General features: G+C 41.2%; 1 protein-coding gene across 2 annotated transcripts; it reads right to left on the bottom strand.

The window, feature by feature from the left end:
* Window positions 1–10,678: 10,678 nt before the first annotated feature.
* Window positions 10,679–59,349, bottom strand: LOC106565856 (protein FAM107B). 2 transcript variants are annotated; one of them, XM_014133454.3, is made up of 5 exons: window positions 58,837–59,349; window positions 44,359–44,437; window positions 28,290–28,518; window positions 13,221–13,383; window positions 10,679–13,113 (listed from the first exon to the last, which is right to left on the bottom strand). In XM_014133454.3, exons 1-5 carry the CDS (start codon window positions 58,858–58,860, stop codon window positions 13,000–13,002), a joined length of 609 nt encoding a protein of 202 aa, XP_013988929.1. In that variant the 5' UTR covers window positions 58,861–59,349; the 3' UTR covers window positions 10,679–12,999. The 2 variants fall into 2 exon arrangements, with proteins under 2 accessions (XP_013988929.1, XP_013988930.1); XM_014133455.3 differs by lacking the exons at window positions 44,359–44,437; window positions 58,837–59,349 and adding an exon at window positions 42,633–43,858.
* Between the last annotated feature and the right edge of the window lie 12,740 nt (window positions 59,350–72,089).

Below are 72,089 nucleotides of genomic sequence, written 5' to 3' on the forward strand. Positions count from 1 at the left end.
ACTAGACAGCAACATCTGAAAACACATCATTTGAGAGTTGAGAGCAATTATAGCGGCAAATACTTACAGCGCGTTTCTGCCCTCTTGTGGCAGTAGCGTAGTAGATAGTCAGCGGCAGCCAAACGTGTTATATGTTTTTTCCAACCGATAGACCTTAACGTTTGCTCAGCGATCTAATACAGGTATGTAGGAGACCTTGGTTTGGACCCAGTCGGTCACATTGATCCATTGGTTTTTCTGGAGCAATAACAGAAAGAAAGTTTGCTAATACTTCATGGCACTGAGCATGAAAAGACTTCCTGCAGAATAATTGGATTACTCATTAGAAAATGAATGTACAACATCCTTTTGAGTGCTCTGGTTCATAGTACTGTTTTACATGTTTATCTCATGGGACTAACACCCTAACTCAATAAAACAGAGGGCTAACAATGGCGCCAGCAGTTTACATTCTAGAAAATCAAAGTACCTTTTGTGCTTCCTGTTTGTTTTTGTGGTGTTCCTATTTCTCAGACCTCCATCCTTACAACTCCTCTCCCATTCCCAGCCCAGCCCAACTCCGGACTTGGTCCCTTTCCCAGCTCTCTAAAGCGTTTCTTCTCCCACGGTATAGCTGACAAGCCTCCATACATTCCTGGCTGGCTTCTCCTAGAAACATCTCACCAGCAACAGGTAGGAACAGTGTCAGAACACAGTGTCAGGTGTCTTTACTGTAGTTCTCCCTGATATCCTTATCCCTGCCAATCCCCCCTGTCAACATGCTTTAGTATTTTTTGTATTTAGTATTTTATTGGGATCCTCAATTAGCCGCTGGCTACTCTTCCTGGGATCCAAACAGGAAACAAAACAAATAAAATACATAATGTACATAATCTCATTCACTGAGCTGGGAACAACAATGGACAGATGCAGGTAGGTTGGATTCACATGTGGTTTCTATCTCCTGGTAGGAAAAGTCATTTCCAGTGAGAATGAATTATGTATTGTTTAGGGTAGTAATTCTATCTTTTCAGAAATCTGTGAGGTTCCTTTCTGGGTTATGGTTCTTAGCATGGTTTCATCTTTTGCCTGATGATGGCAGCAGAGTTTAGATGTACATACATTTTTCTGATTCATTGATTTCTCAAAAAGGGAATTTGCCTTCTGCGGTACTGATGTTTCATTATATTTTGTAGATATTGTGTTTTCCTCTTTACAAGCTTACATAGCTCTTTCCATTGCTCTCTTCATGTGAAATAATATTGCCTTACACTTAATAGCATTCCCCCAATCTACATAACTAATTATCTTAGAAACCACATTTAAATGACAACAATTGGTTAAAATATTAATTTATTAAGATATTGACACAGACATATCAAGGTAGGCCTGCCTATTTATTTCTAAATCAGTAAGCTGGATATTTAAGTACAGGTAATACAGCCTAGGGTGAATTTAATTGTACATTATAAATTCCCATAAGTAAACAATTTTACTTGGGAGTTGGCTCATTCCAAAACATTACTCTTCAAAAAATGTTTAGCAAAATCTGCAAAAACGACATTTTCCATTGCACCACATAATATTATTATTGCACTTCAAGTTGCCTCTCGTAGATCACGTTTTACCACTTAACTTTCAAAGAGAAAAATATTTTTCTTTGGACAATGCATGGCTTATAAAGAATTGTACCTATGCAATTTAAGATCTATGATGCTACAATGACAACTTGCTAAATAAATTAAGTGAGCACCATTCTTACAAAGCACCAATATGAAAGTAGGCATTTATATAATCCTTTCTAAGGTTAACTAATAAAACAAGTGTTAGAAGTTATTTTGTTGAAATAATAAAAATACTGTGAAACAAATATTAGGATAACTCACAAACCATAAATCAAATGGTTTGACAAAGCAGATAGAATAACAATATTAGAATACATCCATATTTCACAAAGACCTTGGAGTTATATACTTCCAGTATTTAAATGTTTAATGATTCCTCCCACCCCAAGAGATAATGATGAATAAAGTGGAATATTTGGCCTTGCATTGTGTCATTCACTATAGATAAGACCCATGCTTCTCCTCTCTCTCTCAGCTCCAGCTCTCCTGGCCTGGCCTGATGATGCTACATTACACCCCAGGGCTACATCTCTGAGCCTTCCAGCATAGCCCCACTGCTATGGCTCTGAAAAAAAGACACAGAAAACAAAATTATGAACTGTGCACCTTCTTTTCGATCAAAAGTTTGAAAAACTTGTAACTTACCGATTTCACCAGTGCCACAGTATCGCCATTCAACAGCATCTTTGAACTGTCCTCCTGTGAATTGAAAAAGTAATGTAATCCTCACAAATTGTGTTACACATAGCAGGCTTTACTGTATTACAGAATATGAAGTACTCCATATTACTACTGTCTGTTGAGTTAGCCATAGTTGTTCAAGTTCAGGACTAGTAACAATTCTCATACTAGAAATCAAATGTGATATTTGAGGCTGGTGCAAGTGAAACAGATTGTAACAATGTCAGGGTCAATGTCCTGACCTGTCTTTGTTCCCATGTATGTCAGAGCATGGTAGTGGGAGCTGCACCACTGCCCTGGAGGATCAACTTACAGAGCAATGTTTGTCAGTCTAGCTTGACCTCATAGACTAGACGTAACATAGTAAACGAAAATCCGGGACACTCAAATTAGTATGATATGTTACGTTAGGTGTGGTTACATAAGACAGAAGGTTACTTAACGCAAAAACGAAAGGAGGGAGGGTAGTTGGTTGGTGTGGATGGGTGGACTATAATGCAAACTTCTAGTAACCCAAAGGTTGCGTGATCAAATCTCCTCACGGACAACTTTAGCATTTTAGCGAATTAGCAACTTTGCAACTACTTACTACTTTTTTGTTACTTTGCAACTACTTAGCATGTTAGCTAACCCTTCCCTTAACTTTAGAAATTGAACCTAACTCCTAACCCTAACCCTTACCCCTAGTCTAGCTAATGTTAGCCAACTAGCTAGCGTTAGCCACCTAGCTAACATTAGCCACAACAAATTGCAAATTTGGAACATATTGTAATCCGTAACATATCATGTGGATTGGGCTCTTGAGTGGCGCAGCAGTCTAAGGCACTGCACCCAGTGCTAGAGGCGTCACTACAGACCCTGGTTCGATTCCAGGCTGTATCACAACCGGCCGTGATTGGGAGTCCCATTGGGCGCCGCACAATTGGCCCAGCATTGTCTGGGTTAGGGTTTGGCTGGGGTAGGCCGTCATTGTAAATAAGAATTTGTTCTTAACTGACTTGCCAAGTTAAATAAAGGTTAAATAAATAAAAAGATGGATATCCACAAATTAATACATACTATACCAAATGTAACATATTACGCTCATTTGTGTGTCCCTGATTTTACCTGAGTCCAGGTTGCAGTGTTTATGGCCAATATAGTTTCAGAGATAAACATCTATTTTTCAGGAGAGACCAAGTTAGCTGAAACAGATTTGATTAGTTCTAACTTTAACTAAGCCATTCTAAAAGGAGGAACGCCATAGCATGCTGGTCTCAGGTGCAGTATTTTGTAATTTGAGTAATACTATGATATTGAGTGACCCATATGTACTGTCTATACTTCAATGTGTGTCTGCCAGCCTGAACTCACGAAGTCAGCCTCCACTAGCTCCTCAGCCTCACTGTCCTCCATACTGTAGCGTGCACTGAAACACCCTGCAGCACGCTTTTCTCTCACTGGTCTCAGGAAGTCAGCAGCTGTGGATTTCCTCAGCAGAGCTAACAAAAACAAAAACACAGAGGAATATTTGCAATAACACAAAGTTGCCATCCTGTAACTGTCGCGCAGGTGTGATGTTCGGATGTACCGATCTTCTGCAGGTGTTGTTACACGTGGTCTGCCACTGCAAGGACAATCAGCTGTCAGTCCTGTCTCCCTGTAGCGCTGTCTTAGGCATCTCACAGTACGGACATTGCAATTTATTGCCCTGGCCACATCTGCAGTCCTCATGCGTTCTTGCAGCATGCCTAAGGCACGTTCACGCAGATGAGCAGTGACCCTGGGCATCTTTCTTTTGGTGTTTTTCAGTCAGTAGAAAGACCTCTTTAGTGTCTTAACTGTGACCTTAATTGCCTACCGTCTGCAAGCTGTTAGTGCACCCGTTCCACAGGTGCATGTTTATTAATTGTTTATGGTTCATTGAACAAGCATGGAAAACAGTTTTTAAACCCTTTACAATTAAGATCTGTGAAGTTATTTGGATTTTTACAAGTTATCTTTGAAAGACAGGGTCCTGAAAAAGGGACGCTTCATTTTTTGCTGAGTTTATGTAGGAATAATGTCTTAAGTTACTTAAATGTGAAATGTATTATCCGATGACAACAAATAACAAGTCCACTATTAATAGTGATAGAACTAAGTAAAATAGTATTTGATTTTACTCCACAGCTTTTTTCAAAAGTCTCTCTCTCTCTCATGGTCTGAGATCCCTTTAGGTGCCTTTTGGCAAACTCCAAGCGGCCTTTTACTGAGGAGTGGCTTCCGTCTGGCCACTCTATCATAAAGGCCTGATTGGTGGAGTGCTGCAGAGATGGTTGTCCTTTGAAGGTTCTCCCATCTCCACAGAGTGAGCTTTGGGTTCTTGGTTACCTCCCTGACCAAGGCCCTTCTCCCCTGATTGCTCAGTTCCAAACTTCTTCCATCTAAAAATGATGGCGGCCACTGTGTTCTTGGGGACCTTCAATGCGGCAGAATTTTCTTTGGTACCCTTCCCCAGATCTGTGCCTCGACACAATCCTGTCTCGGAGCTCTATGGACAATTCCATCAACCTCATGGCTTGGTTTTGCTCTAACATGCACTGTCAACTGTGGGACCTTATATAGACATAAAAAAAATACGAATATGAACATAATGTAAATGGCAGTAGAATAAAATAAACATTTTAGCATAAGTATAATACAGGAAGGCACTATTTATAGTCCAATATTTACATGTGTATTGGGGAAGGGGGGATGGGGGGGGCAAGTATATAAATTGAGCAGTATAATAAGAGTCTGGTAGGATCAGTTGTGATGTGTGTGTAGCATGAATCTATGCTGAGTGTACAAAGCATTAAAAGCACCTCCTCTTTCTGACCAGGTGAATCCAGGTGAAAGCTATGATCACTTATTGATGTCACTTGTTAAATCCACTTCAATGTAGATGAAGGGGAGGAAACAAGTTAACAAAGGATTTTTAAGCCTTGAGACAATTGAGACATGGATTGTGAATGTGTGCTATTCAGAGGGTGAATGGGCAATGGGGGGGGGGGGGGGGGGGTTGCAACTCAATATTAGGAATGGATAAATGGAGGACAGTGCTTAGAAATAGAGGCCCTGTTCCTCATGTTGATTTTCCATACCTTACCACACATGCACTCAGTCATGCACACACCCACACAGACAAACACACATATACACTGAGTGTACAAAACATGAAAAACCTGTGAATGCGCCATGTGCAGCTTAGCATCAGGTCAAAATGACACAATTTGACAACTTGATTTTTTTCAATAAGGATTTTTTTTTTGAAAATCACACAATACTTCAGTAGACAAACTGAAGCGCAGACACAAATGTAACATGGTGTGTATTCATATCTTCATCAAGCACACAGGAGGGTGATAGTGGTTTGAGGACAGAGTCTTCTTGTGATGCAGAGCGTCACGTTATTCTACCCCAATAATTAAGTGGCCAAAAAAGTTAGTGAGGGCACAGAGGACTATGTCTAATGGTGTCTCCCAATGCTTAACCAAACCTTTCTGCAATTGTCTCTTCTGCCTGAGCAAGATATTCAAACTAGATATTCTCTCTGTTTTACTCATAGCAATCAATTATTCTTAGGTCAGGGTCTGCGTCTGAATCATTCTATTGTGCAGTTGACTATCCTACTCCCATGAAATCATGTCATTGGATACCTTGGAGAATTTGCAAGGTTGGTCAAAGTTGGGATATTAAACTGAAGGCACAAAACCCCCCCCAAAAAATGTCACCAACAGACACGTTTATGGGATTTCGGTGACAATATATTTTGTACTGCCACCATCTCCCAATCTTAATGAAGGTTTAGCGGAGTTGGAGAGGCTACACATTGCCACTCACTCTCCCAGGCTTTGGTTTGTTACCTGTTCAGGTGTTACCAGTTCAGAATTCCAGCCTTGACACTGCTGCAAAAGTCTCATTTTCTGGTTTGTAACATTATATAGGAAGTGGAATGAGTGCACTGTGTTCAGGTTGCTTGGCAAAAGAGACAGCTCCCTGGCTCTCCCTAAATGGACCCAATAGGGATTAAGACAGAAAAGCTAATTGAATATGTCGTGTCTTCGGCTATGCCGGATTAAGTGATATGACATGCTATTCTATAAAATCCTTTCTCTGTAATTAATATTACCTGATTGAGCTAATCATGTAAATGTAATTAACTAGAAAGTCGGGGCACCACGGAGGAACGTTTATAGAGCTGTTATCTTCCGAATACACTCTTAAAGACCTAGTAATCTTTTACATCAATAGCAGTCCACATTAATCGTCACCTTATTTTCAGTCTCATATGAAAGTTGTAAATTCTTGGTTATCTTCACGAACCCTGGCTAACAAGTTGAATCAGCAATACAAAATTGGGTTTAATTATTTATTTACCAAATACCTAAACTAATCACACAGAATTACATATACACAGAATACAAATTATGTCATACAGAAAACGTCCCTGGTGGACGTTACCTGTATGAGGCTTGTTACACAAAGAAAGGGGGTTGGGCTTGAATGAAAGAGCGGGAAGACTGAGGAACAAAGAAAGCAGCTATGCCATCATAAATACAGTATCATATGCATTCTAAATTACCGCCCATTTGGAAAAGGAAAATGCAATAAATATTTACTCTGAGCTGCGCTTCGGTAGGTTGGTCGTAGATGCTGGCCGTGTTGGCCAACAGAGATCTTCCTGTCCTCGGAAGAATGTCACTGGTGGTAAAATGGATACGTTGTAGTATCTTCGTTGTGTGTTAGACTGGATACGTCGTCCGTCCTTCCTAGCCCACGTTTACAGCGGCCGCTGCTAACTCAACGGCTAGGAAGTATCACTTCTGTAGTGAATAAGAGTTCAAAGTTCATACCATTCGCAACCAAAGCTCACGCTGAGGTTGGCTTAGTTCTGTACATGACATGTGAGTCCTTTTAACCTGTTAGGGCTAGGGGGCAGTATTGACACGGCTGGATAAAAAAACGTACCCGATTTAATCTGGTTACTACTCCTGCCCAGTAACTAGAATATGCATATAATTATTGGCTTTGGATAGAAAACACCCTAAAGTTTCTAAAACTGTTTGAATGGTGTCTGTGAGTATAACAGAACTCAAATGGCAGGCCAAAACCTGAGAAGATTCCATGCAGGAAGTGGCCTGTCTGACAAGTTGTGTTTCATCTTGGCTCTTTTTATTGAAGACTGAGGATCTTTGCTCTAACGTGACACTTCCTACGGCTCCCATAGGCTCTCAGAGCCCGGGAAAAAGCTGAACGATATCGAGGCAGCCTCTGGCTGAAACACATTATCGCTTTTGGCAAGTGGCCGATCAGAGTACTATGGGCTTAGGCGCGTGCCCGAGTTGACCGAATGCTTTATTTTCTTTCGTCTGTTTACCTAAACGCAGATTCCCGGTCGGAATATGGCATAAAAATTGATTTTAAACAGCGGTTGACATGCTTCGAAGTACGGTAATGGAATATTTAGAATTTTTTTGTCACGAATTGCGCCATGCTCGTCACCCTTATTTACCCTTTCGGATAGTGTCTTGAACGCACGAACAAAACGCCGCTGTTTGGATATAACTATGGATTATTTTGAACCAAACCAACATTTGTTATTGAAGTAGAAGTCCTGGGAGTGCATTCTGACGAAGACAGCAAAGGTAATAAAAATGTTGTTATAGTAAATCTGACTTTGGTGAGTGCTAAACTTGCTGGGTGTCTAAATAGCTAGCCCTGTGATGCCGGGCTATCTACTGAGAATATTGCAAAATGTGCTTTCACCGAAAAGCTATTTTAAAATCGGACATATCGAGTGCATAGAGGAGTTCTGCATCTATAATTCTTAAAATAATTGTTATGCTTTTTGTGAACGTTTATCGTGAGTAATTTAGTAAATTCACCGGCAGTGTTCGGTGGGAATGCTAGTCACATGCTAGTCACATGCTAATGTAAAAAGCTGTTTTTTGATATAAATATGAACTTGATTGAACAAAACATGCATGTATTGTATAACATAATGTCCTAGGGTTGTCATCTGATGAAGATCATCAAAGGTTAGTGCTGCATTTAGCTGTGGTTTGGGTTTATGTGACATTATATGCTAGCTTGAAAAATGGGTGTCTGATTATTTCTGGCTGGGTACTCTGCTGACATAATCTAATGTTTTGCTTTCGTTGTAAAGCCTTTTTGAAATCGGACAGTGTGGTTAGATTAACGAGAGTCTTGTCTTTAAAATGGTGTAAAATAGTCATATGTTTGAAAAATTGAAGTTTTTGCATTTTTGAGGTTTTTGAATAACGCGCCACGGGATTCCACTGGCTGTTACGTAGGTGGGACGATTTGGTGCCACCTACCCTAGAGAGGTTAACGCAGAGGCTGCAGACCTCACGTACCCGGAACAGACTGGTTACATTTCGTCACTGGCTTATATAGTGGCGAGGGGAGAAGAGTGTGTTTCATCGTTTATAACCCGTCTCTTCACAGGGCGGGCCACTGATTGGTCAGGGCTCTTTCCTTATGAAAACCCAATTCTCTCAATTGGAAGCTAAATTACATTTAATCTCCTAACAAACAGTTTCAATATCAAACATTTAAATTGCACAACAATTCCATGTGGATCTGATAACTAGAATGTGTAGACTTTCCCTGGTACAGTTTATGTCGTCCGGTCATCAGTCATAATGTCTCAGATGACAACCGAACTGTCATCCATACTCATTAAGTACCTGGTATATTTCCAACTGGTTCTATTACCGAAATATGCTTCCTTTCCCCCGACTTGTTTGATGTTCCCTGACTCTCTATATTTAACAAAGGCTATTCAAAAGTCCTTCAGTAGGGTCAGAGAGAGAGGGGAAGGGAGAAAGGTATTTATGGGGGGGTCATAAACCTTACCCACAGGCCAACGTCATGACAATAATATTGAGATTTGTTTTTATTAGTAATAATTTACTTTAAACAAAACACATTTTTCTATAATAGCACCATTGACAGTATCTTCAGACTATTCTATTACATCCAGCAGGGACAGTAACACCAGTAATGGTAACACCAGTGACAAATATGCAGAAAATATAGAATATCTAAGATGGCGGTCACAGTTGTTCAAACCGCACTTCTTAAATTGTAAATAAATGACTTAATCATGTGATTTGATAAATTATTTTAATCAAATTTCCTGTTCCATTTAGTATAAACTGTGTAATACCAGTGACACATCTTAATGCTTCGCATGGAATTACCAAATTAATTATCAAATTGCTAACATATGAAGAGAGAGTGCAAACTCACCATGTGCTTTTCATAACAGCCTGTCACGACTTCTGCCGAAGTCGATGCCTCTCCTTGTTCGGGCGGTGTTCGGAGGTCGACGTCGCCGGTCTTCTAGCCATCGCCGATCCATTTTTCATTTTCCATTTGTTTTGTCTTGTTTTCCCACACACCAGGTTTTCATTTCCCTCATTATGTGTTGTGTATTTAACCCTCTGTTCCCCCCATGTCTTTGTGTGGTATTGTTTATTGTAAGTGCTTGTGCACATTTGTTTGACTGGTGCGCGTCGGGTTATCGTGCCCATATTTTGTATTTCGTATGCCGTTGGTTTTACTATTAAACTGCTCCGGCTATTACCAAGTTCTGCTCTCCTGTGTCTGACTTCCCTGCCACCAGTTACGCACCCCTTACACAGCCCCATCTTCAATGAACCTTTGACCCAGGAATTAGTTGGAAAGGATGTTACATTTTTCTTAAATGGCTGTTTTTATAATAGGGTAACACCAGTTGCATGAAATTGAGAGACAGCTATTCCCTGTAAATGAATTACAATATTTAGTTGATCTTTTAGTTTTTCAAGTAATCCACTAAATAACTATGATACTTTCCTTTGTATTATGACATAAAACAATATATTTTAACTCAATAAAATGTCACTAAACCACGACTCATTACCCGAGGGACAAGCCATTTTCATGATACTGACCGTGTTCTATGACAGGGTTTCCCAAACTCTGTCCTGGGGCCCCACCTGGGTGTACGTTTTGTTTTTTGTCCTATCACTACACAGCTGATTCAAATAACCAATGAATTATCAAGCTTTGATTATTTTAATCAGCTGTGTAGTGCTGGGGCAAAAACCAAAACAGACGTACACCCAGGCGGGGCCCAGGACCGAGTTTGGGAAACCCTGTTCTACGATGTATACAATAATGTTTTGCAATGTAACTGTCTTACATATGTTTTATTAACAATAATACACTTAAATTAAAACAAAAACATATATTTTGTGTTATTATCTGACCTTTTTAAGTGATTTTCCAAGTGGTTAAGGCGGGCAACATAAAATCCACTATTTTTGTGGAATGATCCAGAAATTATCAGACCAAATGAAAGGTCACAGTGCAACTATCAATGCAGTGTTTGTCCTTTTATTTATTTTCTTAGAAAGGAATACAATTTTCTCCAGCTCTTTGTTACCTCTCTTCTCAAACATGTACCATAGTAATTTGAAGTACAAACCTTTGTTATTCATAACAATCATTCTGTCATTGTGAAAGCTATTGAAATATTCATACATTAATATAGTCATGCTTCTATGCAATGAAGAGACTGAAAAAGAAATGAGAAAGAATGTATTCATGTTTATAACATGTACAGCTTTATAATATTAAACATATTAAGTGGCTTCAGGAGTCAGTAAAGGCAGATATTTCATACAAGTAGAACAATATTTGGTGCAAAAAACACCAAAATACAAATGGCCATCTATATGCAATCAGGATAAAAACATATTAAAGACTTTAAAAAAATGACAAATGCATAATTGATCAGTAAAATAATGTTCAGATACATAATTTCAATGTTCTAAAGTGCCTTATTGAAATAAGATTCAAATGATTGTATTTTATTTTGTATCGCTACATAATACTATTTAAAAAGCGCTGTGATACAATTACAAATGTGAGAATATCTACCTGGTCTCAGACCTTAAGCACAAAACATAAATAACCCTTTTCAAAACATGTATATGTTACAAAAAAATTGTGAAATGGGGTTAGAGAAAAATCTACATCTATAATATAACGTATGCCATTTAGCAGATGCTTTTATACAATCTCACACGCGCATACATTTTACGTATGGGTGGTCCCAGGAATCAAACTACCCTGGCGTTACACGCGCCATGCTCTACCAACTGAGCTACAAAGGACCACCATATCAGTGTCAGTCTCTTGTGTCTGCAACATGCATTCACTCAACCACTCACACTCACCTACATACTGTACAAATACTCTATCTGATTCCTCAGATCATGTGGTTTGATAGTATGCCGTTGGTATAAGCGTTACACGCACCACCATTTCAGAAAGATAGCGTTCCTTGGTTTGAACTTTTTGATTAGGATGACATGCAGCTAGAGCTAGGAAGGCACTGTTAGGGATAGGTTCTTTCTCAGTGAGAGATTTCACATTGAGACATGTGACCTTGAATTGCAGATAAATGCCATTAGTAGGAGGAACATTTGATTGTTTACTGTTAACAATCTGTACTGATTGTGTGTGCAGGTACAGTGTGCTTCTTATACTGTAACCTAGAGAATTACTATTGGATATACATAGCCTAAGAAGAAAAGTAACCACTGCTTTGTGACACACTTGAGAAAAACAACCAACTTTGGCTTTGTCTCTTAACATCTTACGTGTCCTTGTTTCTAGAGTCATTGCAGTACGGAACACTACATCCACTAGTGAATAGCTTCTCCCCTCTTCTTCAGCCTGGTCTTATAGACTAGAAGTAACATAGTAAACGTAAATTTGACACTAGTATGATATATTATGTTTGGTATGGTTACATAAGACAGAAGGTTACTTAAGGTAAAAACAAAGGTATGGTGGTTGGTCGGGATGCATGAGTAGGCGTATAACACGAATGTCTAGCAACCCAAAGGTTGTGTATTCAAATCTCATCACGGGCAACATTTAGCATTTGAGCTAATTAACAACTTTGCAAGTATTTACTACTTTTTAGCTACTTTGCAACTACTTAGCATGTTAGCTAACCCTTCCCCTAACCCTTTAACCTAACTCCTAAGCTTATCCTTAACCCCTAACCCTAACCGTTAGCCTAGTTAACGCTAGCCACCTAGCTAACGTTAGCGACAACAAATTGGAATTCGTATCATATCATATGTTTAGCAAATTCTTAACATATTGTACAAATTGCAATCCGTAACATATCGTATGAATTGTCATTCGCAATATATCATACAAAATGGATGATGGACATCCACAAATTAATTCATACCATACGAAACGTAACATATCATACTATTTGGAGTGTCCCGGAATTATGTTTACCATGTTACGTCTACCCCCAAGTCCAGGTTGTCCTTTTTGACCCTAACACTCACTCTCATGTCAGTTACTCTGGATTGAGATATCACAGATACAGTTTGACCTATCCCTGTAACAGTAGCCCATTGCAGAGTCACCCTTCCATCTCTGTCTCTCTCTGTCTCTCCCGCTGTGTCTCTGCTCTGAGTGGGTTAGTGAAGGCATTGTGTCATGGCTTGCCGACCAGTCCTTGTAGGTAGAAGTTCCTTGCTGTTGTCTTGAGTTGTGCAGTCAGAGCAACACAACACAGCTGTCCTGTGTCCACTCACGCGCATAATACACACAAGTGTACAAACTCCAGCAGATTCCAACTCAACGGTATACTTGGACCGGTTTGTCCCTACACCTCTTTCTCTCCATTATTGTGAAAGGACGTCCGTCTCAAGTTCTCCTTGACCTTGACAAACTCTGGGGCTCTCACGGTCTCCTCTTTTTTTCCCTGCTCCTTCTCCAGCTGAATCAGAAACAAAAGGGAGTTTATTCAATCAATTTCGATTAGATGAAATTGTAAAAAGCTCTATAGCAATATAATTGTATTGACCGATTGATGATCTCTCCTACCTCTTCTAGCTTCTCCTTCCTCTTGAGGAGCTCTTGTTCCAGAGGGGAGATCTTCTTTCTGGCCTCATCTTCCTCCTTCCTCTGCTTGATGATCTGTTCCCTCTTCCTGGCCTCCAAGACACGCTGCAGCTCCGGCTTAGACTCCATCCCAACACCGCCACTCCTGAGAGACCAAGAGAGAGAAGGTATTTACTAAGGTCATCTGCATTTTAATTTAACTTCAGTGTTTTCCTCTTGTCTCCAGCAGAGGGAACTCTAATCATACTAAATGTTATGTTCTGATTTTGCTCTCTCATACAATATCCTTTCCTCACCCAAAGTAGTGGTGTGTGGGTAAAATCACTGGAGAAGAAAAGTCAGGAAAAAAAGCCATATTATAACCTATGTGTTGTGATAATTGTGTTGTTTGCTGTATCCTGTTAGTTCATATGCCTTGACAACCTGATATACAGTTGAAGTCGGAAGTTTACATACACCTTGGCCAAATACATTTAAACTCAGTTTTTCACAATTCCTGACATTTAATCCTAGTAAAAATCCCCTGTCTTAGGTAAATTAGGATCACCACTTTATTTTAAGAATGTGAAATGTCAGAATAATAGTAGAGAGAATGATTTCTTTCAGCTTTTATTTCTTTCATCACATTCCCAGTGGGTCAGAAGTTTATATACACTCAATTAGTATTTGGTAGCAATGCCTTTAAATTGTTTAACTTGGGTCAAACGTTTCGGGTAGCCTTCCACAAGCTTCCCACAATCATTTGGGTGAAATTTGGCCCATTCCTCCTGACAGAGCTGGTGTAACTGAGTCAGGTTTGTAGGCCTCCTTGCTCGCACACACTTTTTCAGTTCTGCCCACACATTTTCTATGGGATTAAGGTCAGGGCTTTGTGATGGCTACTCCAATACCTTGACTTTGTTGTCCTTAAGCCATTTTGCCACAACTTTGGAAGTATGTTTGGGGTCATTGTCCATTTGGAAGACCCATTTGCGACCAAGCTTTAACTTCCTGACTGATGTCTTGAGATGTTGCTTCAATATATACACATCATTTTCCTCCCTCATGAGACCATCTATTTTGTGAAGTGCACCAGTCCCTCCTGCAGCAAAGCACCCCCACAACATGATGTTGCCACATACATGATGCTGCCACCCCCGTGCTTCACAGTTGGGATGGTGTTCTTCGGCTTGCAAGCCTCCCCCATTTTCCTCCAAACATAACAATTGTCATTATGGCCAAACAGTTCTATTTTTGTTTCATCAGACCAGAAGACATTTCTCCAAAAAGTACGATCTTTGTCCCCATGTGCAGTTGCAAACCTTAGTCTGGCTTTTTTATGGCGGTTTTGGAACAGTGGCTTCTTCCTTGCTGAGCGGCCTTTCAGGTTATGTCGATATAGGACTCGTTTTACTGAGGATATAGATACTTTTGTACCTGTTTCCTACAGCATCTTCACAAGGTCCTTTGCTGTTGTTCTGGGATTTATTTGCACTTTTCGCACCAAAGTACGTTCGTCTCTAGGAGACAGAACGCATCTCCTTCCTGAGCGGTATGACAGCTGAGTGGTCCCATGGTGTTTATACTTGCGTACTATTGTTTGTACAGATGAACGTGGTACCTTCAGGCATTTGGAAATTGCTCCCAAGGATGAACCAGACTTGTGGAGATCTACAATTTCTTCGCTGATTTCTTCGCTGATTTCTTTAAATTTTCTCATGATGTCAAGCAAAGAGGCCTTGAAATACATCCACAGGTACACCTCCAATTGACTCAAATGATGTCAATTAGCCTATCAGAAACTTCTAAAGCCATGACATCATTTTCTGGAGTTTTCTAAGCTGTTTAAAGGCACAGTCAACTTAGTGTATGTAAACTTTTGACCCACTGGAATTGTGATACAGTGAATTATAAGTGAAACAATCTGTCTGTAAACAATTGTTGGAAAAATTACTTGTGTCATGCACAAAGTAGATGCCCTAACCGACTTGCCAAAACTGTAGTTTGTTAACAAGAAATTTGTGGAGTGGTTGAAAAACAAGTTTTAATGACTCCAAGATAAGTGTATGTTAACTTCCGATTTCAACTGTATAGGCCTAAGGCTGAGACAATAAGAAGACACAGTGAGCAGAATAAATTCATCCACACCTTTGTTTCATGACAAAACCAGAGAGCAACATCTGTCCTGTGAAGTCCACAAACAGTTACGTGACATCCAGCATGGTCGAGTAAGTTAATGTTTCCGACATTTTCGGACTACTAAATAACAATTGATTTAGAAACGCAGAGCGTTACCGCAAGTTGCAAAGAAAAACAGGAGCTGCCGCCACTCTTCCAGCACCATTACAACATTTCAACATCATCTAATCACCTATGCTTAGTCTAATACAGTTACAACTAAAAGATACCAAAAACGATTTACTCCAATCAACGTAAGCTAAATATGATGTGGCTGTCCATGTTACTGATTTCTCGCTCTCTCTGTGTGTGTGTGTGGTGTGTGTGTGTGTGTGTGTGTGTGTGTGTGTGTGTGTGTGTGTGTGTGTGGGCGTGTGTGTGTGTGTGTGTGTGTGTGTTCGTGCAAAGAAAAAACATGTTGACTCTGCCTACTTGTAGAGAAATGCCAACGCCATCCTCTTCTTTTATGTTGCCTAAATGGCAGTGGTGGAAAAAGTACCCAATTGTTATACTTGAGTAAAAGTAAAGATATCTTAATAGAAAATGACTCAAGTAAAAGTGAAAGTCACCCCGTAAAATACTTCTTGAGTAAAAGTCTAAAAGTATTTGGTTTTAAATATACTTAAGTATCAAAAGTAAATGTAATTGCTAAAATAAGTGTCAAAAGTCAAAGTAAAAGTATAAATCATTACAAATTCCTTATATTAAGCAAACCAGGCGGCACCATTTTCTTTTTTTTAAAATGTATTTACGGATAGCCAGGGGAACACTCCAACACTCAGACATCATTTACAAACTAAGCATTTGTGTTTAGTGAGTACGCCAGATCAGAGGCAATATGAATGACCAGGGATGTTCTCTTGATAAGTGCGTGAATTTGACCATTTTCCTGTCCTGCCAAGCATAGAAAATGTAACGAGTACTTTTGGGTGTCAGGGAAAATGAATGGTGTAAAAGTACATTATTTTATTTAGAAATGTAGTGAAGTAAAAGTAAAAATGGTCAAAAATAGAAATATTAAAGTAAAGTACAGATACCCCCAAAAAACTACTTAAGTGGTACTTTAAAGTATTTTAACTTAAGTACTTTACACCACTGCTAAACGGTCTATAACTCTGTCACACAGTACACACTTTTAGTTTTTGTTTTCCTATGCTTGCTCACTAGCCTAACTGCCTTTCATGGGCAACGATGCGCCAGCCCAGCTAGGTAACATTAGCCTACTACATCTAACCACATGTTGCACTTCCATCCTCTCTGGCCAGGGGCACAATGTATGAATTTATGGTTTGATCAGAATCTGTGTTATAAATCATTGGCTGGTATGGAGAATTAGGTAAAACCACAAGTCCAAATCCCTATATATATTCCTGGCTAATATAAGAAAGGGACGGTTTTAGCTAGCTAGCTAGCCACAGCAACACAACGTGACGCAACAATTAAAGTTTTTTTCTGTCAATGACGTTTGGCTTCAGATGTAATGTGATTGGTGTGAAGCCAAATCCAAACTGGCTTCCCTTTTTTTTGGTGTGCCAGGACTATTCACAGCTGAGCTCACTCAGCTGAGCTCAACGCTGATTAGCTATATTTTATATATTTTTTATCAAGGGAGGCCAAATGCTTGCTGACAACAGTGTCATACCCTTTTTGACCTGACAGCGTCAGCTAGATAGGCTACACATACTGAGACGGTGGGGGCGCTGTTTTGTTAGTTCGGATGCTTTTTCCGGTGAGATACTGTATATTCAGCCTCTTGCGATTTGATGGACATTTATCAAACTCAGAGAGATTAAATCAATTATTGTGTTTTTTTTTTAATTTTTTATTCTTGGTCACATTTTTGGGGAAACCTGGGTCCTCTTGACACCCATAAATACACACCACTGCTCACCCATTGATTTTTTTTTCTTCAGGATTCAATTACATTAATATGATAAAAATAAAATGCGGAAGGATTATGTTGCATTTTAGCAAATAACAATTGCATAGAAGTAAAGCTTATTTCCCTGCTCATAAATGCTCCTGTAGTCCTAACAAGGGCTACGGGACTTGTGATCCACAGACCGGTGTTTGTCTCTGAATCTCTATGGTGATGCCAGATTAATTAGGAGCCTGTTTTCTTATTAGACAGAAAAAGACAGCAGGAAGCACACCGCTGAGGTTTGGTGGTGGGACCCTTGTTTTGTTTTATCAGAAAGGAAGAAAACCATCCTTCTCAATTGTTAATCAACTTTGAGTTTATTCAATCACTGCATATGGCCTCTAAAACTCATCAAGAATTCATTCAATATCTCCCCCCAATATCTCACATCAGACCTCTTCGGAGTGAAATGCCATTATACTCAGGATAAGATAGAAACTGTTGAGCTCTCTTTGTAACTCTCCTCTCACCTCTCCTCTTTGAGACTGCTAATTCAATTCACGTAGTGCCTTTAGCCCCCTTAGGGAGGTGCAGTCACCGTTTTTTTGTTGGTGGTAGAGAGAGGGAGGGCTGCTATTGAGGTGTGATTAGTGTTTTTGTTAATTTTGTCTCTGCTCATCAAATAAGTCAGAGTGGTGTACACACACACACACACACACACACACACACACACACACACACACACACACACACACACACACACACACACACACACACACACACACACACACACACACACACACACACACACACACACACACACACACACACACACAGTGTATAGCAGTAGCCTGTGTACTGTAGATAGTTTATGAAAGAAACACACTACCAATAGACTACAATCCCATTTCCCCAAAAATCTGCAGAAGGTATAGTTTGATCGCCAAGCACAGGACAAGAATAGCACAGTGAAAGGGCTGATATTTGAGTCCACTATATTACTTTCTGGTTGCTGTCATCCATAGGCCTATTCATGACATACTCTGGGACCTCTGACTCCTCTATACCTTCTCACTGTTCTAAAATCAATAGACAGTCATTTCTTACTACACAGCATTGTGAACGGCATTGACATTTGAAACAAAACATGTTTTTTTCTGTGTGTTGTGGTCCATGCTTTTTTCCCTCTTTCATCTACCACCTCAGACTTTCCAGACATCAATGCTCAATGACACAAAAAATACTTATCCAGAGTGAGAGAGTGAACGAGAGAGGTAGCGAAATAGCAATCAGAGAAAATGGAGACCACTCAGTAAGAGAGAGAAAGACTGTTCAAGTTGATGACCTGCACTCCCATCACAGTGGTGTGGCTGATCTCCCAGCGCTGTAAGGGCTCTCTCTCTGTCATGGTGCCCAACACAGATTGCCTGTTCTGGGCTTTGACTCTCATAGCCATACCCCTCTTAGCACTAGTAGCAGTGCCAACCCAAGCCCAGCAGATACATATAGATGCTTAATTGAAAGCATGACACCCTGCCAGCTTACCTCTGAGTATCTGCCTGCCTGCCTGTAGAAAAGCAGAAGTGAATGCGTGTGTGTAGTTTAAACTACGGTCTTATTCAATGTTCACTTAATCACAGATATCACTTAATATCTATCAATGTGCTCAATTTCATAAAAAGGTAAATTAATAACATTAATGAAAATGTATTTCACTACAATTTCAAGTACATGTGATGGTGAATGCATACTAAAAAGATTTACACCAAGTGTGATGTTTAATAATTTTTTAACTCAGAAGGAAATATCAAGAGCATCAGGTAAGTGATAAAACAGTCAAATAACAATATCGAAATGTCACTATCAATCATGTTATTAGTATGCAAATCAGACACCTTTCAGCATGGAATAAACATTAAGGTAGGTATTCCGATAAGAATCATGTAAGTAATAAATAAATAATCATAATTTGGCAGTACGTCCAACCGGCCTCACAACTACAGACCACGTGTAACCACCCCAGCCCAGGACCTCCACATCCGGCTTCTTCACCTGCGGGATTGTTTGACCAGCCACCCGGACAGCTGATGAAACTGTGGATTTGCACAACTGAAGAATTTCTGCACAAACCATCAGGAACCGTCTCAGGGAAACTCATCTGCATGCTTGTCGTCCTCACCAGGGTCTTGACCTGACTGCAGTTTGGCGTTGTAACCGACTTCAGTGGTCAAGTAAAGTGTGCTCTTCACGGATGAATCACGGTTTCAACTGAACCGGGCAGATGGCAGATAGTGTGTATGGCGTCGTGTAGGCGAGCAGTTTGCTGATATCAACCTTGTGAACAGAGTGCCCCATGGTGGCAGTGGGGTTATGGTATGGGCAGGCAAAAGCTACGGACAATGAACACAATTGCATTTTATCGATGGCAATTTGAATGCACAGAGATACCGTGACGAGATCCTTAGGACCATTGCCGTGCCATTCATCCGTCGCTATCATCTCATGTTTGCACCACCCCATGTCACAAGGATCAGTATACAATTCCTGGAAGCTGAAAATGTCCCAGTTCTTCCATGGCTTGCATACTCATCAGACATTTCACCCATTGAGCATGTTTGGAATGCTCTGGATCGACGTGTATGACAGCGTGTTCCAGTTCCCGCCAATATCTAGCAACTTCGCACAGCCACTGAAGAGGAATAGGACAACATTCCACGGGACAACATTCCACAGGCCACAATCAACAGCCTGATCAAATCTTGGCGAAGGAGATGTGTTGCGCTGCATGAGGCAAATGGTTTTCACACCAGCTACTGACTGCTTTTCTGATCCATGCCCCTACCTTTTTTTAAGGTATCTGTGACCAACATATCTGCATTCCCAGTCATATGAAATCCATAGATTAGGGCCTAATTTATTTAAATTCTCTGGTTTACTTATTTCTTCAATGTATTTAAGAAATATTTATCTTTCCCAAAAATATATAATATTACAAAGGCGAAGGTAATAAAGTGCAACTTACCTCTGATCGCGTCTGGCTAAGAACCTACGAACAAAAATCTCCTCAAGAGTGAAGATGTGCATTTCACTTCAAGAGCCATGATTGAGATACAGGGTTTGACATACAACCTCGAAAGCCAATGGACTATTTTGAATACATTTCATTGGTCAAGGGGTTGTGAAACGTTCATACAGCCATAAAGGGGAACAAATCGTATCGATTCATGTAAAAAATAATATTAATGTAAATCACCAAATTTGAAGTTACGCGGTTTTCATCCGACAGCGACTAAATCATAATATAAATCTAAATAACTGAAGTGATTTGGTAAAATGTAACGGAGTAAAAAGTAAGTTACTTCCTTCAGAAATTACTTGAGTAAGAGTGCAAGTGCAGCCCACAGAGAGTAACTAGAAAAGTACTAGATCCTCCAAGAATGTACTTAAGTACATGTAACCACCTCTGGCTAGCAGCTAGCAGTAAAGCTGCTGGCTAGCAGTCCAATCGATCAAAACATTCTAAAGTAAGCACTACGTGATCAAGGGATACCACAGTGTGTAGTATAGTATTCTACAGTATACTAAAACATTCTATATTAAGCACTACACAATCGAGGGGGATACTACAATGTGTAGTATAGGGATACTACAGTGTATAGTATTCTCCAGTATATTACTAAATTCTATAGTAAGCACCACACAATCGAGGGATACTACAGCGTGTAATAAAGTATTCTACAGTATACTACAAAATTCTAAAGTAAGCAGCACTACATGATCGAGGGATACTAGACTGTGTAGTATAGTACACTACAGTATACTACAAAAGTCTGTAGTATGCACTACATGTTTGAGGGATACTACACTGTGGAGTATAGGACTCGACAGTGTACTACAGTTTTACTACAGAATTCTATAGAATTCTATATTAAGTACTATAGTATTCTATAGTAAACTGTAGTATTTGTTATGTGGGAAGATATTGGATACTGTAAATTAGACTTGAATGTTCTGCTATATTTATCTATTAACATCTATGTTTTATATTCTTCCCATTTCTCACACTAATTACACTCCAGGTTTTAGTGTACTGTGTCTTTCTCTCTGTCAGATCAATACTAGGATTTGGATATATTCGATAAGAGTCATAATCTACTTGAATCCAAGATGGCATAGCAGTCAGACGTCTTTCTCGATGTTCTGTCGTGTCACTTGTATATATCTTTTTACATCTTTTTCTTCACATATCTTTTAAAAATATTTTCCTAAACCTCAACTTCTAAATACTCTCCTGCAACCCGCCTCACCCAATGTGGCGTGGATCTTTTTTTTTCCTAAAGTATTTCTATTTACTTCGGATTTGGAATCCCTCAACTGAAGCTAGGCAGCTAACTACCTACCAGCTATCAGTCAGCAAACCATTGCTAGCGGTCATCAGCTAACCTTTAGCTCGGAAAGCTCTCGCCAGTTCGAACAACGTGACTCAAATCAGAGCATAACGGACCTATTATTATTATATTTTTTTCCCCCCCAATTCCCCGGATTCCTACCGCAAACTCTGAACATTTTCATCTGGATCTTCGCAACTAGCTAACCGCAATCCCGGGTGACTACTCCTGGCTAGCGTTTCCATCCCGGAGCAAGCACCAATTAGCCTGAAGCTAGCACGGCCAGGGCTCCTGTGCTACCACCGAAGCCCACTCCTAGGCTACAATATCCGGACCCCTTCTACTGCCGGTACGGGGCACAGAACCCCGCCGATCCTCTACGACTGGAATACTGACATAATCTGCTAAAGGATTCCAACAGGCCCCTCAGGCGCGACGTCCGCTGAAGGCCCATTCTGCTAACCGCGGCGTACTAGCTACCTAGAGCTACTTGGAACCCTACTAATTCCACGACTGGTCTATCGACATCACCGCATGAAGAGGCAAAAACAGACTTACCTCTATCGCGACGTCCCCCAAAGGCTAACTTGCTAGCCCCGGTCTGTTAACTGCTAGCTTGCTTGCCCCGGTCTGCTAACTGCTAGCTTGCCTGCCCCGGTCTGCTAACTGCTAGCCCCGGTCTGCCAACTGCTTGCTTGCTAACCCGGTCTGCTAACTGCTAGCTTGCCAGCCCCAGTCTGCTAACTGCTAGCTTGTTTAGCCCCGGCCTACTAACTGTTAGCTTGTTAGCATCGGCCTGCTAACTCTCTGAATCGCGTGTCCCCAGTCAGCCCAACCACTCACTGGACCCATATGTTCACTTGGCTACGCATGCCTCTCTCTACTATCAATATGCCTCGTCCATTACTGTCCTGGTTAGTGATTACTGTCTTATTTCACTGTAGAGCCTCTAGCCCTGCTCACTATGCCTTCACCAACCATGTTGTTCTACCTCCTACATATGCGATGACGTCACCTGGTTTAAACATCTCTAGAGACTATATCTCTCTCATCATTACTCAATGACTAGGTTTACCTCCAATGTACTCACATCCTACCTTACCTTTGTCTGTACACTATGCCTTGAATCTATGCTATCGTGCCCAGAAACCTGCTCCTTTTACTCTCTGTTCCGAACGTGCTAGACGGCCAGTTCGTATAGCCTTTAGCCGTACCCTTATCCTACTTCTCCTCTGTTCCTCTGGTGATGTGGAGGTTAATCCAGGTCCTGCAGTCCCTAACTCCACTCCCACTCCCCAGGTGCTCTCATTTGTTGACTTCTGTAACCGTAAAAGCCTTGGTTTCATGCATGTTAACATTAGAAGCATACTCCCTAAGTTTGTTTTACTCACTGCTTTAGCACACTCTGCCAACCCGGATGTCTTAGCCATGTCTGATTCCTGGCTTAGGAAAACCACCAAAAACCCTGAAATCTCCATCGCTAACTATAACATTTTCTGCCAAGATAGAACTGCCAAAGGGGGCGGTGTTGCAATCTACTGGAAAGATAGCCTGCAGAGTTCTGTATTACTATCCAAGTCTGTACCCAAACAATTCGAGCATCTACTTCTAAAAATTCACCTTTCCAGAAACAAGTCTCTCACCATTGCCGCTTTCTATAGACCACCCTCTGCCCCCAGCTGTGTCCTGGACACCATATGTGAATTGATTGCCCCCATCTATCTTCAGAGCTCATGTTGCTAGGTGACCTAAACTGGGACATGCTTAATACCCCGGCCATCCTACAATCTAAGCTTGATGCCCTCAATCTCACACAAATGATCAATGAACCTACCAGGTACAACCCCAAATCCGTAAACACGGGCACCCCCACGGGCACCCTCATAGATGTCATCCTAACTTGCCCCGGTCTGTCCCACGGGGGACCAGTACGGAGACAAAATGTATGAAATATATGAAATGTATGCGTTCACTACTGTAAGTCGCTCTGGATAAGAGCGTCTGCTAAATTACTAAAATGTAATGTAAATGTAACTAACTCGCCCTCCAAATACACCTCTGCTGTTTTCAATCAAGATCTCAGCGATCACTGCCTCATTGCCTGCATCCGTAATGGGTCTGCGACCAAACGACCACCCCTCATCACTGTCAAACGCTCCCTAAAACACTTCTGCGAGCAGGCCTTTCTAATCGACCTGGCCGGGGTATCCTGGAATGACATTGACCTCATCCCGTCAGTAGATGATGCCTGGCTATTCTTTAAAAGTGCCTTCTTAAATAAGCATGCCCCACTCAAAAAATTTGGAACTAGGAATAGATACAGTCCTTGGTTCACTCCAGACCTGTCTGCCCTTGACCAGCACAAAAACATCCTGTGGCGTTCTGCATTAGCATCGAATAGCCCCCGTGATATGCAACTTTTCAAGGAAGTTAGGAACAAATATACACAGGTAGTTAGAAAAGCTAAGGCTAGCTTTTTCAAACAGAAATTTGCATCCTGTAGTACTAACTCAAAAAGTTTTGGGATACTGTAAAGTTCATGGAGAATAAGAGCACCTCCTTCCTGCTGCCCACTGCTCTGAGGCTAGGAAACAATGTTACCACTGAGAATTTCAATAAGCATTTCTCTACGGCTGGCCATGCTTTCCACCGGGCTACCCCTACCCCCGTCAACAGCCCGGCACCCTCCACAGCAACCCGCCAAAGCCCCCACCATTTCTCCTTCACCCAAATCCAGATAGCTGATTTTCTGAAAGAGCTGCAAAATCTGGACCCATACAAATCAGCCAGGCTAGACAATCTGGACCCTCTCTTTCTAAAATTATCTGTTGAAATTGTTGCAACCCCTATTACTAGCCTGTTCAACCTCTCTTTCGTATCGTCTGAGATTCCCAAAGATTGGAAAGCTGCCGCAGTCATCCCCCTCTTCAAAGGGGGTGACACTCTAGACCCAAACTGCTACAGACCTATATCTATCCTACCCTGTCTTTCTAAGGTCTTCGAAAGCCATGTTAACAAACAGATTACCGACCATTTCAAATCCCACCGTACCTTCTCCGCTATGCAATCTGGTTTCAGAGCTGGTCATGGGTGCACCTCAGCCACGCTCAAGGTCCTAAACAACATCATAACCACCATCGATAAGAGACATTACTGTGCAGCCGTATTCATCGACCTGGCCAAGGATTTCTACTCTGTCAATCACCACATTGTTATTGGCAGACTCGACAGCCTTGGTTTCTCAAATGATTGCCTCGCCTGGTTTACCAACTACTTCTCTGATAGAGTTCAGTGTGTCAAATCGGAGGACCTGTTGTTCGGACCTCTGGTAGTCTCTATGGGTGTGCCACAGGGTTAAATTCTCGGGCCGACTCTCTTCTCTGTATACATCAATGATGTTGCTCTTGCTGCTGGTGATTCTCCGATCCACCTCCTAGCAGACGACACAATTCTGTATACTTCTGGCCCCTCTTTGGACACTGTGTTAACTAACCTCCAGACGAGCTTCAATGCCAAATAACTCTTCTCCTTCCGTGGCCTCCAACTGCTCTTAAACGCAAGTAAAGCTAAATGCATGCTATTTAATCGATCACTACCCGCACCTGCTCGCCCTTCCAGCATCTCTACTCTGGACGGCTCTGACTTAGAATACGTGGACAACTACAAATACCTGGGTGTCTGCTTAGACTGTAAACTCTCCTTCCAGACTCACATTAAGCATCTCCAATCCAAAATTAAATCTAGAATCGGCTTCCTATATTGCAACAAAGCATCCTTCACTCATGCTGCCAAATATACCCTCGTAAAACTGACCATCCTACCGATCCTCGACTTCGGTGATGTCATCTATAAAATAGCCTACACACTCTACTCAACAAACTGGATGCAGTCTATCACAGTGCCATCCGTTTTGTCACCAAAGCCCCATACACTACCCACCATTGCGACCTGTACGCTCTCGTTGGTTGGCCCTCGCTTCATACTCGTTGCCAAACCCACTGGCTACAGGTTATCTACAAGTCTCTGCTAGGTAAAGCCCCACCTTATCTCAGCTCACTGGTCATCATAGCAGCACCCACTCGTAACACGTGCTCCAGCAGGTATATCTCACTGGTCACCCCCAAAGCCAATTCCTCCTTTGGTCGTCTTTCCTTCCAGTTCTCTGCTGCCAATGACTGGAACGAACTGCAAAAATCTCTGAAGCTGGAGACTCATATCTCCCTCACTAGCTTTAAGCACCAGTTGTCAGAGCAGCTCACAGATCACTGCACCTGTACATAGCCCATCTGTAAACAGTCCATCTATCTGCCTACCTCATCCCCATACTGTATTTATTTATTTATTTATTTATCTTGCTCCTTTTCACCCCAGTATCTCTACTTGCACATTCATCTTCTGCACATCTACCATTCCAGTGTTTAATTGCTATATTGTGATTACTTCGCCACCATGGCCTATTTATTGCCTTAACTTACCTAATTTGCACTCACTGTATATAGACTTTTTGTTTTCTTTTGTTCTACTGTATGATTGACTGTATGTTTTGTTTATTCCATGTGTAACTCTGTGTTGTTGTATGTTTCGAATTGCTATGCTTTATCTTGGCCAGGTCGCAGTTGCAAATGAGAACTTGTTCTCAACTAGCCTACCTGGTTAAATAAAGGTGAAATAAAATAAAATATTACTAGAAGATAGACAGACAGCAGATGTGACATGTATGTCCTTTTCTACCAGATTTGCTTCACAATTAATTATTTATTAGTAGACTAGTGGGTTATGACTGATTGGTCTGACTCTCCTGTAGGATATGGTTATTATAACCTATTTAGCGTCTGAATGATTAACTGACCAACGCTACAGAGTAAACAAGTTCAGATACAGGTCAGACACACCACACAGATAAGTTGGGAAATTATCATACTGTAGAGAGATTACAGAAAGGGAAGTTAAGAGCAGATAAGGGAGATATTTTCCTGTTGTGTATACTACATTCCATATTCCTGGAAATTGGGTTTCCGTGATGGCAATCTTTGACATTCTGTGGCATTCTACAATGACATTTTTCTTGCGTATTGGAGAATATTAAGATTCATGTTTATGATCACTGAAAACCATGATTATAAAGAGAAATCCAACTGCATAATGACACAAACAAGAAGAACACTAGAAGAACGTCATTTTTACTTCCAGAGCCTGGTTTTCTATGGGCCTACTCTTCAATGGCAGTGAAACAGCAGGGCTGGAGGGGCATAAACGGTCCTCTGTTGCCCACTCTCTTATTAAGGGTCTGAGTTCCGACTGTCACCTCATGGAGGGTTGGAGTACTGGAGCCATGGGGATTTGCCCAGATCCCAACAACTCAGTGATAGGGACAGGATTGTGGTGGGCTGTCACCTAGCAACAGCTGGCTTCTAATGGGCCTGCTAATTAAAGAGATGTTGATCAAGAGAGACAGACGACAGGCTTCAATGGAGAGAAAAAACTGCTCTGTTTGGGTGGTTGCTATTTGATATGCCATACACTGTCTGTGCAGTATTTATTTAGAATGGCATTTTTTTCTTATTTGTAGGGGTAAAAGAATAACAACTGAGTCTAGAATTGGTTAAAACTTTGGGTGTTAACACAAATATGAACTACATATGATCACTGGCTTGTTTTGCCATAGCTTAGCAGCAATATAAAGTTGAACCACACTTTTCTGTTCACCCCACCACTATTGCAATCACAGCTGGACTTGTGATGAACTCGCACATTTTTCCTAAATGCTGGCATGTTTTTCTTCATACCAAACTCCAAACAGAGCTGATTCTTTGTAGCCCATTTAGAATTCCTATTTGAGACATTTTAAATAGGGGGTGTTTTTCCCTTCCATACCCAAATCTGGCATGCTGAAAATATCCTGCTTCCTTAGTTTAAAGGGAGGTATCTGCTGCTTTAAACAGTCCTCTTATCTCCAGTGCTGCAGTAACTAGCTAAATATTTCTGGAACTTTTAAGTGTACTTACTAGCCTATGTTGTGAGTGGATGACCAATACCACTTTCATAAAGCATTTTAGAGGGGCAGTGTAAGAGAGAGGGTAAATGGGAATGCTGCCTACGATCACACTTTACTTAGATCATTATGACCCTTTTTAGACCTATCCTTTCTGTTTGTTATGTTGTTACAATACAGCACCTTTGGCTTATATAAATGAGAAGTGAGATTACACCTTTGTCATCTGACCTTTCGTGACTAATGTCTATGTTTTAGAATGTACTTCTCCTTTTATGTAAATCCATACATGTTGAGGCATGTACAGTGATCACTAGAAATCCTGTATTTCTTTATTTACGTAATGCCATGATATGGGTATGTCCTTAAAATATCATATCATATGAATCTATAATGGGGAATTACGGTCGGAAATATCCATCCTCTGTGATATAATTTAAGTAAATGTGAGGCAAAACATTACAGAGGGCTTGGCTGAGAATTCTGAATGACTTGTCAGGTTGACTGTCTGTGTGCACACACAGATGCATAAACATGCAAACAAGCACAGTGTAAGTGCTGAAATCATACCAATAGCTAGATTGCTGGATAATAAGCTAAATCAGCTGTTAGTTTAAGATCTTGTATGGGACTCTGTTGGGTGGGAGTTGTACCGTTTCTGGCTCATGAGCAGCTCTCGGTGGAGCTCCTGGTGGCTTTTGGAGGCTTTCACTGGATTAAGGAGCTTTTTGGGCTTGATGAGATCATCATCTCCCTCCATGTAATCTGGCTGGGGGACATAGCCAGCCACGGGGGGCTGGTCCCTGTGAGGGTAGTCCTGAGTAGGGTGGCTCCCATCCTGCCTGGGCTGCTGCTCCCACTGCAGGTCCGCATAGGCTGACGCTGAATGAAGGAGGAGAGAGGGTGGGACAGGAGAAATGGACAGAGAAAGACACCAGTGTTAGTGATAAAGAAACAAAACAGTGGAAACGTATACTAGAAATTGAGGCGTGACTGAAGGTAACAGGAAGGTGTCCATAGCAGAGGTTCCAAAGTCCTATCATGGGGAAATCTCTGGATCCTCAGCAAGGGCAGGTGAGCCGCCAGGCACTTGGCTCCGTTTGTGTTCTTTAGAGCTAGAGGAAATTCCATATTCCCCTTTCCCCTCTCTGCTGTGGGTTGAGATGCTGACACACTAGGTTACACCTTCTTTGCTCACTGTAAACCATACACGCAAGCAACCCCCTTTGGGAATGTCATGTTCACCAAGCTTTAACTTTCTGAGTCAATTATTAGGTACTCCATATAGGCGGGGCAACTACCACTCATTCCCTCAGTGACATCTGTGACGTGCATGGGATTTAGTCATTCCGCAGCACTCTCAATGGAAGTGATAGGATCATTCATAGAATGTTGGTTGCGTCGTTAGGATGTTAATGGTCCCATCAGAACATGCAAAGATACATTCAAGCATAGACATGGTTTTGTAATGTCTGTACCAAATGTCCCAGCCCATTGTATTTTCCACATATTTCAGTGGGTTTTGTTCCATCAGAACAGACAGATTAAGAGGTACCTGATCTGTGCTAGAGTGTTTCTGGAGAGAGGTCAGATGTCATACGCATGCAGGCCAGCTCAGAACAATGACTCTTTCACAAGTGCAACCAGACACCATCTCTGCTACTTAATATTTCAGAAAAATGAAATGAGCTGTGCTTGTCTTGTCCCAGCTCTTCCCAATCAGGGCTAGTGACAGGATGTTGATGGGCTGGAGTCAACAGGAGATGATTTGGGCATTGGAAACAGTAACAAACACATCAACACATTTTAGATGGAGAAAAAAAATCTGGTTCCTGTGTTGCATTAGCAAATACAGGTAATTGAATTCAGTCTATTGCTTGAAATGCTAATTGGGCCATTTTGTTTATCTGCCTCATTCTCATTCTGACAGAATGCCACTAACAGCAGATTGACAACTACAGTAAAAGTATTGCTTTTTAGCCGTGTACAGTGCAGTAACTTGCAGTAACTCTGAAGGAACAACAGCAGAAACATGTGATCCAGGCTGTGTCATTTGTCTGAGGATTAATAGGGCATTAGGGAGAGCACAGGGAGAATGCAATTCATAGAGAGGGAAAGATAGAAAGTAATAGAAAGAGAGAAAGCAATACAGAGGAGGAAATGAAAGAGAAAGTAATCAAAAGAAAGAGCAATACAGAGAGAGCTGGAGATAACAGAAGTATTACAATGAAAGAGACAGGGGAACGGAGAGAGACAGGATAAAAAGTCATAAAAAGAAAGTGAGCAAAACAGAAAGGGAGGGATACCTAGAAAGAAATAGAACGAGAGAGACAGAGAGAGAGAAATAGAAGCCCAGGGTAATTGTTTTTTTATGAGCGCTGGTCCAGCAATGCAGACTCACTGTAATCACAGATGCCTTCTAATGCCTTGGAGGTAAATGGAGATAGAGGTTTCTAAAGCAGTAGCGATGTCTAAAGCAGCTTACTGTGCTCCAGCTCTCTCACAACCACTAATACTCATACCCTCTCTATGGCTATACTGTACACTTACAGGACATACTAATGAACATGCATGCTGAGAGTATGTATTGTACTGTGTGTGTTCATGTTTGGGTATACATTCACATCTGTATGTGCAACATTTTGTGCTGGCCTTGTTTTCCTGTGCATGCGTTTTGACCAGCAACAACAATCTGGTCTCAGAGAATTTCGTATTATTTCGTACGTAATTCCGGGACACTCTATTTAGTATGATATGTTACGTTTCGTATGGTATGGATTAATTTGTGGTTGTCCAAGACCCATTTCGTATGATATGTTCCGAATTACAATTTTTATTATATGTTACGAATTTGCTAAATGTACAATATGTTACAAATTCTGGCTAATGTTAGCTAGGCTAGGGGTTAAGGTTAGGGTTAAGTTTAGGAGTTATGTTAAAGTTTTAATGTTAGGGTTAGAAAAGGGTTAGCTAAAAAGGTTCAAATCAAATATTATTTGTCACATGTGCCGAATACAACCGGTGTTGTATTCTCCTTACAGTGAAATGTAAGTAAGCACAATAACGTCTATTCAAGCACACTGATAGCTCTCAAATTATATTTTACACACAACAATTGATTTTAAGATGCACGGTTAATATATATATATATATTGGAACCCTGACCTTATATATATATATATATATAAGCAGGCTTATTTTACATCACCACAGAATGAATTGAGGGTAATAAATGTAGTTGTATATTTACGCCTATATAGCAATGATTGGCCTAACAAGTGAAAGAAAGCCACAGGCCCACAGTACAGGCATCTTATTAGTAAGATATCTTCATATCACCAGGAAGTTATTTAGTTATTGTTGTGCAATTTGGATTATAGGTGTCCTTGGGTACGGAAAAAAAAATGTATGAAATGTATGCATTCACTACTGTAAGTCGCTCTGGATAAGAGCGTCTGCTAAATGACTAAAATGTAATGTAAATGTAAATGCTTACTTACAAACCGTTAACCAACAATGCAGTTTTAAGAAAAATAAGTGTTAAGTAAAAAATGTAAAATAATAGTAATTAAAGAGCAGCAGTAAAATAACAGTAGCGAGGCTATATACAAGGGGTACCGGTACAGAGTCAATGAGCGTGGGCACAGGTTAGTCGAGGTAATTGAGTTAATAATTACACTACCGTTCAGGTCACTTAGAAATGTCCTTGTTTTTTAAAGAAAAGCACGTTTTTTTTGTCCATACAAATTACATCAAATTGATAAGAAATACAGTGTAGACATTGTTAATGTTGTAAATTACTATTGTAGCTGGAAACGGCTGATTCTTTATGGAATATTTATTTAGGCGTACAGAGGCCCATAATCAGCAACCATCACTCCTGTGTTCCAATGGCACGTTGTGTTAGCTAAGCCAAGTTTATCATTTTAAAAGGCTAATTGATCATTAGAAAACCCTTTTGCAATTATGTTAGCACAGCTGAAAACTGTTGTTCTGATTAAAGAAGCAATAAAACTGGCCTTCTTTAGACGAGTCTAGTATCTGGAGCATCAGCATTTGTGGGTTTGATTACAGGCTCAAAATGGCCAGAAATAAAGAACTTTCTTCTGGAACTCGTTAGTCTATTCTTGTTCTGAGAATTTAAGGCTATTCCATGCAAGAAATTATCAAGAAACTGAAGATCTCGTGCAATGCTGTGTACTACTCCCTTCACAGAACAGCACAAACTGTCTCTAACCAGAAAAGAAAGAGGAGTGGGAGGCCCCAGTGCACAACTGTCTAGTTTTAGAAACAGACGCCTCACAAGTCCTCAACTGGCAGCTTCATTAAATAGTACCCGCAAAACACCAGTCTCAACGTCAACAGTGACGAGGCGACGCCGGGATACTGGCCTTCTAGGCAGAGTTGCAAAGAAAAAGACATATCTCAGACTGGCCAATAAAAATAAAAGATTAAGATGGGCAAAAGAACACAGATACTGGACAGAGGAACTCTGCCTAGAAGTGGTGTGGAGGCTATGCTTTAGCAAAGTGGGTGGGGTTATATCCTACCTGTTTGGCCCTGTCCGGGGGTTTCATCGGATGGGGCCTCAGTGTCTCCTGACCCCTCCTGTCTCAGCCTCCAGTATCTATGCTGCAGTAGTTTATGTGTCGGGGGGCTAGGGTCAGTCTGTCACATCTGGAGTATTTCTCTTGTCTTTTCCGGTGTCCTGTGTGAATTTAAATATGCTCTCTCTAATTCTCTCTTTCTCTTTCTTTCTCTCTCTCGGAGGATCTGAGCCCTAGGACCATGCCTCGGGACTACCTGGCTTGATGACTCCTTGCTGTCCCCAGTTCACCTGGCCGTGCTGCTGCTCCAGTTCCAACTGTTCTGCCTGCAGCTATGGAACCCTGACCTGTTCACCGGACGTGCTACCTGTCCCAGACCTGCTGTCCCAGACCTGCTGGAACCCTGACCTATTCACCGGACGTGCTACCTGTCCCAGACCTGCTGTTTTCAACTCTCTAGAGACAGCAGGAGCGGTAGAGATACTCTCAAAGATCGGCTATGAAAAAGCCAACTGACACTTACTCTTGTGTTACTGACTGTTGCACCCTCGACAACTACTATGATTATTATTATTTGACCATGCTGGTCATTTATGAACATTTGAACATCTAGGCCATGTGCTGTTATAATCTCCACCTGGCACAGCCAGAAGAGGACTGGCCACCCCTCATAGCCTGGTTCCTCTCTAGGTTTCTTCCTAGGTTTTGGCCTTTCTAGGGAGTTTTTCCTAGCCACCGTGCTTCTACACCTGCATTGCTTGCTGTTTGGGGTTTTAGGCTGGGTTTCTGTACAGCACTTTGAGATATCAGCTGATGTAAGAAGGGCTATATAAATAAATTTGATTTGATTTGATTTAGAAGGCCAGCATCCAGGAGTCGCTCTCTTCATGGTTGACGTTGAGACTGGTGTTTTTCGGGTACAATTTAATGAAGCTGCCAGTTGAGGACTTTCTTGCCAATTTTTCGCATGGAGTAGCCTTCATTTTTCAGAACAAGAATAGACTGACGAGTTTCAGAAGAAAGTACTCAACTAGTCTAAAGAAGGCCAGTTGTATTGTTTCTTTAATCAGAACAACAGTTTTCAGCCGTGCTAACATAATTGCAAAAGGGTTAGCCTTTTAGCCTTTTAAAATGATACATTTGGATTAGCTAACACAACATGCCATTGGAACACAGGAGTGATGGTTGTTGATAATGGGCCTCTGTACGCCTATGTAGATATTCCATTAAAAATCAGCTGTTTCCAGCTACAATAGTCATTTATCTTCAGAGTTCGTACTGTTAGGTGACCTAAACTGGGCTATGCTTAAAACTTCACCAGGATAGGGGGCAGCATTCGGAATTTTGGATGAAAAGCATGCCTAAACTAAACTGCCTGCTACTCAAGCTAGGATATGCATATAATTGGTCGATTCGGATAGAAAACACTCTCTAGCTTCTACAGCTGTTTGAATGATGTCTGTGAGTATAACAGAACTTATTTGGCAGGCGAAACCCCAAGCACAAACCAACCAGGATTTCTTTTTTTTAGGTCACTCTCTATTCAATGAGATTTCATTGGGAATCTAGAATTCTAAGGCAGTTTTTTGTAGTTCCTATCGCTTCCACTGGATGTCAACAGTCTTCAGAAATTGGTTGATGTTTTTCCTTCGTGTAATGAAGAAGTAGCCCTGTTCAGAACGAGGGTCGAGGGAAGTGTATTGTTTGATAGAGGCGCGTGACCTGAAAAGCACGCTCCACTTTGTTTTCCTCCGGTATTGAACGCAGTTTATCCCGTCTTAAATTTTATCGATTATTTACGTAAAAAATACCTAAAGTTGTATTAGGAAAGTTGTTTGAAATGTCTGGACAAAGATTACAGGTAACTTATGAGATATTTTCTAGTCATGTTGCGCGAGTTGGAACCGGTGTATTTTCTGAATCATACGCTCCAAATAAATGGACATTTTGGATATATAACGACAGAATTTATCAAACAAAAGGACCATTTGTGATGTTTAATGGACATATTGGAGTGCCAACAGAAGAAGATCTTCAAAGGTAAGGCATGCATTATATGTTATTTCTGACTTTTGTGTTGTGCCTGGCGGGTTGAATTATGATTTCATGTGTATGTTTGCTGGGGTGCTGTCCTCAGATAATAGCATGGTTTGCTTTCGCTGTAAAGCCTTTTTGAAATCGGACACTGTGGTTGGATTAACAAGAAGTTTATCTTTAAAATGGTGTATAATACTTGTATGTTTGAGGAATTTGAATAATGAGATTTCTGTTGTTTGAATTTGGCGCCCTGCAAATTCACTGGCTGTTGTCGAGGTAGCGTTCCACATATCCCAGAGAGGTTAAAAATAAGCATGCCCCATTCAAAACATGTAGAACTAAGAACAGATATAGCCCTTGGTTCACCCCAGACTTGACTGCCCTTGACCAACACAAAAACATCCTGTGGCATTCTGCATTAGCATCGAATAGCCCCTGCGATATGCAACTTTTCAGGGAAGTCAGGAACCAATATACACAGTCAGATAGGAAAGCAAAAGCTAGCTTTTTCAAACAGAAATTTGCATCCTGTCGCACTAATTCCAATAAGTTTTGGGACACTGTGAAGTCCATGGAGAATAAGAGCACATCCTCCCAGCTGCCCACTGCTCTGAGGCTAGGAAACACTGTCACCACCGATAAATCTACGATAATCGATAATTTCAATAAGCATTTTTCTACGGCTGGCCATGCTTTCCACTTGGCTACCCCTACCCCGGCCAACAGCTCTGCACCCCCTGCAGCAACTTGCCCAAGCCCCTCCCGCTTCTCCTTCACCCAAATCCAGACAGCTGATGTTCTGAAAGAGCTGCAAAATCTGGACCACCACAAATCAGCTTGGCTAAACAATCTGGACCCTTTCTTTCTAAAATTATCTGCCAAAATTGTTGCAACCCCTATTACTAGCCTGTTCAACCTCTCTTTCATATTGTCTGAGATCCCCAAAGATTGGAAAGCTACCGCTGTCATCCCCCTCTTCAAACTGTTATAGACCTATATCCATCCTGCTCTGACTTTCTAAAATATTCTTAAACCAAGTTAACAAACAGATCACCAAACATTTCGAATCCCACCGTACCTTCTCCACAATGCAATCTGGTTTCCGAGCTGGTCAAGGGTGCACCTCAGCCACGCTCAGGGTCCTAAACGGTATCATAACCGCCATCAATTAAAGACAGTACTGTGCAGCCGTCTTCATCGACCTGGCCAAGGCTTTCGACTCTGTCAATCACCGCATTCTTATCGGCAGACTCAATAGCCTTGGTTTCTCAAATGACTGCCTCGCCTGGTTCACCAACTACTTCTCAGATAGAGTTCAGTGTGTCAAATCGCAGGGCCTGTTGTCCGGACCTCTGGCAGTCTCTATGGGTGTACCACAGGGTTCAATTCTCAGGCCGACTCTGTTCTCTGTATATATCAATGATGTTGCTCTTGCTGCTGGTGATTCTCTGATCCACCTGTACGCAGACGACACCATTCTGTATACATCTGGCCCTTCTTTGGACACTGTGTAAACTAACCTCCAGACGAGCTTCAATGCCATACAACACTCCTTCTGTGGCCTCCAACTGCTTTTAAATGCTAGTAAAACTAAATGCATGCTCTTCAACCGATTGCTGCCCGCACCCGCCCGCCCGATGAGCATCACTACTCTGAATGGTTCTGACTTAGAATATGTGGACAATTACAAATACCTAGGTGTCTGGTTAGACTGTAAACTCTCCTTCCAGACTCACATAAAGCATCTCCAATCCAAAATGAAATCTAGAATCGGCTTCCTATTTCGCAACAAAGCCTCCTACACTCATACTGTCAAACATACCCTCGTAAAACTGACTATCCTACCGATCCTTGACTTTGGCGATGTCATTGCACTGGATATAGTCTATCACAGTGCAATCCGTTTTGTCACCAAAGCCCCATATACTACCCACCACTGCGACCTGTATGCTCTCGTTTGCTGGCCCTCGCTACATATTCGTCGCCAAACCCACTGGATCCTGGTCATCTACAAGTCTTTGCTAGGTAAAGCCCCGCCTTATCTCAGCTCACTGGTCACCATAGCAACACCCACCCGTAGCACTCGCTCCAGCAGGTATATTTCACTGGTCATTCCCAAAGCCAACTCGTCCTCTTTGACCGCCTTTCCTTCCAGTTCACTGCTGCCAATGACTGGAACAAATAGCAAAAATCACTGAAGCTGGAGACTTATATCCCCCTCACTAACTTTAAGCATCAGCTGTCAGAGCAGCTTACTGATCACTGTACCGGTACACAGACAATCTGTAAATAGCACACCCAACTACCTCATCCCCATAATGTTATTTATCTTTTTGCTCTTTTGCACACCAGTTTCACTACTTGCACATCATCATCTGCACATCTATCACTCCAGTGTTAATGCTGAATTGAAATTATTTCACCTCTTTGGCTTATTTATTGCCTTACCTCCCTAATCTTCTACATTTGCACACACTGTACATAGATTCTTCTATTGTGTTATTGACTGTACGTTTGTTTATGTGTAACTCTGTGTTGCTGTTTTTGTCGCACTGCTTTGCTTTATCTTGGCCAGGTCGCAGTTGTAAATGAGAACTTGTTCTCACCTGGCCTACCTGGTGAAATAAAGGTGAAATAAAAACATTTACAACATTAACAATGTCTACACTGTATTTCTGATCAATTTGATGTTATTTTAATGGACCATAAATGTGCTTTTCTTTCAAAAACAAGAACATTTCTAAGTGACCCCAAACTTTTGAACAGCAGTATTGACACGGCCGGATAAAAAATGTACCAGATTTAATCTGGTTACTACTCCTGCCCAGTAACTAGAATATGCATATAATTATTGGCTTTGGATAGAAAACACCCTAACGTTTCTAAAACTGTTTGAATGGTGTCTGTGAGTATAACAGAACTCAAATGGCAGGCCAAAACCTGAGAAGATTCCATGCAGGAAGTGGCCTGTCTGACAAGTTGTGTTTCATCTTGGCTCTTTTTATTGAAGACTGAGGATCTTTGCCCTAACGTGACACTTCCTACGGCTCCCATAGGCTCTCAGAGCCCAGGAAAAAGCTGAACGATATCGAGGCAGCCTCTGGCTGAAACACATTATCGCTTTTGGCAAGTGGCCGATCAGAGTACTATGGGCTTAGGCGCGTGCCCGAGTCGACCCCATGCTTTATTTTCTTTCGTCTGTTTACCTAAATGCAGATTCCCGGTCGGAATATTATCGCTTTTTTATGAGAAAAATGGCATACAAATTGATTTTAAACAGCGGTTGACATGCTTCAAAGTACGGTAATGGAATATTTAGAATTTTTTTGTCACGAATTGCGCCATGCTCGTCACCCTTATTTACCCTTTCGGATAGTGTCTTGAATGCACGAACAAAACGCTGCTGTTTGGATATAACTATGGATTATTTTGAACCAAACCAACGTTTGTTATTGAAGTAGAAGTCCTAGGAGTGCATTCTGTTGAAGACAGCAAAGGTAATAACATTTTTCTTATAGTAAATCTGACTTTGGTGAGTGCTAAACTTGCGGGGTGTCTAAATAGCTAGCCCTGTGATGCCGGGCTATCTACTGAGAATGTTGCAAAATGTGCTTTCACCGAAAAGCTATTTTAAAATCGGACATATCGAGTGCATAGAGGAGTTCTGTATCTATAATTCTTAAAATAATTGTTATGTTTTTTGTGAACGTTTATCGTGAGTAATTTAGTAAATTCACCAGAAGTTTGAGGGGGGTATGCTAGTTCTGAACGTCACATGCTAATGTAAAAAGCTGTTTTTTGATATAAATATGAACTTGATTGAACAAAACATGCATGTATTGTATATAATAATGTCCTAAGATTGTCATCTGATGAAGATCATCAAAGGTTAGTGCTGCATTTAGCTGTGGTTTGGGTTTATGTGACATTATATGCTAGCTTAAAAAATGGGTGTCTGATTATTTCTGGCTGGGTACTCTGCTGACATAATCTAATGTTTTGTTTTCGTTGTAAAGCCTTTTTGAAATCGGACAGTGTGGTTAGATTAACGAGAGTCTTGTCTTTAAAATGGTGTAAAATAGTCATATGTTTGAAAAATTGAAGTTTTTGCATTTTTGAGGTTTTTGAATAACGCGCCACGGGATTACACTGGCTGTTACGTAGGTGGGACGATTTGGTGCCACCTACCCTAGAGAGGTTAAGTAACCATCTGTTTTATGTAACCATACCAAACGTTACATATCATACTAATTTGAGTGTCCCGGATTTACATTTACTATGTTACGACTAGTCTATGAGACCAGGCTGGCAACAAACAAAAAAGGAAGGCCGGTTGCATCATTTGTTATGCAATGTAAGTCCACAATCTTCTGTGTGGAATGTTTGCTTATCCTTCATAAAAATAGACAAAACTCCCTCAAAAGATCAAGACAGACATGCTCCATATAGAGTTGCAAACTACCTGTAGTTTACCAATGTTACCAGACTCTTCAGTCATTTTTGTAATTAACAGAAATCGATGACAATCTATCGTAAATTTGGTAATTCATACTTGAATAACTTTTAGATCTGTCTCCGTCCATTCGTTCGTACATTTTTTCATTAGTAACACGCGATATCTCAGACAGCGCTGGGCCGATTTTGACTAAACTTGAGTGAATTATGCATCTTGCCATAGAGATCCAGCATTTACAAAATTAAACTCATTGGCCCAAGACAGGAGCTATAGTAATGATCTTTAACTATTTACTCACACACGATATCTCAGCCGACTCATCGGGCTCCCACGCCTCAGCCGGCTCGTTGGGCATCCACACCTCAGCCAACTCAAATGTCTCCGCAAGCCCATCAGGCTCACCCAGGGTGGCGCCACTAGGGGCGGGGTACTGTCAGGCTGCCCATTATTGCACACCAGCGCATCTTTGGACTCACCTGGACTCCATTACTTTGCCCCTCCTATATCTGTCTGTTCCTCGGTTTGATCCCCGTGTCAGCATTATTGTCATTATGTTTCCCGTCAAGATACTGTCCTTGTTTGTTTCATGTCGGTTATTTATTAAATGTTCCCTTCCTGTACTTGCTTCTCGTCTCCCAGCGTCTGTCCTTACAAAAATAAATAAAATGGTGTACATTTTTGTATATTTCATGCTGAAAGACTCATATTAAATACCAATGGTATTCACTAAGTTCATGGTTTATATTTAGGATAATGTTTTACAGCTTTGTAATTCTATTAGTTTTTTTCTAATCTTATTGAATTATTTCATAGAGGACCAAAGATAATTACAAACAACCGTAAAAATCTGAAGTTCCCAAAAGGGCCACTAGATGTGATAGATTACATAAAATCCTTGAACATTTAACATTTTCTGGTAGTTTACTGGTAAATTTAGAAAGTTCATTTCCAGTAAAATACCCTCCCTTTGCAACCCTAGTCACATAAGAGACAGACATGTACGATAATTCGGTAGTTCTTGAGTCATATAATCCCGGCTGTGGTTGTATTGATTTGACATTTAGGACATGCTAGATGTCATCTCAATGCACCCTGGGTAAGTTAGTAATATCTCTGTGCACTGAGTCTATCATCCAGTTACATCTCTTATAACCCTGGAGGAGTATGGCAAATCATATTTTCCTCTGGGTGTCTATGGCAGGGGATGAGGCTCAGGCTACAGCACAGTGACTAGAGAAACAGGAGCCTTTTCAATCTTCATTATCCCACAATCTTTGCAGTAAACCATTTTACGGTAATATGCCATTTGAGTCGCTGTTTGTTCTTTGAAATGCTTTATAATGTCACTATTAGGTTCTGTTTGAATATCCTGAGTAAATGGTTATTGGAGTCAAAGCAGGCTACACATTGTTTGATTATAAATGAGTATGGGAAATGATGGTGAAATAGCTGGGTCTGTCAACCAACTATTTCCTGTTGACTTTCACCAAAGCGCATTCCAATTTTTTATGTGATATTTACTTCACTGTTACTTCAACAGGTGGATGCAGATGGGTAGGGAAATTATTTAATTCCTGTCTCATTTTATGACGCTATGCACCTTGGGAGGAAAAATCTGAGAGTGAAAGGGTTCTTAGATTGTATACAAACAGAACACTGGTTGTTGTCGTGGCAACGCAGGCTTAGCCCCTAAGATGACCAAAGCACCCAGTCTCCCAAGGGACAGGGCGGGGGAGTTGTTTTCCCAGAATACACTGTGAATACAGATTGTTGACACACCATGAAATTCAGACTCAGGCTCCATGAAGTCATTATCATTAAAATAGGCAAGGGTCTAACATAACAGCAGAAGCCAACAAGGACGCATGTTAGGCCACTAACCAGACATGCCATCAGAATCATACAGAACATACAGTAAACTTTCCAAACGCCTGAAGGTACCACGTTTATCTGTACAAACAATAGTACGCAAGTACAAACACAATGGGACCACGCAGCTGTCAAACCGCTCAGGAAAGAGACGCATTCTATCTCCTAGAGATTAATGTACTTTGGTGCAAAAATTGCAAATCAATCCCAGAACAACAACAAAGGACCTTGTGAAGATCCTGGAGGAAACAGGTAAAAAAGTATCTATATCCACAGTACAACGAGTCCTATATCGACATAACCTGAAAGGCCGCTCAGGAAGGAAGAAGCCACTGCTCCAAAACCGCCATAAAAAAGCCAGACTAAGGTTTGTAACTGCACATGCGGACAAAGATCGTACTTTTTGGAGAATTGTCCTCTGGTCTGATGAAACAAAAATAGAACTGTTTGGCCATAATAACAATCGTTATGTTTGGAGGAAAAAGGGGGAGGCTTGCAAGCCGAAGAACACCATCCCAACAGTGAAGCACGGGGTGGCAGCATCATGTTGTGGGGGTGCTTTGCTGCAGGAGGGACTGGTGCACTTCACAAAATAGATGGCATCATGAGGGGGGAAAATTTGGTGGCTATATTGAAGCAACATCTCAAGACATTTTTCTTTATTTAACTAGGCAACTCAGTTAAGAACAAATTCTTATTTTCAATGACAGCCTAGGAACAGTGGGCTAACTGCTTTGTTCAGGGGCAGAACAACAGATTTTTACCTTGTCAGCTCGGGGATTCAATCTTGCAAACTTTCGGTTACTAGTCCAACACTCTAACCACTAGGCTACCCTGCCACCCCTGACACCAGTCAGGAAGTTAAAGTTTGGTCGCAAGTGGGTCTTCCAAATGGACAATGACCCCAAGCATACTTCCAAAGTTGTGGCAAAATGGCTTAAGGACAACAAAGTCAAGGTATTGGAGTGGCCATCACAAAGCCCTGACCTCAATCCCATAGAACATTTGTGGGCAGAACTTAAAAAGTGTGTGCGAGCAAGGAGGCCGACAAACCTGAATCAGTTCCACCAGCTCTGTCAGGAGGAATGGGCCAAAATTCACCCAACTTATTGTGGGAAGCTTGTGGGAGGCTACCCGAAACGTTTGACCCAAGTTAAACAATTTAAAGGCAATGCTACCAAATACTAATTGAGTGTATGTAAACTTCTGACCCACTGGGAATGTGATGAAATAAATAATTCTCTCTACTATTATTCTGACATTTCACATTCTTAAATAAAGTGGTGATCCAAACTGACCTAAGACAGGGATTCTTTATTCGGATTAAATGTCAGGAATTGTGTAAAACTTTAAATGTATTTGGCTAAGGTGTATGTAAACTTCCGACTTTAACTGTAAGTGGTCCTGTATTGTCCAATTGATGGACAGAGGGCTCTTCTACACAAAGAACACGTAATGTCCCAAGACTCAAGAGTACAAAACAAAAAAATCCTGCTTAAGCATTATAATTACATTATCTGAATGAATCTTGCTATGTGAAGTCATTGTGCCTGGTGATACCTTGGTGTGTCCAGCACATTGTTCCCAAACTGTTAACATGACAATCTGTGTTGCTGTACCAATGCATAAGTTATAGACATAGCTAGCTGTCCTCAGTGGATTTTGCTATGAAACTGATCTGATGCTCTCTGTGTCTCAAGTACACTTACATGTACAGTACATTTCACTTCATGTTTGTCTGTTCCAGGCCCAAACAATGAGCCCTCCTAAATGTGTCTAAAAGTCCTTCTCCCCCATATGTAGAGACAATTGTAACAGATAACAACATCTAGTATCTACAAAGTTCCCTCCTGTTAACCTCAGTAATACATTCCATGATCTTCGCAAAACCATGTTGTTTTATCAACATACTGTACAGATCTCACTACCTTCTCTCTACTTGCACAATTTGCCTTTCCCATAAATAAACAGAGCCTATAACATGTAAAACACTGTTCTGCAAAATCTGGCTTCTGCTGAAGCCTCTGTGTCAGCCCTGCTGTTCTGTCATAGTGACAGAGTGGAGCATAGCTCTGCATGGGTCTTACCTGACTTGACCAGTACGTCTCTGGTCCTCCCAGCCTGGCCAGAAGGCACTCTCTGTGCCATGCCTCTCTTGGTGTCTGTCTGTCTGTCTGTCTGTCTGTCTGTCTGTCTGTCTGTCTGTCTGTCTGTCTGTCTGTCTGTCTGTCTGTCTGTCTGTCTGTCTGTCTGTCTGTCTGTCTGTCTGTCTGTCTGTCTGTCTGTCTGTCTGTCTGTCTGTCTGTCTGTCTGTCTGTCTGTCTGTCTGTCTGTCTGTCTGTCTGTCTGTCTGTCTGTCTGTCTGTCTGTCTGTCTGTCTGTCTGTCTGTCTGTCTGTCTGTCTGTCTGTCTCCCTCTCTCTGTGTCTGGGTGTATCTGTGTGTGTCCTGCTGCAGCACTCCTTTAAGCATGCTTCTCTGCCCAGGCTAGAGTAAACAGTCACATGACCCCCGGGCATTCCACTGCCCGCCCCTCCCTCTCTCACACCACTCGCACTCTGTCATTCTCTCTCTCTCTCTCTCTCTCTCTCTCTCTCTCTCTCTCTCTCTCTCTCTCTCTCTCTCTCTCTCTCTCTCTCACTCTTTATCTCTAATATTATTACTCTATCTATTGCCTCTCCCCTCGTCTCTAGCCTGCTGTTAGATATTCTCTCTCCCTCTCTTTCTTTTTCTTTTGTCTTTTTCTCTTTTCCTCTATCCTCTCACTTTCCCTCTCTCCCCTACTCTCAATCTCTCTAGTTCTCTCCTCCATTCTCTCTTTCTTTCCTTCCTTCCCTCTTTTTCTTTTCTCTCTCAATCTTACACTATCCCCTCTCTCTCACTCACTCACACTCTCACTCCTCTCTCTCTCCCTCTTTCTGATCCTCAGTGGTCTGTAGCTGGTAGGATTAGCAGAAGGCTTAAGCTCTCTCGCCTAATGCTCATATTAACCATAAGTCATCTGGGCGCTTTCATACTCAGCAGTGTAGTCCAGTAGCCAGGCTGGCAGTACTGGGAGAGAGTACACTGGGCTGTTCATCTACACATGGCTTTCCCAATGCCTCTGCTTTAAGGGGATGTAGAATGTATACAGTGTTAGCTAGATAGAGATTATGAGCTAGCCTGCAATTAGTCAGAGGGATGTCAGTATCAATGTGATATTTTTTTCCTGACAAAGAGAGTAATGGACACTTACCACTATAGAAAATAACTGAGTGACAAGTGACAAGGTGTTCACTGACTTATTTGTTAGTTATAAATAATGTTTTGATAAAAAATATCCCAAATTTGTCAACAAAGTAAGACATGGGATTAGGAAGAAATGTAAATCTCTTCAGCACTCTGATGAAAACTCTCCAAGACATGTTGATCTCAAAGTTGGACACTTTAGTTTATGTCAAGTACCACGAAATCCCTTGTATTACACAAAATCAACGTAATCAGAGTTTATCATGTTAGCACAGGCACTAAATTGTAAGACTCTTTTAAGACTCTTAAGGTTCTTACTGGATGCTTTGAGCCCTTTAAAAAAACTTTTCATACATAACACAAATAGTGTAACCAGACCAGTGAACAGTCAAATGTGCCAAGTGTGCGGAAGTACCTGTACCTGGCTGGCAGGTATGATCACAGTGATTGGAGGGCCAGGTCCATTACTCTGCTGTGTACAATGAGAGGCAGTGATAACACAAGATGGTAACTCAGAGTTGCTTGGCTTTACTTCCCAGGCATGTTATTGTTCCATGAGACAGTAACCGGAGAGGGCCAGACGTACCTCTGCCATTCCTGTGCTTTCCGTTTTTCACACACTGCTGCTGCTGCTGCTGTTGCTGTTGGTTGATGCTATACGTCTTCTGTAGAGAGAGGGAAAGAAGAATAGAGAGAGATGGGTGGGATGGGAGAGAAATAGAGATGGGTTCAGACGATACATCAGACCCTGATCATTGCCATTTCTCACATCCGCCCAGCATGCTTGTGATGTCATTAGTGTCTCCTCATTGATTTTAAATGGACATTACCGGCCTGGGGGCTATAAACAGCTAAAGGCTGCACACAGTGACAGCAGGCATTAAACTGGCCCTCTCACCCTTCCATTCTTCCTCCATCTCTCTCACTTCTACTCCCTTTACTCCTTTTACTTCTATCAATTCCTCTCATCATCATCCTCCTCCATCCTCTCTCCCTTCTCCTCCTCACCTGTATCCTTCCCATGCCCCATACCTCTACACCCCTTCTGTTACTGCTCCTCCCCTTTTCCTTCTGCTCCCCACATCCCTTCCTATTCATCCTTCTCCCACCTCTCTCTCTCTCTCTCTCTCACTCTCACTCTCACTCTCACTCTCTCCCTCCCCTTCCATCCTCCTTACCCCTCTCTCTCTGACAGGGCCCCAGAGGCCTGGTTGTCCATACTGAAGCCTTGCAGCACAGCCTCTTCACAGGGGTGAGCTGAGCTCCATTCAAAGGGCCTTTTGGACGCCCTCTCGGCTGTGTGAAAGGATATTGTGTTGCCGTCTACGGTTGCTAGGAGAGGCTTTCTCAGGCTTGGTTTGGTGACAAGGCCCTTACTGTCTTGAGTCCCCCCCCATCCACTACCTCCCTGGCATTACTGGGGGTGGGGGCATTTCTGTTAATCCACTGGTAGGGTATAGGGTAAATTCTGTGTCGTGCATGGAATGGAGAGTTTGGGGGAATGGAGGTTTGGGGAGGGCAGTGTTTTAATGAATGATCTCTTTCTCCTAAATGTGTCTCTGTCACTGTGTTGGGACAGGGTGTTCCTCGTGTACTCTAAAAATGTTCTGTAAATATGACAAACCGCAACAAACATGAATAATACATGACCTCACATGGAAAATACCTAAACTCAACTCTGTTGATTGTATCATGTACTATTATTCATGTTATTTTTTCTGACATAATCAAAATAGAGGCTTCAGTCATGATAATGTCTAGAGACTAGTTTTTTTAATTGGTAAATGGAATACATTTATGTTGTTTAGAATGTAATAGTAATAATGGAAATAATCAATTTTTTTCTACAACACATTGCTCCTAATATTCATGCTCTCTCACGTTGCTTTAAAGTACAACAGAGTTGCTCTAAGCAGTATTATGATTACCAGGGGCTCACTAAGAAGATATAAGAAGCAAAGCCTGTGCTAATAACACTTGAGTCAAGTTTTAAAAGAGCTTAGAGGGAATAAAAACTCCATATTTACAGCCACATTGCATAAACCCCTCTCTCATTGATGAGTCACCTCATAACGTCTATGAGCTGTGTGAATAAAGAACAGTAAGCTCCGTATTGATCTCCAGTGATTATGAGTGTCCATAACTTTATCCTCTTTATTTTCCTGCCCCAGGAGTGTATCAAGGTTCGTGGCTTGCCTCTGTAGGTGGACAATCAAATCCAAACAGGTCTGGTTCGTGGCTTGCTTCTGTAAGTGGACAATTAAATCCAAACAGGTCTCAGTAGGGCTGCAAAATTCTGGTAACTTTCCAGAAATCCCAGTTGGAGGATTCCTGGTCTAAATCCGTTCTGGAAGCACTGGACCTAGTCCCTACTGTGCAGGCTGGCTGACCTGGGTTTAGATTGTGTTTGTTGTGTTGTGTTTTTCCCTGGCCCAGTGTCTCATTACCATCAGTGGTCATTTGACCTTTCCAATCAGAGTCCTGTTTGATTTCCCTCATGTTTTATTAAGCAGACTCAGAAAGTGATTCTATACCTCTAACCCTATAATAAGGGGTGAGACAAAGAGGTTTGACCTTTTTTTGTCAAATTAATTTGGACCCTGATCTGGTGATCTGGTGCTCTGGTTTCACCCCTCAGGGTAGTCAGGTTACCCAGACGACACAGGCTGTTAGCAGAGGCCCTGGACGGGAGAGTAGGGTTGCTAGTAAAGTACACAAGCAATGCACCTTCCAACTACTAACTGTATGCACGCACACATGCACCCACACAAAATGTGAGTATATCATGATAATTACACAAAGTTATGATTATGTTTGCATTATCCCTTTGAATAGAGTCTTACTGAATATTTGAATATTGGACACTGTGTCAACACGAGTAATTTCAACCATGGATATAAATAAATAGATTTAAATATATCTTTCTCTAATTACAAAATCAAGACTTGTGGCTGACACTGCCTCAGTACAGTACACTGTGTTTCCTACATAAGGGATTTTGATGTTTTATTGTCCCCAATGAGAAAGTAAAACCCACACTCACTGAAATATTCTTTAAGTTTCAATGTATTTTGTTAGCGGCAGAGGTCAGAGCAAACAGACACATTTCGGCGACATCCTTCACCAGCCTTTTTGTTTTACGTCCCCATGAGTCATATGAGTCCCTTAACATAGTGCTCTCCTAGTGAGATGAAAGAGCAGTAAAAGCAGAGAGCTTGTCAGTGCCATTCAGGACACTGCCATTAGATGAGACAGAGGGAACTACTGCCCCCGAGATTGTTGTCTTAACATACTCTCCAAAATGCAGATTTAGAACCTGACACCTGTACAAAGACATTGAAAAGGAAAAGGCGCAACGCTCACTCACCATAAAAATGCATTGTTTTATTTAAAAGGTGCAAAGCACGATCGCTTTGAATCCCACCCCAAGTTTTCATTAAACAAAAACAGTCAGGACCCTGTCAATAGAGACCCAGTTAGGAACCCAAAACAAACCTCATGTAGATCCTGACTTACCAAGGAACTAACATAGCTTTTACAAATCCTAACTGGAATAATCAGTGGGCAAACTGAAACACTGACCATGTTGTATACTGCTGAAGGGCCTGTCACCAGCATGTGTCTGTGCTACTAAATACACTTTTCCATGCCCCCTCTGTCCTTATCTTTTCCTAAATAAGTCTATAAGACAATGTTCCCACATTCACGGAGACTGCCATCACATTAAATGCTGCATATGTCGGCTCAATCGGAAATTACCGTTAAATGTCAAGTGCGCTGTAATGCAGATTTGTATTTTTTAATTTAACCAGGCAAGTCAGTTAAGAACAAATTGTTATTTACAATGACAGCATAGGAACAGTGGGCTAACTGCTTTGTTCAGGGGCAGAACAACTGATTTTTACCTTATCAGCTCAGGGATTTGATCTAGCAACCTTTCAGTTACTGGCCCAACTCTCTAACCCCTAGGCTACCTGCCGCCCCAGATCTACCGCCAGTCGGATTGAATCCCAGCCTTCGATGGTCACAGCACAACAAAGATGGGAACCACGCCATGAAGCGGATCCAAGATCAGTTCTTAGGGACAGTGCCCACCTCAGGCCAGTACATTAGTCACTCTCACCTCCCCCTGTCTTTAATCTCAGGAAGGCAGATTCTGCACCACAGGTCATCACAGCTCAACATGAACCATGTTCCAGTATGCCAGCTACCCTCCAGGAAGGAAAAGTAATGTACTTAGGAAGGACACAATGTTTTACAGATGGTTTTAAGATGTAACGTTCAGATCTGGGAGGCCTTGTAAACTACAAAGCGTTCCCTTTCCTGCAACAGGCTTTAACATGCACGATACACACACACACACACCACACACACACACACACACACACACACACACACACACACACACACACACACACACACACACACACACACACACACACACACACACACACACACACACAATACACCCAATGGTACTGATTCAGATTCTTACATGATCAGATTGAGTTGAGTCTGCCACCTAGTGGAGAAACAGGTATACTTCTCTGCTCTCTACAGCTCGTGGTGGCAGTAATTAACTTCAGAGCTAGGGACGCTAAAGATAACTAAGCTCATTACAGCTACAGTACCATTTCAGGTCATGTAATTGTCGAGAACTAACCATATGCTTCAGTGAATAAACAGATATCTGAGGGATTTGAACTGTTTTCAGTATAATGTCCTATATGGTGGAGCCAGAAGAGCTTGTGATGAGGACAGGGCCATGCAGGTAAACACAAACACCATCTGGTCCTATAAATCTGCAGCTGGGCCCCTGTAGGTCACATCAGTGTTGTGTTCGAGACCACCTAAAGCAAGACCGATTCAAGACCAAGACCAGGAGGGGGACAAGGGGTTTGAGACCGAGGCAAGACCGAGACCAGAATAATGAGAGTCCAATTCAAGACCATGATTGTAATTTTGTCAAATCACCACCACAACAGAGTTCAAAATGTACAATATTTCTGTGTTCATATTTCAGAACAATGTATGGATTCTTTAGACATTCAGAATAGTGAAAAAATGCATGCTGAGGCAAATGATTACTAACCCAAACACAGTGGGGAACAATGGGCCTACTATGCCTTCAGAGAAGGGTTAAGGATTTATACAATAATTATTATAATTATAATTATATTATTATTTTTCAATGATCTGATTTAATCTCTTCAGTTTTTGTTGGAAAGGAAAGGGTTAACACTGAAGAGAAAACAAGATCCAATCAGGATTTTTCTTTGCTGGTCTCTGGGGAGATAAATTGAGCTAGCAATGTCAGCCATTGGCTAGCTATATAAAGACATCTGCCATTCAACTATATTAGGGCAACATTATGGAGTGACAGTGGAATCAACCAGTCACATTTTGACTTAATGGGTGGGATTGCTTTTACAAAAACATATGGAAACTTCTAGCTATATTTTGTTAACACCGGCTGCAGCAGGTGTTATCAAAGAGGATGTTGTTGCTAATTTGTTAGCTTCTCCCTTTTCAAGAATAACTTTCAACAAGAAGTTAAGTTTCAAATGATCATCATCTGGTGAGTGGAACTGTTTTTTATTGCAGCGTGCTTACTGTTGTTCGCCATCTCTTTGAAAATAACTTATGTGTGTGAAACATTGTAGCATTTATAAAGTGGAACTGACAGCATTTTAGCAACTTGAAATCTCATCAAAATCTTTTCATTTACACCCCCAGGAAGAATATGACACTTTTTTAAAACATTTTCTGACAAGCGACCACTTAGATGTGACTTGTTTCAGGAAACTAGGCGCATGTTGCACGTCACTACTTCACAGGAGCGGCATTTGAACGTAAATGTCTAGACAATAGTAACCCATACACAGCTAGATGTGGCTGGGGGATGGTTATAGCATTTCCTTCACATGTCCCATCAATTTAGAGACGTGTGTAGGGTAAGCGTCATATAATAATTATAAAATATTTTTATCTGGACAATTTCTGTTTTTGATATTGCTACTATGCAATTAACCATTTCAGTGTACCTTTTATACCTTCTGTATCCTGTGCATGTGACAAATAAACTTCATATAGCGTGTGTTTACCACATGGCCTCATGTGAATCTTTAAAGAGATGGGTGGGGCTAAGGCTTAAGAGGGTGCAAACGATGTTGAATGGGTGTAGACAAAGAAGAGCTCTCCAGTAGGTGTACCATTAAATTCAAAGGCCATTTTCTCAAAAGTGGAGTTAGAAGTTTATCAAATTTCAAAGCAGAATTACTTTCCTATTGTTCCTCAACTGCAGTGTATGACATACCATTTTCTAGCCCCGAGTCTCTACTTTTATCCAATGTAAAACAAAAAAACAGTTTCAAATTTTTCTAGATAAGACCAAATTGAGGAGCTCGGTCACATATGGTCATTTTCAAGATTTCATACATTCTTAGAATGTTTGGGAATTATGTATACTGAGGCAGTGGTTCCGAAACTTTTTATAGTCCGGTACCCCTTCAAACGTTCAACCTCCAGCTGCGTACCCCCTCTAGTACCAGGGTCAGCTCACTCTCAAATGTTGTTTTTTGCCGTCATTGTAAGCCTGCCACACACACACTATACAATACATTTATTAAACATAAGAATGAGTGTGAGTTTTTGTCACAATCCGGTTCGTGGGAAGTGACAGAGTTCTTATAGGACCAGGGCACAAGTAATAATATAACAATAATCAATAATTTTGCTCTTTATTTAGCCACCTTACCTATAAAACCTTATTTGTTCATCAAAAATTGTGAATAAATCACCACAGGTTAATGAGAACGGTGTGCTTGAAAGGATGCGCATAACTCTGCAATGTTGGGTTGTATTGGAGAGAGTCTTTCCACACACAGTCTGTGCCTGTATTTGGTTTTCATGCTAGTGAGGGCTGAGAATTCACTTTCACATAGGTTCGTGGTTGCAAAGGGCATCAGTGTCTTAACAGCGTGATTTGCCAATGCAAGAAACTCTGAGCGCAGCCCTATCCAGAAATCTGGCAGTGGCTTCTGATTAAATTACATTTTCACAGAACCGCTTGTTGCAATTTCGATGAGGCTCTCTTGTTCAGATATCGGTAAGTGGACTGGAGGCAGGGCATGAAAGGGTTAATGCAGACAGAGAAGAGCTCCAACTTCTTAATCATAGCCTCAATTTTGTCCCACACATCAAATATAGTTGCGATGAGTCCCTGTAATCCTAGATTCAGATCATTCAGGAAAGAAAAAACATCACCCAGATAGGCCAGTCGTGTAAGAAACTCGTCATCATGCAAGCGGTCAGACAAGTGAAAATCATGGTCAGTAAAGAAAACTTTAAGCTCGTCTCTCAATTCAAAAAATGTGTCAATACTTTGCCCCTTGATAACCAGCGCACTTCTGTATGTTGTAAAAGCTTTACATGGTCGCTACCCATATCATTGCATAATGCAGAAAATACACGAGAGTTCAGGGACCTTGCTTTAAGAAAGTTAACCATTTTCACTGTAGTGTCCAAAACATCTTTCAAGCTGTCAGGCATTCACTTGGCACCAAGAGCCTCTCGGAGCCTCTCGGAAGCTGCAGTGTACCCAAGTGGCATCGGGAGGAACTGCTTTCACGTGCGTTACCACTCACTATGTCTCCCTGTCATGGCTTTTGCGCCATCAGTACAGACACGATCACATCTTGACCACCAAAGTCCATTTGATGTCACAAAGCTGTACAGTACTTTAAAACATATCCTCTCATGTATATAAATATCCTCTTCCTTAATTGACCCCCTATAAACGTAACAGACATATACCAGGAGCTGTGCCAGGCCCACCACGTCTGTTGACTCATCCAGCTGTAACACATATAATTCACAGGCTTGTATGCGAAGCAGTAATTGTTTCAAAACATCTCCTGCCATGTCACTGATGCGTCGTAAAACAGTGTTGTTTGATGAAGGCACTGTCTGTATAGTTTTTTTGGCCTTTTCCCCCAGCATTGTCCCCTCATATCCACCATATCCCACCATATCCACGGCAGCAGGAAGAATGAAGTCCTTCACAATTGTATGGGGCTTGCCTGTCCTTGCCGCTTGGTAGCTCACCATATAAGACGCTTCTAGCCCCTTCTTATTAATGGTATCTGTTGCTTTTATACATGTCTTACTACTCAAAAGTCATCTTTATTCTCGCTCAAAAAACTTGCGTGGCTTATTTTTCAAATTGTCATGTTTCATTTCTAAATGTCTGTGCAAGAGTGAAGGTTTCCCGCGCAAGAGTGAAGGTTTTCCACGAGAAAGTAACGGTTAATGTGACTGGATGTAAATTATTTGACTAGGCTACCTGTGTTTGACATTGTGTTGTTATTTTGCTGAACACTAGATGGTTTAATTTTATTTTTTGCAGTGAAACGATGCTACTCAGGTGAGAAAAGAACTTCACCCGAACGTATAGCCTTGTTGGAAAAAATAAATGTACTGTTTGAAAATGTGAAGAAAAAAGAATAAAAATACATAATTTTTATTTATTAAATAAAACCGGAGTCTACACAGACCGGTGCACTATAGCCAATCATAGCTACAGTAGGGCTTTATACAAACAAGCCATTTGCCACTGGGCCTGCCATAATTCACTTTGAACTGGGCTGTATGTTTACAAGCAGTTGCAACAGCACGACTTTAGATCATTAGAACGCATTCACCAAAAGACACAAAATTCACCTGAATGGATTTCTGCATATATGTAAACACCATGGAAGTCCTCTTATATTTGGAAGACCTCTTTACAGTCCTATTGATGAAACAACCAAAAAGGTAGGCTCTCTCTCCCTCAGTTATGCACATCAACAACCAGATAAACAACTAATGCTAGCCAAAGCAAGATGAGCTAAAATCTAACAAAGGAACATTAGATAAATCCTCAAACTTTTTCAGCTAGTTGGCCGTCAAAATTGTACTGATAAACAATGGGGAATTGTAGCCTCCCCGTCCTTCTGCAGCTTGTCTGCTAATGCATGCTTGCCCCAACCAAGCACCCAAGCTAACTGCCTAAAGTTGGCTAGCTTGCTAGATAGCTTCTTCCAGACACAAATGAGACCTCACTGACCATTTTACTCGCTGTAGCAGAGCTGGTTAGTCTGTTTACATGTTATCTAGAGAGTTCTTGACTAACTATTACTTGTTTTGCCGACGTTTACTGAGACCGGTCATATTCAACTGGGTTTTGCACGTTTGTAAATTCATCAGCTGCTCTATGCTCTGGAACACTCCGACGAAAGTACTCTGAAATTGGAGTAGATAACCAGAGTGAATTTGCGAACCCAAGAGATATGCTAACTGGATAATAGTCGTTCAAGCTCTTGCTAGCTAACCAAATGACACCTGCATCTCTAGCTGTGTATAGCCACTGAAAAGGATATGAGGGGAAAAAGTCAGTCACTCACCCACTCCTCCAATGGCATGACATCCTCCTAACAGCTAGCTAGCTAGCTAACGTTAGTCTCTGTGTTTTTAGCTTGCTACATAAATAGATAGGCTAGCCTATTAGCCACGTTATGACTGGCTTGTGGTCATTGCCCATGCTAGTTTGATTGTATTTACATTCCCAGCATCCGTATTGACTGTCTCAGTGAGACCGGTCTCGATTACTACACACTGGGTCACATGCCAGGGACAGATGTCTGACAGCAAGGACGGATAACACGGGACAGGTTGTAGTTCCATCACAGGCTGCACTGACACTAGCCTCAGCCTGGCATGGTCTGGGATCAAAGTGTGACCCACAGGTGAAAGGTGAGTGACCTGGCCTGGCTGGTGCAGTCTTCTGCCTGGGTTTGCTGCTCTGCCAGCCTCTTATCAATTGCCTGTCCATCAAGGTTGGGCTCAATTGGATTTACAGTAGATGTGGTAAATAGGTCAATGGAACTTGACCAAACAATAGAAATGCCATGGAAACCTGTGGGGGGAATATGCCGTGGGAGAAAGATCCCAAATATTCTCATTGCCCCCCAGAAAAATTAACCCACATTTAGGCAATTTTTTATGTGTATTTCACACTATGTTGAGGTAAAAATCTGAGTATAATGCTTGTATGGATGTCAACCTAAACACATGTCATCGTCACCAATCAACTGCTTTGCAGTAAAATAATGACTTTGACTACCACCACCGATTTCTGTATGCTAGCGATGCTACCAGCTTACACTAACGAGAGTTAGTATTTAGCACTCACTTCTAAATGTTATGCAGAGAAAACAGCCAAATATATCCAAATTGGACTTAGTAACCACATTGTAGGCCTGTTACAATACATCAATCATGACGGATTTGATAATTATCTACTTTGTTAGATCAGATTTGTTGAATGTGCACCAATCCGGTGTCCTTCTATCCCCCGCGGTCTGTATTTCATTGACCTCTTTACCGCATCTATCGGAATTTGTGGGTTCTCCACTTTTTATATATTTTCACTATTGCCATGATACAGACATCATTCTCCCCTGTTGTTGGTGCATATTCTAGACGACTCTAATGATCTCAAGGACAGACAGTCATTGTAATGTTCTCATGTCATGTGAAAGATGTTTAATCAGCACAGTAATGATTTCTGTTACCATAACATAAGGCAGATGCCATTTAGTTTGTTGCAAAAACAGGCTGAAATGGACGATTTCAGTCTGCTTGATAACAATAACAGTAATTATAGTTTATTGAAGAAGTAGTTAGATGAGTTTTTATTCCATTACCCTCTGCAGCTTTACAATATATAAAGGCAAAGCACAGATACAGCACAAGCAGTTCAGCCCAGTTCAGTCCAGTCACTCTCAGCTACATTGTATGGTTCTCTCTGTTGTCTCTCCCTGTGATAATTATTATGAAGACTATGAGTCTCCTGCTTTGAGTCTTATGCAGTACCAGACACTGTTGGCGTCATGGTTGAGGGAGTGACTGGTGATTGGATGCCCTGGGTTGGTTAGAACTCAACATGGATCAAAAGCATTTGATCAAACTTCAGGACCCAGAGGGCAAAGGTCAACCCTTCCTTTTTAAACATTCAGTGACCCCTAACAACAACAGATACAGATACCCCCAGTTCTCCTCATTCACTTTTGACAAGTGTCTACTTCTGTGTATTATTATATTTTACAAATTGCCTTATAAGGAAATTCACAGGGACACAACCTACTGTTTTGGACATATTTAAACCCATTATCCACAGATATCTCTGTAGCTCACTGAGACTGATCCTGAATTCCTCCTGTTTAATGAAGTCTTACGGACACTGCCAGGGCAAGCTGTGTCTGAGGTGCTCTCAACCCTTTCCTCCCTCACCACAACACATCCAACAGGACACACTCAACACCATGTGCAAATCCCTCAAGGGGGCTGTGTACTTTACATGCCCTAAAGAGGGCTGAACACACACATGCCTTCTCATGTGTCTTTCTCACTGTATCACAAAGGGTCATGTGTCAGGGAAAGGTTAGTGTGTGGCTTACTCTTTAACCTTAATCTTGAGAATGGCTTGTGTTCAGTTGAAGTAGTAAGTACTAGTCTCCTGTCTCAGTTTTCAACATATAGCTCATGTGACTATGTTGGTTTTCAAGCATGGAATTTGTCCTGCCTAGAACTTGGTCTTCTGAGCGCCTTGAACATTGAATGGTGTTACAGTAAACCCTTGCATTACAGATTCTGAGGTTATTGTTGGTCTTGAGGGGTTTAGTCAGAAGTCCTAGCGTCATTACCATCACTGTGTGAGTAATACGTAAGCAGTACATCTGGTTTGCCAAACTTAACTAATGGATGTTTCCTAAGTCGGTGTAGCCATCTGCCTACGATAACCTACCCCTCGCTTTCTCACTACAGCCAGATCAATACAGATATGAAACATACCGTGCCTCACCTCAACCATGCCCTGATTTACTCCCAAAGCTCTCAATCAGAAGGGTGTGATTGTTTACATAAACTCCACAACTGATCTGATGGTACTTATGGAAAATAACATTAAAAGTAGTGAGTACATTTCAAAATAGGTTGTTAATGTTTTCTTTTGTACCCTGTGTACTCCAGTTCAATTGTGCATTGACGGTCAACTGTTTGGGGATTCAGAATAATTTCTGTTATGTTCTGTTAATTACTGATGTCCCCTTTAAGAATGGAGCACCCTTGGTCATGCGCAGTGTTGTTCTATCTTATTCTGGTACTAACTCATTTCGGTAAATGTGAAGCTCCTTGTATTCAGAGTCTTTCTTATTGTATAAATAAGTAATAAGAGCTAAGACACTACACTTTCCTTTTTTAAACACTCTTAGCACATACACACATGTACTTAGCCATGACCCAGCACTTTAAGGACCTGTAGGTTACTAATCACCTTCTAGTCGCATCTCCCTCAAACATCTCTCTCCCTCCCTGATTTAGACAGTGTTGGTGGCCACAGACAATAGTGACTAAAGAACCCCTTTGATGAGCCAGACAGTTGAATAGAAAAGCATTCCAAATAGCTGCACGGGTCTGTTCTTATGTCTGGAAGTCTAATTAAACAGTTATGTAACAAATACCTACACATTATCTACTCTTCTGGTTGTGTAGTCGGAAATGTAACAGAGGAATGGTTGTTATTCAGCATTCTTATAGTGCTGTTATATCACATACATTACTTTGCAATTAAGTCTGAGAAGATGGCAAGATTTAGGATAACTTTAGATCCTTGTGGAAACAAATCACTGATACTGTATCATTTCTCGGCATGCCTGAGACCAGGTACTTCACAGTAAAACTCTTTCTAAGAGGTAACCAGTATTTTTAGCCTGTCCGTTGGGTAATGTAGACAGGGATTTTCTCTGATTGCCTTAATCTGCCTCAGTGGGTCTTTGGCACAAGACGGATTTAACTCTACTTGATGTCCCAGATAGCAGTAGAGCAGTCACAGTATTATCAGTGCAGACACTGAGCGCCATAACTATGCTGCTCTCTCATCATGGGTGCAGCCAAATCAAATATCCTGGTCTTACATCAATCTCTTCCCCATGGTGTTGCATCCATCTCTTCCCCTCTGTGATTAAGAGGAGTTTGTTATGGTACCTGAGAAAGTTTTATAAATCTATAACCTATAAGAAAACCTAAGCCAGCCATCCAATGGGAGAGATGAAAACAAAATAGTTTCTCATGTTACAGCTAGTTGTCTAATGAACTGTTTTCTATTACATAATATTCTATTACATTAAATAACCAGAAATTGTTTAGAAAATTAATCAGAGAAAAATCCCTCATTATAATTAGAGCCTCCTTTAGCTGGTGTAGCGAAGCATGTGAGTATGATTCTTAACGCCTCACTTCTTACATGGTTTACAGAGATGCTTGCTACATTTAGGCCATACCACCCAAACACCCACCCATCCCAGCGACACAAGAAGAGGGGAAGCACCAGCCAAATAGTTTCCTCCTCCATTCCCCTCTGGTCTCTGTGCTAGTCGCAGTGAAAGGGAGTGTTGTGTTGTGCTGGTGGGGCTGATGGCTGGTACCGGCGCTGTTTTGTGAGGTCCAGGCCGACCGGGTATTCACATGGTGCCAAGCGGGGCCCGGAAACTGGCAGAGGGGATGAAATTACAGCCTGGTCGTGCAGTGACATTTTCACTGTTCTGAGAGCCTAGTGCTCTTTCCCTCTCTCCCTTAATCACTCAGTGCTCTTTCCCTCTATCGCTCCATCCTCCCCTCCACTAATGGATGTGTGGGGCAAAAAGAGATCAAGCATATGCCTCCTCCTCATATTTACCCATGGGGGTAATTCTGATTTGGACTTTGGAGTTGAAATGGTGGTGGTTTTGGGCAAGGTTGAGTCATTTCATTGGTGAAGATGACAAGAGATACCTGAAGATACAGTCACACTGTGTTGAGATCTGTGAATGTCATGATGGTTGTATTTCATAGCAGTATAAGATTTGTATGTGCTGTGTGTGCACCGTTCTCCCTTACTTGGTGACAATGGCATGGTAAACAAAGCAATGCAAAAAAATCTGCAGCAAACTGCAGTGAATCTATACCAATGAGGGAAAAGCACCTGCAGGTGTCTGATGTACGTGATATTGTAATGTGTTCTCTTTTAACAAAATTCCTAATTTCACAGCTCATTCAAATGAACACTTGTTGACTCCAGGCTGGCTTCACCATAGCACAGAAATATATATTGTATGAATCAGAGTCAGATATAGTCCCATTAATCTGACTGCCATAAATTCCCCTCAGATATGACACAAGACCCCTGATGAGAAGACACATGCATGCATCCCATAATGCCCTAGTAACCCTCTGGGAACCCCAGCTGTCAGCTCTCATTCGGTGGCTCCATGGTGTCAACACACCCCGATCCACACCCTTAAACAGGCGTGTCCCACCCCATAGCTCAAATATTTGTGAATGCAGCAGTGTGCATACTCTATTGGACATGATCTGCCTGCTCAACAGCCAACAATGAGGTTCCCTGGATAATGAGAAACCTCTGGAGTACTTGCAGAATTTACATTCTCTATAAATGCCTTCATACCCAGCATTATGCACAGTTACATTGACGCATGGCTGCGTGATGGGAAACAATGGGAAGGTCAAGGTTGGTAATCCTGCCATTCAAACCGCTAATATGACAAGTGTCAAGACAGAGTAATACAAGTTGTTATGTTCTGTGTGAAGTTCAGCCAAGTGATTAAGTTATGTTGTTAGTCTGTAATGTCCACAGTTACCATACACTGAATATAGTGTTATTGTAAACAGACACAGGTGTCTCTGTCTATTTTAAGCCAAAATGTGTTCTTGGTTCTTTATGAGTCTTCAAATAAATCCTAACTATTCAGCAAATTAGATAACAGCTTAGTTATAAGTTGTAGTCTAGCACAAAGGCCCACTCATGTGACTCCCCCTTATACCTAAACTACACCATCAACAGGTAAATAAATAAATAAATAAGCAAACAAATATATGGCTAACAAGATGTATTGGGGCAGTATAGTATGACAAATTAACAGTGTTGAACAGCAACTCCAACCCGTCTTAGAATAGGAAGCTGACTTACCTTCTTTGAATAAGATGCCCCCATACTGCTGGATGTGCAGGTCGCTCTAATCCGTATGCCTGGTCAGGTGTAGCTCCTCTAAGTCCCTCCACTCCTCTAGGCAGGGCCAGGCTCCAGGCTCTCCCTCAGCTCAGCTCTGCTCTGTCCACCCTTCCTGCATGCTCCAGGGAGGGGGCAGACGGACGGGGGCGAAGAGGAGCCTCCTAGCTCTCCCTCTGGCACCGTGACAACAACAGACAGGGGTGCTGTACTGTACTCCAGACAATACCAGTTTACAAGGTGTTCCTTAAGACTGGCTGTCCTGGCTGGTTGAGGAGGGATCCATAACGCCACAAATCAAACCTCAACTATTGCAAAGTCATGCTATGAGTCAGATTGTATAAAGAGAGGGAGAGAAAGAAGGCTGGGTAGTGTGTGTGTGTGTGAGAGAGAGATAGGAGTGTGTGTACTGTATGTGTGTGAGTGAGGGTAAGGACTTGTGAGCATGGCCAGTGTAGAAGAGCTGACCCTTCTCAGCCACCTGTTGCTGGCTGACTCCCCACTCTTAGCGGACTTAAGGACAGAAGGGGGGATTATGGTAATTGGGCCTGACAGAGCAGGAAGCCAGGAAGAGAGCACACTGTGTCATGGTTGTCACTGTCACCAGTCACCACCCTGGCTACTTCCAGGAGCTGGACAGCACTGGGCTGGACGGACTATGCCTAGGTGTGTGAGTGTGTGTGTGTGGGAGTTTCTAGCTGTTTGTTATGGTCTTTTTGTCTTCTCACCTTCTCAGGCTCTGCTAGAGCTGCATTTCATTCCAGACAGTTGCTCCATCGCTTATGCCATTGTTTACTCCCTTGTCCCTTGTTCACTGAATGAAATACAGCCCTGGGTTCTGCGTGTCTTCCCTTTCCGGGAATTTGGCCACTAGAAGCAGATGCCACAGATCGGGCAAGCTTATGACATCACAGAGGGCTAGCTCTGGAGGCACAGCTAAGGCAGCCCACAGAGAGTTCAAAGGCCACCTTTGGTTTGGTTCACTCCTACTGTACACACAATGTCTTTGTTCTTGTTCTCATTCCCTCACTCCATCTTACTTGCTTTCCTAAGTTTACATGTAGCTCTGAAACTTTAACTCACAACTTTGCTTCTACCATTTGCTTAACAGCCTCTAGGGTAAGACAGGTGGAGAAAGAGAAGTCCGTTTGTACATTATCTATCAAATATTATAGATGATGTACAATCAATACATTTATTCTACAAAAGTATTCTAAAATCATATATCAATTCTGAAAGGATAAATAAACTGATAGAGTTGAAGTAAACTAGAACTAGACATCAACAAGTAATATTTTACATATCGAATAATGAGGACAGCTATGTAAAGGAACTCTTCCGTGCAACCATCATATTCCTTACTCTCTGCTCCTCCTCGGGATGCAGCCTCCCACCTCCACCACACCTGGCCAGCCATCATACACATTTGTCTCAACATTGTTCTTCACAACCCATATGGAGGATGTACACCAACAAACAAGAAAATGTATGACACAAAGTGCATACAATATGCTTTTTTTCAACTTTATAACCTTGAAATGAAAAGTACATTCTTACTGTACCTTCTCAAAGGGGCTCTGTCCATTCATATCACCTGCTCCAACAAAGACCCAGCCATCTCTGGTCTCCAGTGATATCACCTCAGTGCTCCCCAGACTGACAAACGTCTCCCTGATCGCATCAGTCATCCTGAGAGACAGCATCAGACAGTTTTAGATTTTGTCTAGTTGGATGTTGGTCAGAAAAGTCCCTTTAGTCTTTCCCGATCCAGAGTTGGAGTTACTGTGCAGGGTTGGGATCAATTACATATCAATTAAGTCAATTCAACTTACTTTGTCACTGGATCATCTGAGGCCACCAGAACAGTTGTTTGGAGTTTGATCTCCCTCAGGAAACACCAACGAGTCCTCACCTAAATGCAGGAAGCATTTTTTATGCATGGTTTTACAGGCCACTATTTACCAGATACCTACGAATTGCAATGTAAAATGTTAATTACCTAAAGCTTATTTCTTTAGGATGCACCAAAATAGTACCAGGAAGTTACATTGTATTTTTTATTATTATGTTGAATTCCTGTTTATATGCAGAGACCAGTGGCACTTACTTTCAGAATACATGTTGAAGGAATCAACCTTTTCAATCTCCCCACTTTCTCCTTGAAAGAAACAAACTATTTGAATTAACTTACTGAAAAACTATTCAAAAGTTGTCAAAGTGCCTTTAAGTGTCTTTAAAGTGTATGCCTTTTCTATTACACAGAAGGGCTTCTCTAATGAAACTCACCATTCACAAGGACAATGTTCAGCTCGACCATGATGTTGTTGTAAACGCTACTCGTGCTGCTAAAATGAATAAAATGTGTCACATTGCACTATTACACACTGTTTCAAACTGTACAGTATACATTTCCAGACTGTGTCCCAATACTTTGGAATACTGTAGTATTCTTTCCCTGTGCTGCTCCCTTACGGAATGGGTGAGTGGCCTTGACCTTGAGTTATATTTGATTGTTTCGTTCATTTTCAGATTAGAAGTCATGCAGAATGAGAGGCAAGAAAAGTCAGCTAGTTAAGACTGTTAAGACTGTTAGGGCACAGCCACTTATACATATTTAGTAATCTCTGCTATCTCAGTGCAACAGACTGGGCAACAGTGTCACATAGTGAGTTTCTACTGCCATCTGTAGGCTGTGTGCTCAATTCAGCTCTTTCACAGACACTGCAGTTAAATTGTGACTCGTTTCAGGAACTCGTTTCAGGAAACTAGGCGTATGTCGCACGTCACTACTTCACAGGAGTGGCATTTGAACGTTAACATTCATTTTTTTTTATACATTTTTTGGGGGCAGAAATGCCTTCTGGAACATGTGAACTTTCAAGTGCCTTAACCTCTTGACGGTCACCTAGGATGGGGGCGCCACAGCGCATTTTGAAAAAAATTCGTGCCCATTTTAAACGGCCTACTACTCAAACTCAGAAGCTAGGATATGCATATAATTAATACTTGTGGATAGTGGAATTGTGGAATTCTGAATTGCGATCTCAACTTCATCACGTTGCCTATTAATCATACCGTGAGCTATGGTTCATTGAGCACTTCCTATTGCTTCCACTAGATGTCCCCAGTCTTTACAAAGTGATTTGAGTCTCCTACTGTGAAAACTGACAGAATGACACGCTGTGGAACGTGGTCACATGGAGAGGACCATCACCATTATGACGCCGGCGCCCCTGGTTACCCTCCCCTTTCGAAACGTTTTGAAACACAATGCAATCGTCCCCCTCAAATCTTATTGGAGCTCTGGTTGAAAAAGGCCCTAAAGATTTATGTTATACAACGTTTGACATGTTTGAACGAACCTAAATAAGAAAAAAATGCATTTTGTTGAAAGAGTAGCCCCGCGCACGTCGGAACTTTTGGTGCAGCCTTCAGAACGCGCTAACAACAACAAGCTAATGGAACGTAAAGGATGAACTTTTTCGAACGAAAATACATTTGTTTTGGACCTGGGATTCCTGGAAGTGCCTAAGGATGAAGATAATCAAAGGTAAGGGATTATTGATACAAGACTAGATTTGATATGCGATTGTTCCAAGATGGCTAGCCTATTGCTATTGCTAGCCTATTGTTCTGAGTATCGCATCCCTTTTATCGCAAAGTGTGATTACCAAGTAAAGTTATTTTTAAATCTGGCATTACAGGTGCTTTCAAGAGATTCATCTATAAATCTTAGAATGACAATATTACATTTTAAAAACGTTTTCGAATAGTAATTTAGTAAATTGTAGCGCTGTTTCATCGGATGCAAAATAGTTAGTCAACGTTACGCACCGATGTAAAATGCTGTTTTTATATATAAATATGAACTTTATCGAACAAAACAATGCATGTATTGTGTAACATGATGTCCTAGGTGTGTCATCTGATGAAGATTGTCAAAGGTTAGTGCTGCATTTAGCTGTTTTTTGGTTATTTGTGATGCATGTGGTTGGTCGGAAAATGTCTATGTGGCTACTTTTACGATATACTAACATAATCTAATGTTTTGCTTTTGCTGTAAAGCCTTTTTGAAATCGGACAACGTGGTTCGATTCAGGAGAGGTGTATCTATAAAACGACATAATTTGGAAAAAAAATGTAATTTTTTTTAAATTAAATTTTGTTATGCAAATGGCGATAGGATTTTTCGCTGGAGGCCGCACAGGGGTTAATAACAAACTTGTATTCCATCCATAAAGATAATACAGGAACCTTCCCGCTAGCCTTGATTGGCTGTGATAATGGATGGGGTGGACATGCCGGGAGAGGAGTTTGGATTGGTCTGCCATGTAGCATGCTTCTGTCTATAATGTGAGCTATTCAGAATGTGTTGACAGTACTTTCTACCGCGCCGTTTTTGAAAGATATAACATTAGCCATTGAGAACTACAAACCTTTTGCTACTTTTCTCAACAACATTGATGCCCTGAATTTAGCAGGCACTATCATCATCTAATAATGAAAAAAATGTTTAAAATATTTTTATCTGGACATTTTATTTTTTTGATATTGCTACTATGACTATGCAAGTAACCACTTCACTGTACCGTTTACACCTTCTGTATCCTGTGCATGTCACAAATAAACATTGCTTTTATTTGATATAGGGTGTGTTAACTACATGGCCTCAAATGTGAATCCTTAAAGAGATGGGTGGGGCTAATATTTAAGAGTGTGTGAACGATGCTGAATGGGTGTAGACAAAGAAGAGCTCTCTAGTAGGGGTACCAAAACATTCTAGGGCCATTTTCTCAAAAGTGGGGTTACAAGTTTATCAACTTTCAAAGCAGAATTACTTTTCCATTGTTCCTCAACTGCAGTGTATGATATACAATTTTCTAGCTCTGTCTGTACTTTTATCCAATGTAAAATACACCATTTCAAATTTTGCTACATAATATATATATCTTCTTAAGCCTAGGGTCCTTTTTTCTGAATTTCCGCCTGACTGACGTGCCCAAAGTACTCAGGCCCAGAAGCCAGGATATGCATATAATTGGTACCATTGGATAGAAAACACTTTGAAGTTTGTAGAAATGTTAAAATTATGTATGAGACTGTAACACAATTGATATGGTAGCCAGAAATCCAAAGAAAAACCAACCAGAATATTTTTTGAGATCCCAAGCTCTTTCAATGGAAAGCTATGGGTCCTATGCAATTCCAGCTCCCAGATTGCAATTCATATGGCTTCCACTAGATGTCAACAGTCCTGGTTCAAGGTTTCAGGCTTGTTTCTTCCAAAATGAGGAAGAATTTTGAGTTTTGGTACAAGGAGTCACAGTTGGAAATCAATCTGTGGGCACACGATGAAGAAGACGCACACTTGCTAATTTTACTTTTCTATGGAACATACTTCTTTCTGTATGAACTATTATAGGTTAATTACATTTTAGGGTACCTGAGTATTAAATAGAAATGTAGTTTGACTTGTTTTAATAAAGTTTAGCGGTAGCTTTTTGGATTCCTTTGTCTGCATGTTGAACGAGTGGATTACTGAAATCAATGGCGCCAACTAAACTGACTTTTTGGGATATAAAGAAGGATTTTATCTAACAAAACGACCATGCATGTTGTAGATGGGACCCTTGGGATTGCAAATAGAGGAAGATTTTCAAAAAGTAAGAGATTATTTAATCGCTATTTTTGATTTTATGAAGCCTGTGCTAGTTGAAAAATATGTTGATGTGGGGCGCCGTCCTCAAACAATCGCATGGTATGCTTTCGCTGTAAAGCCTATTGTAAATCGGACAATGCAGTTAGATTAACAAGAATTTAAGCTTTTAACCGATATAAGATACTTGTAAGTTCATAAATGTTTAATATTACGATTTTGTATTTGAATTGCGCACGCTCGAAATTCACTGGATGTTGTCGACAGGTGTCCCGCTGACGGGATGCCTAGCCCTAAGAAAATCGAGGCAGTCGCTCACAATTGAGATGTGTGCTCAGTTCCAAAATTACCCGTTCTCAGTACCTCTCTCCCGTAACTCACATCTTGCCATCGAAGCAGCCCACACTTCTTACAAGAAAGGCAAAGTGAGCTGGTGTGCATTCACTTTGAATAGCACACTGGGTTTACGGTTGTTCAAATCACATTTTATCTGTCACATACCCGAATACAACAGGTGTAGACTTTTCGGTGAAATGCTTACTTACGAGCCCTTTCCCAACAATGCAGAGTTAAAAAGTAAGAAAAGACTAGCAAATAAGAAAAAAAGGAAAGAAACTCAGCAAAAAAAGAAACATCACTTTGTCAGGACCTTGTCTTTCAAAGATAATTTGTAAAAATCCAAATAACTTTACATATCTTCATTGTAAAGGGTTTAACCTCTCTGGGCTAGGCGGGACGAATTCGTCCCACCTACGCAACAGCCAGTGTAATCCAGTGGCGTGATTTTCAAATACCTTAAAAATCCTATTACTTCAATTTCTCAAACATATGACTATTTTACAGCTATTTAAAGACAAGACTCTCGTTAATCTAACCACACTGTCCGATTTCAAAAAGGATTTACAACGAAAGCAAAACATTAGATTATGTCAGCAGAGTACCCAGCCAGAAATAATCAGACACCCATTTTTCAAGCTAGCATATAATGTCACATAAACCCAAACCACAGCTAAATGCAGCACTAACCTTTGATCTTCATCAGATGACAACCCTAGGACATTATGTTATACAATACATGCATGTTTTGTTCAATCAAGTTCATATTTATATCAAAAAACAGCTTTTTACATTAGCATGTGACGTTCAGAACTAGCATACCCCCCGCAAACTTCCGGTGAATTTACTAAATTACTAATTATTTTAAGAATTATAGATACAGAACTCCTTTATGCAATCGCGGTGTCTGATTTTAAAATAGCTTTCGGTGAAAGCACATTTTGCAATATTCTGAGTAGATAGCCCGGCCATCATGGCTAGCTATTTTGACACCCACCAAGTTTGGCACTCACCAAACTCAGATTTACTATAAGAAAAATTGGATTACCTTTGCTGTTCTTCGTCAGAATGCACTCCCAGGACTTCTACTTCAATAACAAATGTTGGTTTGGTCCAAAATAATCCATCGTTATATCCAAACAGCGGCGTTTTGTTCGTGCGTTCAAGACACTATCCGAAAGGGTAAATAAGGGTTACGAGCATGGCGCATTCGTGACAAAAGATTTCTAAATATTCCATTACCGTACTTCGAAGCATGTCAACCGCTGTTTAAAATCAATTTTTATGCCATTTTTCTCATAAAAAAGCGATAATATTCCAACCGGGAATCTGCGGTAAACAGGTAAACAGACAAAAGAAAAGAAAGCATTCGGTCGACTCGGGCACGCGCCTAAGCCCATAGTACTCTGAGCGGCCACTATCCAAACGCGATAAAGTGTTTCAGCCAGAGCCTGCCTCGATAACCTTCAGCTTTTTCCCGGGCTCTGAGAGCCTATGGGAGCCGTAGGAAGTGTCACGTTATTGCAAAGATCCTCAGTCTTCAATAAAAAGAGCCAAGATAAAACACACGTTGTCAGACAGGCCACTTCCTGCATGGAATCTTCTCAGGTTTTGGCCTGCCATTTGAGTTCTGTTATACTCACAGACACCATTCAAACAGTTTTAGAAACTTTAGGGTGTTTTCTATCCAAAGCCAATTATTAGATGCATATTCTAGTTACTGGGCAGGAGTAGTAACCAGATTAAATCGGGTACGTTTTTTATCCGGCTGTGTCAATACTGCCCCCTAGCCCTAACAGGTTAACAGGTGTTCCTTGTTAAAAGTTCATTTGTGAAATTGATTTATTTCTTAATGCATCAGTTGTGTTGTGACAAGGTAGGGGTGGTATACAGAAGATAGCCCTATTTGGTAAAAGACCAAGTCCATATTATGGCAAGAACAACTCAAATAAGCAAAAAGAAACAACAATCCATCATTACTTTAAGACATGAAGGTCAGTCAATCTGGAAAATTTCAAGAACTTTGAAATATTCTTCAAGTGCAGTTGCAAAAACCATCAAGCGCTATGATGATACTGGCTCCCATGAGTACCGCACAGGAAAGGAAGACCCAGAGTTACCTCTGCTGCAGAGGAACAATTCATTGTAGTTAACTGCACCTCAGATTGCAGCCCAAATAAATGCTTCACAGAGTTCAAGTAACACATCGCATCATAAACTGTACGGAGGAGAATGCGTGAATTAGGCCTTCATGGTCAAATTTCTGCAAAGAAACCACTACTAAAGGACACCAATAAGAAGAAAAGACTGGCTTGGACCAAAAAACATGAGCAATGAACAAGAGACAGGTGGAAATCTGTCCTTTGAACTGATGAGCCCAAATTTGAGATTTTTTGGTTCCAACCGCTGTGTCTTTGTGAGACGCAGAGTAGAGGAACGGATGATCTCCGCGTGTGTGGTTCCCACTGTGAAGCATGGAGGAGGTGGTGTGATGGTGCTTTGCTGGTGATGCTATCTGTGATTTATTTAGAATTCAAGGCACACTTAACCAGCATGGCTTCTGCAGCGATACACCATCCCATATGGTTTGCGCTTAGTGGGAACATAATTTGTTTTTCAACAGGACAATGACCCAACACACCTCCAGGTTGTGTAAGGGCTATTTGACCAAGAAGGAGAGTGATGGAGTGTTGCATCAGATGACCTGGCCTCCACAATCACCCGACCTCAACCCAATTGTGATGGTTTGGGATGAGTGGGACCGCAGAGTAAAGGAAAAGCAGCCAACAAGGGCTCAGCATATGTGGAAACTCCTTCAAAACTGTTGGAAAAGCATTCCAGGTGAAGGTGGTTGAGAGAATGCCAAGAGTGTGCAAAGCTGTCATCAAGGCAAGGGTGGCTACTTTGAAGAATCTAAAGTAAAAAATGTATTTTGATTTGTTTAACACTTCTTTGGCTACTACATGATTCCATATGTGTTATTTCATCATGTTGATGTCTTCACTATTATTCTACAATGTAGAAAATAGTAAAAACAAAGAAAACCCTTTTTAATGAGTAGGTGTGTCCAAACTTTTGACTGGTACTGTACATGTAGGTATGGGTAAAAAATCTGGATAAATAATAAACAGAGGAGCAGCAATGTGTGTGTGTGTGTGTGTGGCGTCTATATGCATGTGTGTTTTTTTTGTGTGTGTGTGTGTTGGAGTGGAGTGTCAGTGTAGTATGTGTGAGTGTCTGGGTAGAATCTAGTGAGTGTGTATAGAGCCAGTGCAAGAATGTCAGTGCAAAAAATGTATGATAAAAAAGGGTGTCAATGCAAATAGTCTGGAAATCCATTTGATTAACTGTTCAGCAGTCTTATGGCTTGGAGGTAGAAGCTGTTGAGAAGCCTTTTGGTCCTAGACTTGGCTCTCCTGTAGTGTTTGCCGTGTGGTTGCAGAGAGAACAGTCTATAACTTGGATGGATGGAGTCTTTGACATTTTTTTACGGCCTGGTTTTGAGGTCCTGGATGGCAGGGAGCTCGGCCCCAGTGATTTACTGGGCTGTACGCACTACCCTCTGTAGCGCCTTGCGGTTGGATGCCAAGCAGTTGCCATACCAAGCGATGATGCAGCCAGTCAAGATGCTCTCAATGGTGCAAATGTATAACATTTTGAGGATCTAAGGACCCATGCCATATCTTTTCAGTCTCCTGAGGGGAATAGGCATTGTCGTGCCCACTCCACTCTAGCCCCGTCGATGTGAATGGGGGCATGCTTGGCCCTCCATTTCTTGTAGTCTACGATCAGCTCCTTTGTCTTGCTGTTCAACTTGGTCTGGTAATTGAGATGGAAATGTATTAACAACAATTTAAGGGCTTATTAAATATGAAACATGTTATTTTAACATGCAATGCCATTAATGTCTAAGCTATAGGCAGAAGCTTTTTAACTGGATAGCCTTGCCGTACATGTTTTGACTTTTCCTGAATCTACCGGTAAGAAGACATTAGACTATTTTCCCCACAGATACAACAGTAATGTGCCGTTATGAGACTCATATATTTTTTCATGTCACCCTGAAGTATTGATGTACAGTGCGGTCAAATTATTGACACCCTTGATAAAGATGAGTAATAATGACTGTATAACATTTTTGGGGAAACTATATTATTTTATACTAATACAATTATTCAGAGAAAGAGATTTTGTTTAACAAGTAATAATTGTTTTCTCAAAAAGGTAGGGGTCAACATTATTGACACAACTAAAGATTGTTATAAATAAAATAGTCAGAAGTGTAGTATTTGGTGTGATATTCCAAGCACGCAATGACTGCATAAAGCTTGTCATTCTACAAACTTGTTGGATGCATTTGCAGTTTGTTTTGGTTGTTTTTCAGATAATTTTTCAGATTATAAATAAGCAATGATTATGAGTTTAGGTGAATTTCAATTGTGAGGGAATTACTGTGCTCATTAGTGACCGATTAGGACAGCTGCTTAACACATTGCCGTTACATTCACTTAATTGTTTAATTAAATGTTAATTAAATAACAAATTATTGCTGTGATTAATGTGAGTTACCGTCAGCGATGGGAGAGCATCAAAGCACTGAGTATATTGACAAGAAAGAGGATGCCATTTAGTTATGGTTGTGCTATAAACCCCACTGCGTCCATGAGGGTATGATGATAGGTTGCATTACTGGAAAACCAGTGAAAAAGGCTAAATAGTGGACAGCTTAAAGCAACAATCTCAGTTTAATTAACTATTTGAATCATTAATTAAAAGTGAAATTGTTCCAGTAGTATGTCATTAGAAGGTTTGTGAATCTCATCATTCTAAATTCTTTCCGAAAATGTCTGGTTAATCAAATTCATTAGTGTCTGTATTGTAGGTGTCGTACTTACTTGCGTTTGATTGAGTTTGTTCACTCTTCAATAAGCCTAAACATTTTTAATGGTACAGCAGACAACAAGAAAAATATTGTTGACCATGCTATGTTCCTCGAAGTTTGCGTTTGAAACAAAAATGAGTCTAATAAAATAATCCTGTACCCAAAAACGTTGGAATGGCTTTGGTCTTTGGCTGTACCATGGAGGGCTTAGACCAGATGAAGCACAGAAAAAGGTGTGACCAACAGCAACCCTAACATACACAGCTTTTGTCAACACTGGGAGACATCAGGAATGATCAACACATAGATGAAACAATATCTGGCTGCATGTCAGGGGTTAAATGGGATTTTGTTCATGGTAGACCAATTCTAGCCATTCAGTGCAGATTCCTTATATGTGGAGTATAACTCTGTAGGATGTATACTACTGTGTCCACATGCCACACCCCAATAACAGAGTGTCAGCTAAGCTATGTCCACAACTCATACTGCCCCAAAGGACTTTTGATGGAGATATGGCAGTTGTTATTTCACTAGGAGTTTATGCATATTTAGAGAGTTGCTTCAACTCCATACATAGCTTCCCCGAGACCGTCTTTGAATATACTACCTCTAGAGGTGTGATACTGCTACCTGTTGAACTTGTGCTACCTGTCTGAGCTGGTGGTCAAAGGGACAGTAGGTGACCGGTATATCATGGTACCAGTGAGATGCGTGTATACATCTAACCGCACCCTCGTTTTTATGGGCAAAATGAAAGTAAACTGATTCTGACATGGGACAGGTTCTGGGTTCTGGTCACGTGATTAGTCAGCTGACAGCTCCAGCTGAGCTTCACATCCAATCATTTTGACCACAAACATACAGTTGAAGTCGGAAGTTTACATACACCTTAGTCAAATACATTTAAACTCAGTTTTTCACAATTCCTGACATTTAGTCCTAGTAAAAAATTCCCTGTCTTAGGTCAGTTAAGATCACCATTTTATTTTAAGAATGTGAAATGTCAGAATAATAGTAGAGAGAATGATTTATTTCTTTCATCACATTCCCAGTGGTTCAGAAGTTTACTTACACTCAATTAGTAATTGGTAGCAATACCTTTTAAATTGTTTAACTTGAGTTAAATGTTTTGGGTAGCCTTCCACAAGCTTCCCACAAAAAGTTGGGTGAATTTTGGCCCATGCCTCCTGACAGAACTGGCGTAACTGAGTCAGGTGTGTAGGCCTCCTTGCTCGCACACACTGTTTCAGTTCAAACCACAAATTTTCCATGGGATTGAGGTCAGGGCTTTGCGATGGCCAATAACTTGACTTTGTTGTTACTTAAGCGATTTTGCCACAACTTTGGAAGTATAGTCGTGGCCAAAAGTTTTGGGAATGACACAAATATTAATTTTCATAAAGTCTGCTGCCTCAGTTTGTATGATGGAAATTTGCATATACTCCAGAATGTTATGAAGAGTGATCAGATGAATTGTAATTAATTGCAAAGTCCCTCTTTGCCATGCAAATTGTCACGTCTGTCGAAGTGATTAGACCAAGGCGCAGCGGGTTGGGTGCTCATAATTATATTTATTATAGCGAACACGGAAAAACAATAAACAAAGAACGACAGCTAACAGATTTGCAGGCTAAACAACAGCAGTGCAAATACAACTACCCACAAAGAGACAGGTGAAAACAAGCTCCCTAAGTATGACTCCCAATCAGGAACAACGATGTACAGCTGTTCCTGATTGAGAGCCACACCAGGCCAACAAAGAAATACAAAACCTAGAAACCCAAAACAAGAACATACACCAAAAACCCCGGAACACATAAATACAATAGCCCTCTACATACACATAACCCCCGAACCATATAAAACAAATACCCTCTGCCACGTCCTGACCAAACTACCATAACCAATAACCCCTATACTGGTCAGGACGTGACACAAATGAACTGAATCCAACAAAAACATTTCCACTGCATTTCAGCTCTGCCACAAAAGGACCAGCTGACATCATTTCAGTGATTCTCTCGTTAATACAGGTGTGAGTGTTGACGAGGACAAGGCTGGAGATCACGCTGTCATGCTGATTGAGTTCGAATAACAGACTGGAAGCTTCAAAAGGAGGGTGGTGCTTGGAATCATTGTTCTTCCTCTGTCAATCATGGTTAACTGCAAGGAAACACGTGCCGTCATCATTGCTTTGCACAAAAAGGGCTTCACAGGCAAGGATATTGCTGCGAGTAAGATTGCACCTAAATCAACCATTTATCGGATCATCAAGAACTTCAAGGAGAGCGGTTCAATTGTTGTGAAGAAGGCTTCAGGGCACCCAAGAAAGTCCAG

This window comes from Salmo salar, chromosome 12, assembly GCF_965601325.2.
Source record: "Salmo salar chromosome 12, fSalSal1, whole genome shotgun sequence".
Lineage (NCBI taxonomy): Eukaryota > Metazoa > Chordata > Actinopteri > Salmoniformes > Salmonidae > Salmo > Salmo salar.

Excerpts from the sequence above, each read along its gene's own strand:
- LOC106565856 (XM_014133454.3), bottom strand. The coding sequence starts at position 58,860 with ATGGGGGCATCTTATTCAAAGAAG. Across the intron at positions 28,519-44,358 it reads AAAGCACAGGAATGGCAGAG|CGTCAGCCTATGCGGACCTG; the intron begins GTACGTCTGGCC and ends TCCTTCATTCAG. Across the intron at positions 13,384-28,289 it reads CTGCTCATGAGCCAGAAACG|GAGTGGCGGTGTTGGGATGG; the intron begins GTACAACTCCCA and ends TTGGTCTCTCAG.